We start from the raw sequence: 72,089 nt of genomic DNA on the forward strand, positions 1-72,089 counted from the left end.
AAATACTTTTTCCCCTCACTGTAGCTAACTTGGTACAGTATTCTTCCGTGAAAACCACCCAGGGCACCATATCCTATGCCATAGCTAACTAGCATGCTAGCTTCTAATAACACGGTTTAGCACCAATACTCGGTTACAACAAACAGATCATTTGTGTCCGTGTCTAACATTGTGTAAAGTTTTGGGGTTACTTTTGACAGTTTGAGTGAGTACGCCGTCAACGTATTCAGCCAGTTAGTTAGCTAGCTAGAATAGTTAGCATATTAGCTAGCCATTGCTCTCTGTCAACGAACCAACCCCTCCTCCCACGGTATGAAACACACAGAGAGAGCCAAGCTAACGTTAACTAGTCACCCATGTCTTGAATTCCTTTTGAACGACTCTGGTTACCAGTATGTAAAAACAAAATAAAAATAAATGTAGGTTATAACTTACCCTTAGTAGCTACTGTTAGCTAGTTAAGTGTAAAGCTAGCTACTGAAACCACTAAGCAAGGGGCACCACCAAGCAAGCGGCACCATGAAGACCAAGGAGCTCTCCAAACAGGTCAGGGACAAAGTTGTGGAGATGTACAGATCAGGGTTGGGTTATAATAAAAAAAACTGAAACTTTGAACATCCCACGGAGCACCATTGAATCCATTATAAAAAAATTGAAAGAATATGGCACCACAACAAACCTGCCAAGAGAGGGCCGCCCACCAAAACTCACGGACCAGGCAAGGAGGGCATTAATCAGAGAGGCAACAAAGAGACCAAAGATAACCCTGAAGGAGCTGCAAAGCTCCACAGCGGAGATTGGAGTATCTGTCCATAGGACCACTTTAAGCCATACACTCCACAGAGCTGGGCTTTACGGAAGAGTGGCCAGAAAAAAAGCCATTGCTTAAAGAACTAAATAAGCCAAAAGGCATGTGGGAGACTCCCCAAACATATGGAAGAAGGTACTCTGGTCAGATGAGACTAAAATTGAGCTTTATGGCCATCAAGGAAAACGCTATGTCTGGCGCAAACCCAACACCTCTCATCACCCCGAGAACACCATCCTCACAGTGAAGCATGGTGGTGGCAGCATCATGCTGTGAGGATGTTTTTCATCGGCAGGGACTGGGAAACTGGTCAGTCTTCCAGAGATTTGAGACTGGGATGGAGGTTCACCTTCCAGCAGTACAATGACCCTAAGCATACTGCTAAAGCAACACTCGAGTGGTTTAAGGGGAAACATTTAAATGTCTTGGAATGGCCTAGTCTTTGCCCAGACCTCAATCCAATTGAGAATCTGTGGTATGACCTAAAGATTGCTGTACACCAGCGGAACCCATCCAACTTGAAGGAGCTGGAGCAGTTTTGCCTTGAAGAATGGGCAAAAATCCCAGTGGCTAGATATGCCAAGCTTATAGAGACATACCCCAAGAGACTTGCAGCTGTAATTGCTGCAAAAGGTGGCTCTACAAAGTATTGACGCTCAAGTTTTCTGTTTTTTTGTCTTATTTGTTGTTCGTTTCACACCCAAAAATATTTTGCATCTTCAAAATGGTGGGCATGTTGTGTAAATCAAATGATACAAACCCCCCAAAAATCTATTTTAATTCCAGGTTGTAAGGCAACAAAATAGGAAAAATGACAAGGGGGGTGAATACTTTATAGTGTATACTTATGTGTCTAGAGTATATTGATGTGTCTAGTGTATATTGATGTGTATAGTGTATATTGATGTGTCTAGTATATATTGATGTGTATATTGATGTGTATAGTGTATATTGATGTGTATAATGATGTGTCTAGTGTATATTGATGTGTATAGTGTATATTGATGTGTATAGTGTATATTGATGTGTCTAGTATATATTGATGTGTATATTGATGTGTATAGTGTATATTGATGTGTATAATGATGTGTCTAGTGTATATTGATGTGTATATTGATGTGTATAGTGTATATTGATGTGTATATTGATGTGTATAGTGTATATTCATGTGTATAGTGTATAGTGTATATTGATGTGTATAATGATGTGTCTAGCGTATATTGATGTGTATAGTGTATATTGATGTGCATAGTGTTTATTGATGTGTATATTGATGTGTATAATGATGTGTCTAGTGTATGTTGATATGTCTAGTGTATATTGATGTGTATAGTGTATATTGATGTGTATAGTGTATATTGATGTGTATAGTGTATATTGATGTGTGTAGTGTATATTGATTTGTATAGTGTATATTGATCTGTATAGTGTATATTGATGTGTATAGTGTATATTGATGTGTGTAGTGTATATTTATGTGTATAGTGTATATTGATGTGTGTAGTGTATATTGATGTGTATAGTGTATATTGATGTGTATATTGATGTGTATAGTGTATATTGATGTGTATAGTGTATAGTAATTTGCCTGTATGTACAGTCATAGACGTGGGAAGTAGGGGTGCTGAGGGTAAAAAACCAGAATAAAAACAATATATTAATAATTTAAACAAATATTTTTGAAAAAAAGGTTTTTCACAAAAGTAGTGCACTGGGCCTTGAATAGTCCTGTATTAGTGGACCAATGGAGCAGTCTGCAGATTTGTACCCCCTCCCCCCCAGAAGAAACATCGCAGCAGCCCTACCCCCAAACTACTTCCTGCCTGTGTACAGTATGTATTAAGAGTAAAAGTCTGGTCCCATGTACTGTATGAACACAGACTTCTGTACCTCTAGGATCACACATGAGGGAATGTCCTGGTCACAATATGGCAGAGAAAACCCTCTCTCTCCTCATTATCATTACAGGCAAGCGGAAGCTCTTTCCATTAAACAAACACAATATAATAGTTCCAACAATGGATATACTTTTTATACAATGGATGACATAGATGTTTGTCACTAAGCAAGACAAATTGTTTTTCCAATAATATAATTCCAACTAAATCAGTTTCTTTATAAATAACCATGATCAAACAGGATTTGCTTGTTATATTGGCATGAATGCAGACATTACATTTCTGTGTTGTCAGTTCCTCAGAATCAGCATCATTCTGTTGAACTTTATGACGCCAGACATTGAAATGCCTCTGCCTTGTTACAAGAATTGTGTCCAACACTATATCACCATTGCCAGTCAACGCTATCAGGTATACAAATCCTATGGTTCACATTGTCTTTTGTTTCTATGCTTTGTTGCATCTTGTTAACTCCATGTCAGTAACTACTTTGTTTAAAAGGGAAATTAAAGTTATGAAAGAGGATGATTACACCATTATACGCTGAGTGTACAAAACATGACATGGACTGACCAGGTGAATCCAGGTGAAAGCTATGATCCCTTATTGATGTCACTTGTGAAATCCACTTCATTCAGTGTAGATGAAGGGGGGGAGACAGGTTAAAAAATGATTTCTAAGCCTTGAGACAATTTAAACATGGATTGTTTATGTGTGCCATTCAGAGGGTGAAAATATTTAAGTGCCTTTGAACGGGGTATGGTAGTAGATGCCAGGCGCACCGGTTTGTGTCAAGAACTGCAACGCTGCTGGGTTTTTCACACTCAACAGTTTTCTGTGTGTATAAAGGATGGTCCACCACCCAAAGGACATCCAGCCAACTTGAAACAACTGTGGGAAGCATTGGAGTCAACATGGGCCAGCATCCTTTTAGGGGTTCTTCAAATTGAAACTGTGGGGGAACCCCTATAAGTTATTCAAAGAACTCTTTAAAAGGGTTAAAGGTTAATTTTTGAACAACACCCCCCCCCATTATTATTATTCATATTATTAATAATACGCTTAACAATAACACAATATTTTAGTTCAGTGTTTATTATGATTTTAGTGGCAAAGCAGAATTAAAAAATATAAATATGAGGTAAACTCCCAGCAGAGCCCCAAGTCCAATGGGTATATCCTCTGGCGTGTTGATGTTAATGTGTTGATGTTCTCCATATCCGTAGTCAGAATGATTTTGCAGTGCATGGTGATCGAGCAGGTTTCCTGTTATATTCATCAGAGGTGTAGGGAGGGTGAAGTCTGTGAATCCCAAAAATTTTAGTTATACAGACGATTAACAAAACACGACAGTATTCATACCTTGGTTTTTGTGGTAAATGTGAATGAAAAAAACTGTTTTAATAATGGTTTTCATACACATACCTTGTCCATAATGTAGAGGCCTATGGGATATTCATTGAAGAGGTAAGGGAGGAGGATGGTAAATCTGATCTGCATAACATACCAATACCAATCGACATACCTTTGTATGCCTCCTCGTCTGTATACCTACAGACACAAAAGTGAGCAGTTCAGTCATCTGCACCCAATACAGCTAACCTTCAACATATTCTTATAGCCTACAGTACATATTCTTACATCTTTGTTGATTGATATCTATTGAATTGTGTCCATTTTCAGTTTTTGAAAGATTTGCACAAATATGAAAAGATGGATAGTGTCATCAGAAAACAATATGAATGTAGATCATACAAGGGACAAACCTTACCTTAAATTGAGGAGATCTTTACATTTTTCAGTTAAGTGCCTGCACATGCTGTCCTTTCAAATTCAAATCCAAATGTTTCAGTTGGGCAGTTAGGTTCCTGCAAGAACCCCCACCAACTAAGAAGGTCCCTTGATGAACCCCACCTCCTATGGGGTTATTGGAATAACCTTTTGGGTGCAATTTTCAGTGCCAAGAACCTTAAGGTTCTTTGAAGAACTTTGAAGATCTTAGAAGAACCCTTGTTGAACCCATATTTTTTTACAGTCAATCCACTACTCATCCTGGAGATCCTGAATCTACAATGTCATCTGAAATATTAGCTATCATATCACCACATCCATGAAACTGTCTGCATCTACCACTGAAACAGCCTTTTCAAAATCAGAACAGGAAGAGTCAACCCCCCCTTCAACAACATCAGGAGCTCCCTCTCAATCTGTGGATGACATCATGATGGAAACCTTTACACCAGCACCTTCCACAAAAGAACCACCTGCAAACACGTCTCAAACAGCACTAGCAAAGACTTCCAAATTTGAAACAGCGGATCCAAAGGCATTAGAAACTACAAACATATTGGGAGAAACTCATATGAGACAAAAACAACAGAGAGAACAGCAGCAACTTATTTTGAAACATCGGCAACAGGCATCTTGAAAACATTGTCCACAGTTATCAAATAAAGAGTAACTGCCACCACAGAAGCATCTGAAACTTCAGAAGCAAAAACATCTGAAATGTCTACAAGTGCATTTAAACCTGTCCTAGTTAACACTCCTGAAACATTCTCAACTTCACAAGAAATGATAACTACACCTACAGCCTCCTATTTTATTAAAACACCTAAAAATAAATCTGCAATCAAATCAGAAACAGTATCTCTCTCTCTTTCAAACTCATCGGAAACAGCAACAACAACTACATTAGAAACACCAGCTATAGCAACAACTGAGACATTAGGTGAAAAAACATTTGAAGTCACTACTTCACTTGAGAAGCTGTCAACCACCTTCCCAGAAATACCATCCGAAACAACATTAGTGACGTCAACTATAATGCCAATGACGACATCTGCTTCTTCAGTGCCAGGCAGCATTTTTGAGACATTGCCTACAATGACATCAGAAAGGATAACTTTAGCCACAGTTACATTCATTCCCCTTGACCTTTTCCACATTTACAGCCTTATTCTAAAATGGATTTTAAAAAATGTATATTCAACAATCTACACTCAATACCCCATAATGATAAATTGAAAACAGGTTTTTAGAAATGTTAGCAAATTTATTACAAATGAAAAACAGAAATACCTTATTTACATAAGTATTCAGACCCTTTGCTATGAGACTCGAAATTGAGCTCAGGTGCATCCTGTTTCCATTGATCATCCTAGAGCTGTTTCTACAACTTGATTGGAGTCCACCTGTGGTAAATGCAATTGATTGGACATGATTTGGAAAGGCACACACCTGTCTATATAAGGTCCCACAGTTGACAGCGCATGTCAGAGCAAAAACCAAGCCATGAGGTCGAAGGAATTGTCTGTAGAGCTCCGAGACAGGATTGTGTCGAGGCACAGATCTGGGAAAGGGTACCAAAACATTTCTGCAGCATTGAAGGTCCCCAAGAACACAGTGGCCTCCATCAGTCTTAAATGGAAGAAGTTTGGAACCACCAAGACTCTTCCTAGAGCTGGCCACCCGGCCAAACTGAGCAATAGGGTGAGAAGAGCCTTGGTCAGGGAATTGACCATGAACCCGATTGTCACTCTGACAGAGCTCCAGAGTTCCTCTGTGGAGATGGGAGAACCTTCCAGAAGGACAACCATCTCTGCAGCACTCCACCAATCAGGCCTTTATGGTAGAATGGCCAGACGGAAGCCACTCCTCAGTAAAAGACACATGACAGCCCGCTTGGAGTTTGCCAAAAGGCACCTAAAGGACTCTCAGACCATAAGAAACAAGATTCTCTGGTCTGATGAAACCAAGATTGAAGTTTGAATGCCAAGCGTCATATCTGGAGGAAACCTGGCACCATTCCCTACGATGAAGCATGGTGGTGGCAGCATCATGCTGTGGGGATGTTTTTCAGCAGCATGGACTGGGAGACTAGACAGACTAGACCTGACAGAGATTGAGAGGATCTACAGAAAAGAATGGGAGAAACTCCCCAAATACAGCTGTGCCAAGCTTGTAGCGTCATGCCCAAGAAGACACTCGAGGCTGTAATCGCTGCCAAAGGTGCTTCAACAAAGTACTGAGTAAAGGTCTGAATACTTATGTAAATGTAATATTTCCTGTTATTTTCTTTGCTTTGTCATTATGGGGTATTGTGTGTAGATTGATGAGGGGGAAAAAACAATTTAATCAATTTTAGAATAAGGCTATAACGTAACAAAATGTGGAAAAAGTCAAGGGGTCTGAATACTTTCCGAAATGACTGTACAGATGAAAATTATCCTAAAACTTCAGCTGCAACTTCATATGGAACAACTGATATAAACACACTTGAAATATTATCCACAACCACATAAACAACATCTCCATCAACCGACGGAAACATCATCCACAACTACAACATCCCCATCAACCAAACCTGAAATATCACCAACAATTACAACTGAAACATCCTCTACAACTACAGCATCCTTATCAACCGAAGCTTAAACATAATCCACAACTACAGATACAGCATCCCCATAAACCAAACCTGAAACATCATCCACAGCCACATACACAACATCCCCATCAACTGAAACGGAAACATCATCCACAAATACAACATTCCATCAACTGAAACTGAAACATCATACACAACCACATACATAACATCCACATCAACCAAACCTGAAACATCATCCACAGCTACAACATCCCCATCAACTGAAACCTGAAACATCAGTGAACGTCATATATGAAACATTTACCACAACCACTATCTCAGCATGAAAGCTGTCAACAGCCCCCCTTCAAATATTTAAAACCACAACTGCAACTATAACTACTGTGACTATTTAACTATTACTGTGCCTGCAACACTGTCTACTGTTACATCAAAAAGTAGAACTACAGCCCCACCTGAATCTCCATTAGAAACATCCAAAGTTGTGTCTGAAACGTCAACCGGAGTTACAACAGAGGCATTAATATCAACCATTCCAGTAACTACTTAGATAATCCCCACTGGAATATCAGCTACAACAGAAAGTGGAACAGCAACAACCTCACTCGGAAATGTATTGACAACTACAATCATATCCTCAATATCTGCTTCTACATCTGAGGGAAAAACAGCAAACCCATCTTCCATTACTCCGGAACTTCCACTTCCAACCACATCAGCATTTACAGCCTCAATCAACATCACGTGCCCTCCCAGAAACCACAAATCAGAATTTGACATCTACTTTAACATCCATCTTTTCTGCCACAACTAAAACAAAAGACAACAAAAAAACAGACTACAAAAGCCACTGCCGGTTCAGTCATAACTACATCCGGCAGTGTGACGGAGAAAGTTGACTCCACCAAACCTAAAACTGTGTCTACAACGACTACACCTCTGCCAATCTCACATCCACCCACATCAACTAATGACATCTTCGTGACCATTACTTTGATTCCCCTATAATTAATGTTGGTTGTTATAACTTTGATATTTTGATCTTTAATAAATATCCTTGGGGAGGAAGCTATAATTTATAATATCTTGGTCACAGAATATATTTTTGACTGAAAGGACCTCATGTACTAGACCATTGCAACCGCAATAGATGGAACATAAGAGATAGATTTTCCTTTTCCCGTGTTTATTCTTGCTATGTATAACATTTTACATTTTAGTAATTTAGCAGACGCTCTTATCCAGAGCGACTTATAGTAGTGAGTGCATACATTTTGATACCCACAACCCAGGAATTGCAAGCGCCGTGCTCTACCAACTGAGCCACACAGTACATAACTATGTACTGATGCTAGAAAGGGGTGATATCCCAATATAATTTCATTGCATCTAGTGTCCATGGGTAGTTTCTGGGCACTGTGTCACAACGAATAACCAAGAGACCCTTGCTTTTATTATTGTATCATGTAATTAGAGTGAACTAATCATGTAATTAGAGTGAACTACTGTACATTGTTTAATTATATTTTGAGTAAAATACATTTGAATCTTGAGACAAAGTGTGCAGAATTCTGCTCTATATCATTCTATTCTAAATTATGAAAGTTTGGCATAAATTGCTCCAGTATAATAAAATGTTACTTCATAAGTACATAAACATGGATGATGTTGACCATGGGCATACAGAATAAATACATACAAACTACAGACAGGGAGAGCAGGGACTCTGAACTCTGACTGGCACATTCTGAAGTGTCTATTTTTTCATACAGTTTAAATGTGGATCACAGTAGAGTTTACCCTCAGACAGTACTTTGAAGTACTTTGAAGTCTTCTTTCTTCTCCAATGATCATGACAGAGGCAGAAAAAAAACTCCTTTCTTCCAGTGCTGGAAAAGTACCCAATTGTCTTACTTGAGTAGAAGTAAAGATACCTTAATAGAAACTGACTCAAGTAAAAGTGGAAGTCACCCAATTTAATACTACTTGAGTAAAAGTCTGAAAGTATTTGTAATTTCTAAAATGTATTTAAGTATCAAAAGTAAAAGTAAAAATCATTTCAAATTCCTTATATTAAGCAAACCAGATTGGACCATTTGTATTTGCATTTTTATTATTTACGGAGAGCCAGGGGCACACTCCAACACTCCGACATAATTTACAAACGAAGCATGTGTGTTTAGTGAGTCCGCCAGATTAGAGGCAGTAGGGATGACCAGGAATATTCTCTTGATAAGTGCATGAATTTGACCATTTTCATGTCCTGCTAAGTATTCAAAATGTAACGAGTACTTTTGGGTGTCAGGGAAAATGTATGGAGTACAAAGTACATTATTTTCTTTAGGAATGTTGTGAAGTAAAAGTAAAAGTTGTCAAAAATGTAAATAGTAATATACAGATATCCCAAAAAACGACTTAAGTATTTTAAAGTATTTTTACTTAAGTACTTTACACCACTGCTTTCTTCATCAGTTGAATACATCTCTGTCATATATTTGCTCTTTGATGGTATACTCTGTATCAGAGTTTCACAGCCAGAGGTCTTAATAGAGGGAGAATTTCACACCAATCAATGACAATGAATATTAAATAGATTATATTTATATTTTGATTATAATTTATTTGCTTGCCAGAGGCTCTTATCTTAATCATCTCACTAAGTGTACATTTAATATGTTATTTATTTATGAAGCAACCTGTTCTATACTGCATTAGTCTCTGTTGATTTTCTTCTCATGGACAGAACAGGATATGGACGGGAAAGACCTCTAATCCCAAAGAATGAACAAACACGCTTTATAAAGAATACACTCACAAACACACATTTGGGTGGTTGACTTCTCCCGTTTATTTGTTTTTTCGCTCAAAAGCCTCTTTGGTTCCTAACAATGCATAGACAAACAAACTGTCATTTTGTTAAGAGAAGTCACTAAACATGCCACTGCATTTACTTTGGGGTAGATTTACCACCGTACTCCTGAGGATTCCCTCTGAATCCACGAGTTAGGTCTGAATACGACCTCTTACCGCTTTACCTTTAGTCAGCTTCTATTGTATTCAATATGCACTTGTTGAAAATCTAAAAGGCGCTTAATGGCTTTACAATGAAGTATAATCTCTTTCCAAAACATCCCATAAAACAGATAATTACAGGAGCATGATATGCACTGAGCTAACAGGCAACAAAGTAATCTCCACTTTACATACTGTACAAAACTAGACAATGGAGGAGGACAGAGACAGAGGCCGATAAAAAATGGACGATAATGGTCTGCTACTCATACAGGCATTCAGACACACAGGAAGGGAGTGGGAGGAAGGGAGGAACCTCCTCATCAAACTGCAGGAGGGCTTAAGATTCATGGATGTATAAGATCAATGCAACAAGGACACAACTCAACAAAACACAAGTTTAACAGTCAATGAACACAAACATATAAAAATCATAATAATAATTACAAAAATACATAAAAAATTAATGAATATGTTACCTTTGTCTGTATTTTTCCCCCAAATCATTAACTGAACTAGGTATAAGGGGACAACTGTTGTTCAGAGCCAAACTGGAGGCCTATGCTGCATCTCATTTCAGTGAAGGAGGAGCCGACAACAACAACACATTTTGTACATTTCAAACATTTCAAACAAGCCCTTTGAAGACACCACAAAATTTTCGAGGGACACTTCAAGGACAGACAGGCACACACTGAATACTGAATTTATAAGACAGAGGGGTTACGTGTGTATTTGTGTATGTTTGACAGAGATAAAGCTGTTATAGAGCCCTGGTACGGACATTTTGGGCCTTGGTGCCTGGTACACACATGTTAGGCCTTCGTGCAGGGACAAAGCCATTTTTGCAGTAGCACTTGAATGAACCTATGGTGTTGACACAGCGGGCATTCTTGCATGGATTAACTCGGACCCCTGGTTCAGCACACTCATCAATATCTGAAAAGAGAGAGAGAGAGAGAGAGAGAGAGAGAGAGAGAGAGAGAGAGAGAGAGAGAGAGAGAGAGAGAGAGAGAGAGAGAGAGAGAGAGAGAGAGCGAGAGAGGGAGATGGTTTGAAACAAAACAGAGAGCTTGCCATCTCTGGCTGCACATCTCTTTACATATAAAATCAACATTCCAAAATTCTAAATTAGATTTCAGGCATTGTCGGTCAAAACACTTGAACAAAGGACAACAGCTACAAATTATACAGAGACACTTCTGTTTGCAGAATTGATAAGCATCCAATTGATATCCACCTAAAGATTGAGATGACTGAAATTCAAGCAGTCACCTTCACTCTAATCTAACCCAAAGTTTAAGGGAAGCAGACAGGCAGAACAGGTGAATTGTCAACATACCGGTGCAGCGGGTGCGGGAGTGGTCCAGCCTAAAGCCTGTGTTACAATCACACATAGTGCTCAAGTAGGAACGCACACAACGCCCATTGGCACAACTACACTCATCTGAGTCCTCTTCTGAACTGTCCCCTTCTGAACCAAAACACACACAGACAGACAGACAGAGAGAGAGACAGAGAGACAGAGAGACAGAGAGACAGGAGAGAGGGAGAGAAAATATTATTCAAGTGGTGTGACGGTAGAGTTTGTGCTCTGAGGTGAATTTATAACCAAATTCAGAGTATAATAAAATATATTACAGGCCTTACCAATACCTGGGTTGTAGTTGGCGAAAGCTGCCAGGAAATCTCCCTCACCATCAGACTCTGTCTCCAAGTGCATGTCACACAGCCGGTTAAAGATCACTGAACGAGAGGAAGAATTAAGATAAACGTAATTAAGTTATTAGTATTAGACTATTTCTGCTGATACGGGCTAATACTGGAATGACCAGCAGACCAGAAACTAAAAACCAGTGAAAGAATGACTGAGTGCTGGTGCCCACCTGAGTTTCTTTGGGGGCAGGTCCTACACTCAGGGCCCCAGCCACGGCCATAGTGACAGCAGCACTCAGAGTAGGTGAACACCAGGCCATTTCTGGGTTGGCTGCAGATCAGATCCTCATCCACCTGCAGGAAACACACGTCCTTATGGGCCGCCGTGCGGTCTGAGGTAGGAAGAGAGGGGGGAAAGGGAGCGAGAGAAAGATAGTGATAGAGCGAGAGAGCGAGAGAGCGAGAGAGAGAGAGGAATATTAAGGATTATTCCATCAAATCAAAAAGCCAATCTTTGCTCCTGCATTATGCAAGCAGGCCAGATCCTGCCACTTATAATGACCTCTATGATTAACCAAGTAATTGCTCAGCATGTTAACAGTCAGCAGGTAGATATGAATAAGCAATGAGGTCTAGCTTGAGGTGGTAGGGCTCAGAGCTATGCCAGACCGCTCCTCTGCACATTCATTTACAGTCACACATCACACACAAGGATGGCGCCATTAAAACCACACAGACACAATAAAGTAAAAGCTGGATTGTCAATGCAAACTTGTGAGACTTTACAACAAGTATATGCAAAGAAAGTAACACAATCGCAAGAGTAATGTCACAACATCGTATACAAGTTTTACAGCATCAAATGTATCGCAACAGTCAACAGTTTGGTTAAAAGGAGAAACGATGCTTTGGAGAAAGGTGCAGAAAATGCCACAAGCAATATCACTTGGCTCCATTTTACTTACACTCTCTCACTGCGTCTCACATGCACACAATGAAGGATGAAGTAATGAAGTGTTTTCCGGTGACTATGCAAGCTTAGTGGGGCAACCACATAAACGGAAACTGAGAAATGTGCAACAGGATCACACTGGACCTATAGAACTGAGATCACATTGACCATCTCAGGTCTCAGGATCTCCCTCACTAAACTGAGTGTGTTTCTATGGAAACAAGCAAGAGGGGGAGTGCTGAGCCTGTGCATGGAGTCAGTATTGGGGAACGGGGGCTCAAAGGGGGAGGAGTTAAAAAGAGTAGCAGGAGTGGCAGGTGTACAGGTAAGCCAAAACTCAGGTGAGCTGAGCACTGATTGGTCAGGCTCAGGTGAGCTGAGCGCCGATTGGTTATACCCACCGTCATAGACGCACTGTTTGAGCGCTGCGCTGAAGGTGAGTGGCTGGGTACATATACAGTGAAAGGAGCCGGGCGTGTTCACACACCTCCCATTCTTACAGTACGAGGGGTCCTGGCACTCATTGATATCTGCAAGGGGCACCACAGACACCACAGACATGGGTTACACAACCTACGGACGGAGGGACAGACACCAGCCTGGGGACAGCTCTTAATGTAATGTGACGTTGAACAGGCCTGCAGGCAGATCACTACGTTACACTGCTTCCTGAGCGCACGCACCAGAGTGTTTGGGTGTCTATTGATCGGTTGAGGATCCTCACAATGAACACGGCCCATTAGTGGCTATAGCATAGGACCAGGGTTGTGTTTGAGTTTATCTCTGATCTATCTACAGTATGATCAGGGGCTCCCAAACATTTTGGATCCGGGGACCCATTTTGTGATAGCAAATTCATCCCACAAAAGCAGAACACAACTCTGACTTTGGAGTGCGATAGAAATAGCATACAAGGAGTGTTACTATGACAGCTGCAGTGAATGGCCGGACTAACCAAGTCTCAGGCCCTGGGAAATAACATTTTAAAGGCCCCACTCTTTGCATCAGAGAGAACATTTTAAAGCTAATTTCCTGCAACTCTACACATTTTGCCATAGTCAGAGAGAAACTGTTTCAGTTTTAAAGCTAATTTCCTGCAACTCTACACATTTTCACATGGGGCAGACAGACAATTTTGCAGTTTTAAAGCTTAAATGACAGTGCATTTATGTTCAAAACAACATTTTTAGGGAATACAAGAAGTATTGAGTTGCAAACTGGATGATTGATGGAGTACTGTGGATCCCTGTGAGCCTCCCAGGCCCTGTTGTGCGTCTAAGGGTATATTATAGATGAATAATATTACATTGTATTGCATTGCACCATCTAAACTTCTTCCACAGACCCCTTGGACAAATTTGTTTAATCTTTTGTTGCTAGCAATATTTATACAAAAAAAAGGAAATGTTAAAAAAAAATATATATATTTTTTTAGATCTGGCCGTGGATGCCCTGCAGTACCTCCGCGGACCCCCAGGCGTCCAGTTTGTGAACCTCTGATCTATGTGACAGATATGAAGTTATGTGAATGTAAGAGCGGGTGAGGCTGGAAAGGCAGGTCTGGCTGATTAGTAGTGTTAGACTGGAACTAACATTAAAAAACATTATTTCATTCAACCTCCCTCGCCCATACACAGAGCCACCACTGAGAACCAACCCACTGTGAACTACACTACCCAGCCCCTCTCACACCACCACCACCACCACCACCTCCAAGTCATCCATCCTGAGATTCCAGAGCCCACCTCATCCCCTCTTAGTCTCCTCTCCTCCACTCACCAGCCTGCTCCTCTGGGGTCACACAACTGTTGCGGTCGGTGGCCAGGATCCAGGGGGTAGAGCAGATGCAGTAGTAAGACCCAGGGGTGTCCACACAGTGGCCACTCTTACAGTTCAATGGGTCCTGGCACTCATCCACACCTGCAGCAACAAAAACACACCGCAGACTTAACACACGTCCTGCTCTCTGGCCTGTACTGTACTGTACCTCCCTGTGTGTGGATAGAACATGGACAGTAGAGGGCTCACCTGCCACAGTGGGGATCACACACTTCTTCTTGGAAGCATCAGGGGTCCAGGGAGAGTTACAGGTGCAGTAGAAGGAGCCTCTGGTGTTCTTACACTGACCGTTGGTACACAGAGACTCATCGTGGCACTCATTCACATCTGAGGAGGAGATACATTAAATGGGATCATCTGATGTGTATTAATTAAGCAATAAGGCCCGAGGGGGTGTGGTATATGGCCAATATACCACAGCTAAGGGCTGTTCTTATGCACGACGCAACGCGGCGTGCCTAGATACAGCCCTTAGCCGTCGTATATTGGCTATATACCACAAACCCCCGAGGTACCTTATTGCTATTATAAACTGGATACCAACATAATTAGAGCAGTGAAAATAAATGTTTTGTTATACCCCTGGTATATGGTCTGATATACCACAGCTGTCAGCCAATCAGCATTCAGGGCTCGAACAACCCAGTTTATAATGTGTAATAATACAGAGGTGTGTTTTGGTGCAGGCCTGAGTGAGGTGGGGCTCGGTGGTTACCGATGCACTCCAATAGGTTGCTGTCGTAGTAGAAGCCCTGTTGGCAGTAACATTCATAGCCAGGTTGTGTGTTCATACAGCGGCCCTCCTTACAGATCTCATTGGAGAAGAGCACACACTCATCGATATCTGTACACAGAGAGACAGGAGCAATGATCTCAACACAAACAAACTTCACCTGAAAACAAATCCTGCCATGTAAATGAATGCTGTAAATCAGATAACAGCAAACCTACCGTAGTTGGGCTGAGGTTGTGTAGCTACTCACCTCTGTGGACAGACAGGCCGTACTCAGTTACTCCCTCCTCATGGTAGAAACCTCGGCCCACTGGACACAGGGAATGGAACTCAGCTAGTTGGAGGAAAAACAACCAGCTTACTTTAGTAATCAATGAGTGACATTGAACAGTGCAAGTAACTGAACAGATCCCCAGCCCACTTGATGGCTCAGAGGCTTGGTAAACTAGTGTGTGTGTGTGTGTGTGTGTGTGTGTGTGTTGTTGGGCCTGAGGTACGTACATGTGTGGTAGACGGGGCAGGGGTAGATCTCACAGTGGTCCCCCCAGCCCACGCCGATGGAGCAGCAGCATTCCTGCTTGGTGACGTTGGTGGCCAGGACACTGTCACAGAACACTGTGTCATCCAGGTTCAGGTAACACTCCTTCTTATCCTCCATATCCACCTCAATCTCTGGATGGAGGGGGAAGAGAGGAAATAGATTGTTGTGTGTGTGTTTGTGTGTGTGTGTGTGTGTGTTTGTGTGTGTGTGTGTGTGTTTGTGTGTTTGTGTGTGTGCATGCAGAATATAGCTACATAAAGAGAGGGCTGAGATGATATCAGTAATCTTACCCTCACAGCTTTGCTTGTCCTCAGACAGGATGAAGCCGTCTTTGCACACACACACGTAGGACCCCTGTCTGTTCTCACACACACCATGAGGCTGGCACAGACTCCAGTCTGTCACACACTCATCTATGTCTGGGTGGGTGGGAGGGAGAGGGAGAGGGAGAGAGGGGGAGAGGGGGAGAGGGAGAGAGGGGGAGAGGGAGGGGGAGAGGGAGAGAGGGAGAGGGTGAGGGAGAGGGAAGGAGAATGTGTTACTATCATCATGACTTCCATTAAAGGCCCAGTGCAGTCTAAAACACGATTTTCCTGTGTTTTATATATATTTCCACAATAGGAGGTTCGAATAATACTGTGAAATTGTAAAAATGATGATAATGCCCTTTTAGTGTAAGAGCTGTTTGAAAAGACTGCATGAAATATCAGCCTGTTTTGGTGAGAGGGAGTTTTGGCCTTCCATGGTGACATCACCATTCACTAAATTAATAGACCAATAAGAAAGAGAGTTCCAAACCTCTCTGCTAATAACAGCTAATTGTCAGTTTTCCCCTCCCCACTCAAACCACTCTCAAAGTTCTTGCTTGAGAAAATGCTCTCAATAAGTTAGTTTATTTTTTTACATTTTAATTTAAAACAATCACAGTAAGGTACTTAATTGTTACCCAGAAATTATTTGATATTGAGATAAAAATGGCTGCATTGGACCATTAAGCTTGACTTATGACATTTTCGACTAATTACAGAGCTCCACTGCCAGAATGGTTGACAGTATAACTTTTATTTCCCTGAAATGCCAAACTCATAGAGAGGGTGGAGACTGACTGACCTTGGCACCGCCTCCCTCCGACAAGCATGTAGCCCTTCAGACATTCACAGCGGTAGGAGCCCATGCTGTTGATACAGCGCCCCCTCTGGCAGTTAGAGGGACGCTCACATTCATTTATATCTGAGGGAGGAAAAGACCACAATCAAACGGCAACTGTGTGTTTGATCACCAGCTCTATACAGTGGACATGTTACTCATACTTCACTAGTAGTGTAAAAACATTGTTAACATGTCCATGAAGCTATAGTGATGTGATTAATAATAAGTAGCTCATGCCTTCACAATGGCTGCCCTCCTGAGTGCGCTGGTATCCTGGGTAGCAATGACACTGGAAGGAGCCCTCTGTGTTGACACAGCGTCCGTTGGCACACAGTCTGTCATCCTCACACTCGTCAATGTCTGGAAGGGAGAGAAGGAGACACATGCAGCCTGTCAATAGAACCTGTATACCCATTAGTTTTCTTTGTTCAATATTATTAAGAAATACTGGTAACCACTACACCACTGCAAGTCTGCAAGCATATAAATGGTGTATGTGCAGCACTAAGAGATATTCTATTAAACATTAATGAATGCACTGACCTCTGCAGCCTTTGCTGTCTGCAGCTGGGAGGAAGCCTTCGTTACAGAGGCAGCGGTATGTTCCTGGGAGGTTCTCACAGCGTCCGTTGGGACACACCCCACGCTTCTGGCATTCATTGACATCTAGTGGAAAGGTAGAGGGGTTGTAGACAATGATTTACACTGAGTATACAAAATATGCTCTTTCCATGACATAGACTGACCAGGTGAATCCAGTTGAAAGCTATGATCCCTCATTGATGTGACTTGTTAAATCCACTTAAATCAATGTAGATGAAGGGGAGGAGACAGGTTAAAAAATGATTTCTAAGCCTTGAGACAATTGAAACATGGATTGTGTATGTGTACCATTCGGAGGGTGAAAGGGCAAGACAAAATATTGAAGTGCCTTTGAACGGGGTATGGTAGTAAGTGCCAGGCGCACCGGTTTGTGTCAAGAACTGCAACGCTGCTGGGTTTTTCACGCTCAACAGTTTCCCATGTGTATCAAGAATGGTCCATCTCCCAAAGGCCATCCAGCCAACATGACACAACTGTGGGAAGCATTGGAGTCAACATGGGCCAGCATCCCTGTGGAATGCTTTTGACACCTTGTAGAGTCCATTCCCTGACAAATTGAGGCTGTTCTGAAGGCAAAAGGGGGGGGGGGGGGGGTGCAACTCAATATTAGGAAGATGTTCCTAATGTTTGGTATACTCACTGTATATAAACCCTAGATTGTTAATGCTATGCATTGGCCATTGAGAGGCTTTGAAGCCATCGGTCGGCCATATTGGCACTCCCCAGTAGGAGCAGTACACCACAGGAACTAATTGAATTCTAAAGCATTTCAATTAAATGGTTCAAAGACAAAATTACTTGTACTTAAGTATGTTTGTTGTTGTATTGTGGACAGTAACATTAGTAATCTCAAAGAATTATGAAAATATAGGAAAATGCTTGGACTGGCTTGGTGCCCATTGGGGCAGACTCCCTCTGGCTGATTTACTGACTATGACTGATCAAGTCCATTCTCTACATCACACAGCTCTGAATAGTGAATACCTTCCATGTCATGGTTCAGACAAAATACAGTGGGGAAGATCAACATATTAAATGTTCAGAATCAATATTCTACTTGCTGATTTGACTGTCCGTCACAGTTTTTCCATAAGAATATCCTATTTACCATTCAGTAACGCCACTAGGTGGCAATACATCCCCAAACATAATGTCTCAAGTTAGAAAAGTTCTAACAACAGAGAGATAGACAGTTAAAGGTAATGAAGGGAGTTGATTGGTGTGTTTGTTCTCTTTAGTGTGTGTTTATCCATGTGTATGAAGACACATGTGGTCCTATGTAGCTTAATTGGTAGAGCATGGTGCTTGTAATGCCAGGGTAGTGGGTTCGATCCCCGGGACCACCCATACGTAAAAATGTATGCACACATGAATGTAAGTCGCTTTGGATAAAAGCGTCTGCTAAATGGCATATTATTATTATTAAGACGTAGGTCTCACCGTAACAGACCCCACCCTGGGCCTGGTGACCAGGTAAGCAGGGTATACACTCATAGGATCCTGGGGTGTTCTCACACTGCTCATTGGGACAGCTGCTGGGGTCCAGACACTCATTTATATCTGAGACGAGAATACACCAGACAAACACAGCCACTCATAAACACGAGAGCATTATTAAACCAATGTAGACACACATACACTGAGTGTACAAAATATTAGGAACTCCCCCCTCCCTTTTTGCCCTCAGAACAGCCTCAACGCTGGGGCCCCTCAGGGGTGCGTGCTTAGTCCCCTCCTGTACTCCCTGTTCACCTATGACTGCGTAGCCAAGCACGACTCCAACACCATCATTAAGTTTGCTGACGGCAGAACAGTGGTAGGCCTGATCACTGACACCGATGAGACAGGCTATATGGAGGAGGTCAGAGACCTGGCAGTGTGGTGCCAGGACAACAACCTCTCCCTCAATGTGAGCAAGACAAAGGAGCTGATCGTGGACTACAGGAAAAGGTGGGCCGAACAGGCCCCCATTAACATCGACGGGGCTGTAGTGGAATGGGTCGAGAGTTTCAGGTTCCTTGGTGTCCGCATCACCAACGAACTATCATGGTCCAAACACACCAAGACAGTCGTGAAGAGGGCACAACAACACCTTTTCCCCATCAGGAGACTGAAAAGATTTGGCATGGGTCCCCAGATCCTCAAAAAGTTCTACAGCTGCACCAGAGAGCATCCTGACCGGTTGGTATGGCAACTGCTCGGCATCTGACCGTAAGGCTTTCAGAGGAAAGCCCAAACAATTGTCATAAACTGTTCTCTCTGCTACCGCACGGCAAGCGGTACCGGAGCACCAAGTCTAGGACCAAAAGGCTCCTTAACAGGTTCTACCCCCAAGCCATAAGACTGCTGAACAATTAATCAAATGGCCACCCGGACTATTTACATTGACACCCCCCTCCATTGTTTTTACACTGCTGCTACCCGCTATCTATTATCTATGCATAGTCACTTTACCCCTACCTACATGCACAAATGACAATGACCTCGACTAACCTGTACCCCCGCACATTGACTCAGTACCGGTACCCCCTGTATATAACCTCGTTATTGTTATTTTATTGTGTTACTTTTTTACTTTAGTCTATTTGGTAAATATTTTCTTAACTCTTTCTTGAACTTCATTGTTGGTTAAGGGCTTGTAAGTAAGCATTTCACGGTAAGGTCTACACCTGTTGTATTCGGCACATGTGACAAATCAAGTTTGATTTGATTTGATTCGCCTGGTCAGTCTATGTAATGTAATGAACATTCTTAATGTTTTGTGCACTCAGTGTACACTGCACACACAAATGTGGAGACAAACATACACCCTACGACCAGAGATGAGGGCAGCAGCAGTTCTTACCTTCACAGGCTGGCTGGCGTTGGGACTTGCTCCTGAAGCCTTTGTGACAATCACACTTGTAGGACCCTGGCAGGTTAACACACTGACCCCCCTGCCCACAGATGTCCGGCTTGGAGCATTCATTCACATCTAAAGATAAGTCCAAAACCCACTAATGAGAAATCACAAGTGACAAAGTAAAGACTAGAGGGAGAAACAAAGAAAATAAAAACACATAAACCCACACAACACCAATCACCTATACATCTGAGTTTCCCATGATACACCAGGAGCTTGTAGCCATGGAGACAGCGGCAGCGGTAGGAGCCTTCTGTGTTGATGCAGATGCCTCTTCCATGGCCACATGGCTCAGCATCACACTCATCATCATCTGGTAGAGAGGGGTAACTTGGAGGTTTAGGGAATTGGGAGGTTATAACTCCTTTTGAGAATTGACATGCAAGTTCAATGAAACTATTATGATATAGAGTGCGTTATATGGCTCTGGTCAAAATATTTTGCCCAGTAAATACCTCCCATTCATTTGGACATGCTTCTGTCAGTCCCTTGACTTACCCACACAGGCGTTCCTCTGAGGGTGGAGCCGGTAGCCAGCGTAGCATTCACACTTGTAACCAGTGTGCACATTGACACACTCCCCATGGCCACAGAGGTTCCTGCTCAACCTGCACTCGTCTGTCTCTGCTGTGGGGAGGGGGGCACACAGCAATCACCCTAAGACGGTTGATCTCTGGACTGTACACCACATCATGGAGACAACAACGTTGCAGCTCTTAATGTTAACATGAGATGGTGGTTTTGATTGGACTGTGTAGTGGAACTCACGTGAGACCTGCGTCTGTGCCACCTCCAGGGGGCCACTGTCTGGGTTCACCCTGATGATGGGCGGAGGGGTGGGCTTGGTGATGATCTCTGTGGGACCAACCAAAGAAACAGACAGACCCACTCAATACCCCATGTCTCCCTGAATATCACCAGGTTTTCATAGTAAAAGGCCTCTCTTGACCTCAATAGGACTTTCTGGATTAATACAAGATAAATAAATAATAAAGGAATGAGAGGCGTACCAGGGCCGCGAGGGCCGCGGGTGGACAGCTGCATAGGTGTAGTTGTCTCTGGAGGCCCCTCCTACAGGACAGGACACAGAGACACAGGCCAGTACGAAAATGCAGGGGTGCAACTTTCACAGGGGACGGGGGACATGCCACCCCCCCCACATTATGAAATAGCATTTTTGTCGCCTCCAGTTTTATCATTGGAATGTGATTCAAAATGAGGCAACAGTGTGCTTTAGGACCATGCGGAAGCCTCCGAGCGGTCGGGTAGGCTGTTTGGAGTGTTTATCCGACTGGATAAAAAAAATATATTTATGTCCCCCCCACTTCTAAAACCAAAGTTGCGCCCCTGCGAAAATGTATGCACTCACTACTGCATGTCGCTCTGGACAAGAGCGTCTGCCAAACGACTAAAAATATATAAATTGTCAAATGTAAGAGGATCTGCACACACACACACTCTCTCCCACAATGACTGGTGTCTAAAGGAAAATAGTTTCTTACCGGGGGCTTGACTTCTGAAAAAGAGAACACACTGGTCAAAATGCAGAATAATGACGCATTGTAATTCACAGATTATGAATTTGAGGCACTCTTAAGTAACAGTAATATGGAGGCATCTCCAATAACCTGACAGCATGCTCTCACAAGCTTAGCAATATCACCTTTCTAAGTGACTAGAGACTCCAGAATGTAGTACATCTGTTGGCAGGCAGACAAAGGTAATCATGCCTTGCCTTCATCTACGTCTTGGGAAAGCCACAGTGACTGACTCACCCTGCTTGTGCTCCTGCTCCAGGCTGGTGTGGATCTGAGGAGGGAACGCCACTGTCTCCCGGACACTATGGAGGAAGTAGCCCTTCCCTGCTGGACAGATCTTGTTGAAGGAGGCTGGGGGACCAGGAAGAGAGGAAAGAGAAGGAAAAATAGGGGATCAGATGAGCACTAATCATACAGCATATCACCTGTCAAATCACCTGTCAAATCACCTGTCAAATCACCTGTCAAATACTGAAATCCCCCACTCTCCCTCTCTAGCACCCCCCTGACCTGTGCCGTCTTGGGGACACCTCTCACAGCTGGAGCCCCAGGCCTTGCCCACGGTGCAGCAGCACATCTCCTGGGACAGGTGCGTGGGTAGGGCATGCTCACAATGACCCGCCTCTGTTGCCATGAGGAAACACTGAGCCTGCTCCACTGGAGATGGAGAGTCTGACAGCCAGGATCAGTCAGAACAGAGCAAAACACAACAGAGGTCTGAGTTAAGACATTAGGCTGACAAAAGAGGTCAATCGGTGTAGTGCTATTTATTGAGAGGAAAATCATATGACATTTCTATCATTTCAGATGAGTGGCATTTTAAATAATGGAAATAATGGATGTGTAAAAACAGCACACTAAATATTGGGACATCAAAGCTAAGCTGTCTGCTTTGGTGACAGCTTTTTGGATGTGAAACACATTTCAGCCTCTCGATTGCCAACAAATAAAAAAAAAGACACTTCACAGTCTCTAAACCAGCCCCAGATGAGAGGAGAGGAGACAGGAGAATAAAGTGAATAGTGCTGCTGCTACTGAAAACGATATATCTGTGCTGTGTGAATGCAAAGTCCTGTGTAGAGCAGGGCCCACATTCACAAAACCTTAAGAATTCATTTCTTCTTAACTGCAATTTTTTCCTTAACTATAGACTTATGAAGAAAGTTAAGCAAAGTTGCTATTCCTCTAAAAGTTTCTTGGAAAAGTTATTGCATTATTTCTTATGTTTTTCCTTAATCAAAAAGTGAAGAAGAAATTAGATTCTTGAAAATAAAGTTATTGGAATTGTTCTTGAAAAAGTTATTAATTCCAAGATAACTAAACCCTTGTCTTAAACTCAGGGCAGTGAGAGAATATGCTAATGAAGCTATTGCACATGTTTAATTCACTCACAAACGTCATCTGAAAGTTTCAGTATTGATTATTTTAAACCAAAGAACATGTTTTAGAACAGTAATCTCGGTACGAAATATGCTAACATGACTGCCATTGCTAGCTTGATCGCTAGCTAAATCGGTTGCCTAGTAACAATCATTTTAATAATAATAATAATAATAATAATAATAATAATAAGCCATTTAGCAGACGCTTTTATCCAAAGCGACTTACAGTCATGTGTGCATACATTTTTACGTATGGGTGGTCCCGGGGATCGAACCCACTACCCTGGCATTACAAGCACCATGCTCTACCAATTGAGCTACAGAGGACCACCAATAAGATAGTTAAGAAGTTCTTAAGAAGATTTTGAGAAGTTCTTAAGGAAATCATGAGTTCTTAAGAAGTGTTTGAGGAATTGCATTTTTTTTTCTTAAGAAGCTTCTTAAGGTTTTGCATAAGAAGTGGTTTGTGACCCGGGTCTGTCTGGAAGAGGTTCTGAGTCTCACCCACACATCTGGTCCTGTCCAGGGTGAAGCCAGGCTTACAGGCACACAGGAAACTACCCTGGGTGTTCAGGCACTCCCCTTTCTGACACACCCCCTGCATGGTGCACTCGTTGATGTCTTACAGGTGAGAGAGTTGGGGACAGAGAGTGGGGGGAGAGAGAGTGGGGGGAGAGTGGGGGGAGAGAGAGTGAGGGGAGAGAGAGTGGGGGGAGAGAGAGTGGGGGAGAGAGAGTGAGGATTGGCTTGTCAGTGAAGCAGTAGCTGTAGCACGTACCAAACAAAACTTGATTAATGTTACCTTGACAGTGGGTGCTGTTGAGTCTCTTGTAGCCCAGAGGGCAGGTGGAACCATAGTCCTCTATGATGGTCTGCAGCTTCACTCCAGCATCTGAGGGTAAGGCAGGGAATGGGGGGGGGTTATCAACGTAATTAGAGCGGTATAAATAAATGTTTTGTCATACACGTGGTATACGGTCTGATATACCACGGCTGTCAGCCAATCAGCATTCAGGGCTCGAACCACCCAGTTTATAATGCTCATTAGACACTGTGTAGAACATTCTATAAATCTCTGAGAATCTGAGAAGAAAGACTAATCCATTAGTAATAGCATCATCCTACATCCGAACTATCCTACTCTGTTCCTAATAGCAGTCATACACTAAGTAGCTAGCTCATTCAACTGTTCCTTGTTTTGTCTGGACACACTGTCAACATAGGCAGCATGACAGTAAGTGTGTATGATTCCATGGGACATATGTGTGCATAGATGACACAAGATTGATCAGAGCCTGGGATTGAGAGTTTACGGCAGAGGAGGCTGGTGGGAGGAGCTATAGGAGGGATGGCTCATTGTAATGGATGGAATGAAATAAATGTGGTTTCCATATGTTTGATGTGTTTTTCTACCGTTACATTTATTCAATTCGAGCCATTACAATGAGCCCGTCCTCCTATAGCTCCTCCCACCAGCCTTCTCTGGATTCCGAGTATCCAAGTCTGAGCAAGAGAGCACTAAGAGTGGGAAAATAAAAGAGAACAGGGGTAAAACAACCACACCAAACTCCACCTCATCTGGGAAATAGCGACTTAACAGAAAGGAATCAAATGAAGATAGAAAACAGTGGTCGATGAGTGCATTTTCCACTAGTCAGAAATATGTCAAGAAAAAACTTGTCGGAAACTGTGGGAACATTTCCTTCCAGAATACATTTCAAAAATATATTGAAAGAAAAGTACAACTTTAAAAAGTGAATGCTTCCCAAGAAAAGTCCAGAATCATATTTTCCGCTAGTCCCTTTTGTCTGTTCAAACACAGAAGGCGTGTCATACAAACAATACAACGTTCCTACAACGTTCCTACAACGTTCCTAGAAAAGAGAGGAGAAGCACGCCAGACAGGGATCCTGCTGTCCCAAGTTGAAAGAATAACCAGAGCTATCCGTTTCTTACAAAGGGTTCTTTGTCTGACTCACAACTGAGGAATGGAGTAATAGAAAAATGGAGTGGGCAAGAGATTTGTGGGGCGCAGCTTGAAATTTGATGACAGTATTCCACTGGCCTGGCACATGGGAAGACACGTAACTGCAGGGTACTTCTCCCTCGCTCTCCCTCGCTCTCCCTCGCTCTCCCTCTCCTTCACTCACTTGAGCACACACACACACACACACACACACACACACACACACACACAAAAATGCAGGCACATTTTTTCATGAGCTGGGAATGAATGATTGACGGGGACGGTTGACGTTTTTGGCTCCGTAAACAAATGACTTAATCCGTATAACAGCAGAGAGATCCAGATAAGACATCTGCCAAGGAGTCAAATTATAAACAATGGAAACTCAGTTGTCACACCTTGACATATAATAATCAAGATACACGACAGATATGAAGTTAGAGATGGAGGACAGAAGATCACAAATGATAGAATGGCAGATCACCAGTATTTCAGAAAGGACACACACACATGCGCGTGCACACACACACACACACACACACACACACACACACACACACACTTAAGCAAGTCAAGAAGTTCATTCTGAGGCATTTGGTACTCACACGGTAGCTTGGGACATTTATAACATTTGTTTTGTCCCCAGGAGTTCCCCACACTTCCACAGCAGTCCTCCTGGTTGGTCAGTACAGGAAGAGGGGTACTGCTACACTGAAGCACATGGCGTGAGAAAGAGAAAGAAAGAGGGAAATGCACAAAATGGCGATAATTGAATGTGAAGTGATAATCACTGTGTTGATGGGCGGTGTAACTCACAGCTTGTTTGGGCGTGGTCTCCTGGAAGCACCGCCCCCTGGGTTTGTGCGTCTGAGGGGTCAAGCGTGTCACAGTTTTATGAGGGGGCTTGGAATTCGATTGGTCGAGAGGACGGATGACAACGGATGTGTCGTGTGTATGGTGGACACGCACATTGAACTGCACTGAAAAGAGAGAGAGAGAGAGAGAGATAGGGGGGGGGAGGGGGGGAGAAAGAAGGGAGACACCAAGAAAAAAAGATAGAGAGAAACACATGGGAGATTACATGAATATGACTACAGTTCTTTATAATGTCACCCAAAATAAACTTCTAAATAGCACAGGTATTGAAATATACAGAAATATGGCTGTGGTTTCAGTGGCAACAGTTTGACATGATTGGTACCTTCTGATGAGTGGTGTCCTGCCCCCTGTGCCAGGGGAAGGGTGAACACAGAGTGGGTCTGTGCCAGCTGTGGTCGCCCCATGGCCGCCTGCTCTCCCTGGCTCTGGCCGTCTGGCAGCACTGACAGCGTGTAGACGGGTTGCTTGTTGCCCCGCGCCGCCTGGGCCTCGGGCATCTGCCGTAGCGGGAACTGGCACAGCCGCCCAGTGAAACCTGGCGGGCACAGGCAGTGGGTCCGCGAGCTGCACACCCCTCCATTCATACAGGTCAGTGGACACACAACTAGAAAGGCATGGAGAGAGAAAAAGTGTTGTTATTGAATAAAAAATAAAACACATCACCAAGCCATGAGTAGTATAGGAGAGGAGAAACACAGCACATGGCAAACATAATCAATCAACATCATGTATTGTCGGGCCTTATTCATTTGGAGCATTATTTTAAACAGAGAACAGTTGGGACTTCTACAGCAGGAACATAGATCCAGTAGAAAACAAAACCCTGATGTCAGCAGCTTCCAGTATGAGTCACTTTGGATTTCGGGACTAAATGCCACGGTCAAATCACATCAGCTCCATGCGCAAATAAGCTGCGTCAGCCAATCAGCAGCAGGGAGCAGGAGCTGGCTATGGATGAGAGCAGGCCAGAGCTAGATGTTCCGGTTTTAAGGGGAAATGGAAAGAGAGCCTGTGACTCGACTTCCACTTTTGAACGTTAACAAGGGTCCTTCTCATTAAGCCCAGTATGCAGTTCCACTGCATTTTTTAATTGTTCCCCTCTAATCAGGGACTGAATTAGACCTGGAACACCAGGTGTGTGCAATTCATTATGAGGTAGAACAGAAAACCAGCAGGCTCGTAGGGTAAGAGTTGAATACCCCTGATGTAGGGGATGTAGTTTCAGGCATATCTTTTACGCCTGTACGTTAGGTTAGGGAAGAGCAGAACACTGATACGAATGACCGCTTTTTACTGGTATACGGAAAAGACTTGAAACCACAGGAGCTCTGCTATGCCATATATACTGCTCCATAGGTTTCCCTTTGTGTTTACTTTTCTAGGAGCTCCTTTTCTCCCTAAATGAGAATCAGATGAAACAGTGGGGGCAGAATACAAACCAGACAGACAATCAGCAGAAATAATACCCAGGAAGATTGGTGCATTAATAACACACATATTAGAATAGTCATAGCACAAATTGTGCAATAAATTGCACTAAATAACATAAACAGTAACAAATTGACATTTTGACAATTTATCATTCCCAAAATGTTGTAGTCTCTCTCTGTCCCATATTGTGTTCATAAATGAAATCAGAAGCTGAAGCTCAGTGGTTTGGATGTCTTGCACTGCAGTCTAACATAACAGAATCACAGGGATGCAGGCAGCGTGAGCCAGCCAGCCAGGCAGCCAGCCAGGCAGCCAGCCAGGCAGCCAGCCAGCCAGGCAGCCAGCCAGCCAGCGTTAGCCAGCCAGCCAGGCAGCCAGCCAGCCAGGCAGCCAGCCAGCCAGGCAGCCAGCCAGGCAGCCAGCCAGCGTTAGCCAGCCAGCCAGCGTTAGCCAGCCAGGCAGCCAGCCAGCGTTAGCCAGCCAGCCAGCGAGAGAGAGAGACGGCTCAGCATGTCTGACTGAGACGGAGACCCACCCAGTGGTTGAGAGGAGGCCTCTTCGTGTTACCCGCCCGGCAGAGCAGAGCACCACACACTGAAGCAATTAGGCCTGGACTTCCTCGGAGTCTAGGCCGCTGTGTAATAACGGGACTAGATGACCTATAACACAACGGGGACATGAATGTGTGCACGCATGACTGTAAGTCGCTTTGGATAAAAGCGTCTGCTAAATGGCTTATTATTATTATTATTATTATTATTATTATTATCTTTAAACCAATGAAAGTCAAGGAACAGAGCAAGTGGAGAAATCCCTCTGTTTAAATGTGCAGCGGGGTCGACTGGGCTGTTCTGACGCAGCCTGCACCATAATTACCCGTGACAGTGGTCTTTAACCCAGAGCAGACCGCTACATGCAGCAGCAGGTTAGTGGGGAGGCTCAAAGATAGCAGGGGAAAACACAGAGAGTAATCCAGCTGGAGAAGGACTTCCCAACCTCGTACTGAGCAGAGACATCTATTGTGTGCCTGGCTGACTTTTTGTCTCAGTATAGAAAGCTGGAAAGAGAGTGAGAGAGGGAGAGAGAAAGTGGAGCAATCTATGATGGATAGACAATTAGGAAGAGAAGACAGAGAAAGAAAGAAAGAAAGAAAGAAAGAAAGAAAGAAAGAAAGAAAGGACAGGGGTGTAACCTCCATCCAAACCCAACTATACAACTTAAACCCACAGGGACTGGAGAGACAACATAGGAAAAGTCTGGTAAGGCTTGGGGAGAGGGCCGGTCTGGCTGAGACGCTGTCTCAGAGAGAGCAGAGTAGACCCTCTGACAGGGAGCTGGAGCTCACAGCAGTCACACGCACGCACACACACACACACACACGCTATACTTAGGTCCCCTCCATGACAAACAACTGGAAGGGCTTCTATGAAAGAAATAACAAAGCCCTTAGGTAATAGTACTCAAAATTATATCTCTGTCTCCAAGAAAATGTTGTGCACATGCCATGAAGCAGACTGTACTTCGCTGTGGTTAAACAAAAATCAGGTGATTGAGTCATTCTTTTTGATGTTTAGAAATAACCCCAGCACTGGGCTTCACAACAAAGACTGCAGCACAGGGCCGTCTGCCATTTCAAGTACATCTCTTGATGTGTGCTTGTACTGGGAATGATATAAAAAAAAAAAATTATGTTGGGGGGATAGATCAGCTTTAATATTGCAGGGGCTGTAGTGGAACAGGTTGAGAGCTTCAAGTTCCTTGGTGTCCACATCACCAACGAACTATCATGGTCCAAACACACCAAGACAGTCGTGAAGAGGGCACGACAAAGCCTATTCCCCCTCAGGAGACTGAAAAGATTTGGCATGGGTCCTCAGATCCTCAAAAAATTCTACAGCTGCACCATCGAGAGCATCCTGACTGGTTGCATCACCGCCTGGTATGGCAACTGCTTGGCCTCCGACCGCAAGGCACTACAGAGGGTAGTGCGTACGGCCCAGTACATCACTGGGGCCAAGCTTCCTGCCATCCAGGACCTCAATACCAGGCGGTGTCAGAGGAAGGCCCTCAAAATTGTCAAAGACTCCAGCCACCCTAGTCATAGACTGTTCTCTCTGCTACCAAGCGGTACCGGAGTGCCAAGTCTAGGTCCAAAAGACTTCTCAACAGCTTCTACCCCCAAGCCATAAGACTCCTGAACAGCTAATCATGGCTACCCGGACTATTTGCACCCCCATCCCATCCTTTTTACGCTGCTGCTACTCTGTTAATTATTTATGCATAGTCACTTTAACTCTACCCACATGTACATATTACTTCAACTACCTCAACTAGCCGGTGCCCCCGCACATTGACTCTGCACCGGTACCCCCCTGTATATATAGCCTCCCTACTGTTATTTTGGGGCTCCTGAGTGGCGCAGTGGTCTAAGGCACTGCATCGCAGTGCTAACTGTGCCACTAGAGATCCTGGTTCGAATCCAGGCTCTGTCGCAGCCGGCCGCGACCGGGAGACTCATGGGCGGCGCACAATTGGCCCAGCGTCGTCCAGGGTAGGGGAGGGAATGGCCGGCAGGGATGTAGCTCAGTTGATAGAGCATGGCGTTTGCAACGCCAGGGTTGTGGGTTCGATTCCCACGGGGGGCCAGTATAAAAAAAATATGTATTCACTAACTGTAAGTCGCTCTGGATAAGAGCGTCTGCTAAATAACTAAAATGTAAATGTAAATTTTATTTTACTTCTGCTCTTTTTTTCTCAACACTTTTTTTGTTGTTGTTTTATTTTGACTTTTATTTTTTAAAAATAAATGTACTGTTGGTTAAGGGCTGTAAGTAAGCATTTCACTGTAATGTCTGCACCTGTTGTATTCGGCGTATGTGACCAATACAATTTGGTTTGATTTGATTTGATTTGAGATTGTAACTTCCATCAATGTAATTGTCTGCATCACTTCCAATCCCCCATGTTTTTTTTCTCTCGCAAATATATATAAATATACATATACACACATACATTTACACATACATACATATAAATATATATACATACATACATACATATCCTTTAAAAAATATATTTCCCTTTATTACTTTCCAACTCCACCACCCCTTCCCTAATTGGAGTAAACTAGTGAACAACAACGCTTAGGCCTCTACTTCCAGCTTATACATACTATATACATTTTATGGACACAGTCAATTTTACAATCATTCTATTTTGTTTGTTTTCACTCCTGAACTTCCTCAACCTCTCCGATCATTTTCATGATCCAGTTTGCTTCTATATGCCATATCTCTCCAACTGTTCTCCTTCACAAAAGCTCTCAACCTCTAACCTATATACTTATTATGGACACAGCATGCCCTACCGTAGTTATCTTTCCGTTATTAGTTGTTGTTAGTTGTTATTAGTCCCATCCTTCAGCTCCATTCAACACCTCCCATCTATCTCTTAACACCATCCATATTGAACCTTTCTATTCTCATTGTTTCTACAGATTGTAAATTGAAAATAAATATTTTTGCTAAAAGTATTATTATATTATTGATCGATTGACTATGACTTTTCAGAACACCCAGTAGTGCTATCTGCAGGGTTAGCTCCAGGTAAATATTGCAATCCTTCAGCCATTCCTGGACCTGTGACCAAAAACAAGCCACAAATGGACAGTACCAAAACAAATGATCTAATGATTCTGTCTCTTCGCAGCAAAATCTGCAGAGCTGGGAAGATTGCATCCCCCATATAAATTACATTATATTGGTGCATCCCCCATATAAATAACATTCTATTGGTAGCAAGAATTTTGTTTTGAATCCGGCATCGTTTTGCGTATCAGTTCATAAACACTATGCCATGGAATCGGTACGTCAAAAATCTCTTCCCAACTATTTTGCAATCTATATGGGACGGCTGTCAATCCTTTGGTCCTTAAATGAAACTGATATACTTTTTTATTTATCGCAATTTTCTTTAACCAATTATGTTCTTTAATGCAAGGCCGACAGACAAGTTCCTTACTTTCTCCCCCTTCCATATGTTTTTGTTAGCTGCATGTGCGACATAACTCCACCAGTCCTACCTATGATATCATTTACGAAGATTATACCTTTTTAAAACATTTTTTCAAAAAATACTGTATTTTTATCAATTAGTATATTTGAGTTTAACCACAATATTTGTTGCATTATTTGTTCTGTCGTTTCTGGAGGATTAAATTGAAATTGCAACCAACTTTCTATGGCTTGTTTTAGAAATAGTGATATTTGGGAGATTATTTCCTTTTCAAATAATTTAAAGTGAGAGGTTGTAATCTGAATAAAGGGGGAAATGGTATTCCCTTCCCCACAGATTAGCTACAGTAGTTGGATGGAGGACTGGTGCTTAGCGTGACAGACTTACCACATACAGTAACTAATCAGGTAGAGAGGGTGGACCTCCAAGTCCACTAATCAGTCTACACCACACTGACTGGATCAGGACGCCAGGACTCTAACTGGTCCTCTTACAGTGTACAGGAGGGGTTTAAACTAGACTCCACATCTGCTTCATCTATCTAAACCAACCCAGGGCAGTTTGAGAGACCTGGGTATAATACACATGGACTAATGCTTTCTGCAGACTGTCTGAGTGAGTGATACGATGTTGACTGTTATGATCCAGTCATGATAATATGTATTCCTCTGCATCCCTGAATTATGAAACCCAACTGAGCACAGAAAGTCTGCAGAGGTGAAAATCTCTCACTCTGTTGAGTGGGTAGCAGACAGTGTCAGAATGGCCTAGCGTAGATCATCTGAAACACTAAAGCCACCCAGCTTTAAGCTCTATTACCATGCCAACAAATGCTTGCCCACTGGTCAAAGACTGGTGGAATCAAAGTTGTTTCCATGTCATTTCAACCCAAAATATATATGTGATGATGATGAATCTACATGGAAAACTGATTGTATTTGCAAAAAGTCATCAACGTAAGGGCTTTTATTTTTAATCACCCAACTTTCAACCTAAATCCAATGACATGGTGACATTTGTTGTTGATTTCACATTGAATTCACGTTCGTAAGACAACTCAACCAAACGTAAATCAAAACTAGACGTTGAACTGACGTCTGTGCCCAGTGGGTGGTGCTATCTAGGCTATATTATACAGCACTATATATTATAAAGCACTTCTATGAAACCTATGATCCCAATATGGATATAAATTCACGGCCACCACCATTAATAACGAGGCCCAAATCCTCAGGGGACGTGTTTTAAATTATCCTCACATGTCACTTTCACATTATACAATTTTAATGCCATGTCTTTGGAAATAGATGTTATACTCAAAATTGGCTCACAGGTATGTTCCAAACCGCATTTAAAGGGAAAATCGTTTTCCTATCCAGCATGTGCTGGAAGCGAAAGAGAGAAAAGACAGTGGGAGAGGAGGAGGGAGAAAGGACTTTTTTTTCAAAGCTCTTCTCAACATAGTGTTTTATGTGACAGAGGAGTGAGAGCGCCTTCCCCATAATGCCGTGATTTAGACTGAGACAGACAGTGTGTAGGGGAGGAACTGCAGGAAATAGAGGGACAGAAAGGGAGAGGGAGAGAGAGAGAGAGAGAGAGAGAGAGAGAGAGAGAGAGAGAGAGAGAGAGAGAGAGAGAGAGAGAGAGAGAGAGAAGAAAAGGGAGAGATGGAGGAATGGAGAAAGGGGGAGAGGGGAGGAGTGTGTGAGAAAGAGAAGTAGAATAGAGAAAGTGCAATGGAAGAACCATCAGAGGGATCCAAATGAATCTGCTGTTATTGCTTCTCCAGATGCAGAGAATTTTTCATTCACATACCTGTCATTCATCAACTGTAGTGTGAGCAAGCTGAGACAACGATACACACATAGATACGAATGTACACACACACACACATACACAAAGTGTGCCCACTGACACACTACCACAGATTTGGCACACTAACCAGCCTGGTTTCATAGACTAGATGCAACATAGTAAACGTAAATCCGGGACACTCAAATAAGTATGATATGTTACATTTGGTATGGTTACATAAGGCAGAAGGTTACTTAAGGCAAAAACTAAAGTACGGTGGTTGGTCGGAGTGGACGGGTGGGCGTATAACGCGAAATGTCTAACAACCCAAAGGTTGGTGTTCGAATCTCATCGCGGACAACTTTAGCATTTTAGCTAATTAGCAACAAAAATATAAATGTAACATGTAAAGTGTTGGTCCCATGTTTCATGAGCTGAAAAAAAAGATCCCAGAAATGTTCCACAACCACAGACCACGTGTAACCATGCCAGCCTAAGACCTCCACATCCGGTCTGAGACAAGCCACCCAGACAGCTGACGAAACTGTGGGTTTGCACATCCGAAGAATTTCTGCACAAACTGTCAGAAAGCGTCTCAGGGAAGCTCATCTGCGTGCTCGTCATCCTCACCAGGGTCTTGACCTGACTACAGTTCGGCGTCATAACCGACTTCAGTGGGCAAATGCTTACCTTAATTGCCACTGGCACGCTGGAGAAGTGTGCTCTTCACGGATGAATCCCAGTTTTCAACTGTACCGGGCAGATGGTGTTGTGTGGGTGAGCGGATTGCTGATGTCAATGTTGTGAACAGATTGCCCCATGGTGGCGGTGGGGTTATGGTATGGGCAGGCATAAGCTACGGACAACGAACACAATTGCATTTTATTGATAGCAATTTGAATGCACAGAGATACCTTGACGAGACCCTGAGGCCCATTGTCGTGCCATTCATACGCCGCCATCACCTCATGTTTCAGCATGATAATGCACAGCCCCATGTCGCAAGGATCTGTAAACAATTCCTGGAAGCTGAAAATGTTCCAGTTCTTCCATGGCATGCATACTCACCAGACATGTCACCAATTGAGCTGTTTGGGATGCTCTGGATTGACGTGTACGACAGCGTGTTCCAGTTCCCACCAATATCCAGCAACTTCGCATAGCCATTGAAAAGGAGTGGGACAACATTCCACAGGCCACAATCAAGTGACTCGGTCAATATGGAAGTGGTCAGGTGACGCGGATGCTACGCTACAGGACTGAAAAGAAAACTGTTACGGACTACAGGACTGAAAAGAAAACTGTTACGGACTACAAAGGGAAACCCAGCCGCGAGCTGCCCAGTGACGAAAGCCTACCAGACGAGCTAAATACCTTTTATGCTCGCTTCGAGGCGAGCAACACTGAAGCATGCAATGATCCACAGCATCAGTTTTGTGATTTCTCAATTCAATTCCAAATACAGCTTCACCCTTCCAACTTTCTCCCTTTCTCCCATCATATCAGCCACTGTGCTTCTGCCTCTGCATTGCTTGCTCTTTGGGGTTTTACACTGGGTATCTGTAAAGCACTTTGTGACGACTGCTGATGTAAAATGGGCTTCATTTACATTTGATTGATTGATATCATACTGACTATATGTCTATGGATGGAACTAGAACATGTTCCAGGAAGAAATCCCTCTGTGAAAATGAAAAGGGATGGATCGCTCACATGATTCAGTTCTTTGTTGATTGACTTATTCTCTCAACACACACTCTGGATTGATTCTCATCATAGAGTAGCAGGTACACAAGGCCTTGCCCATTGATTACTCTGTGAGCATGTTGTTTTCTGATTTCCAAGGTTACATTTATCTCTCGATCAGAACAGACCAGATAACAGGTTTAAGCTGTTCAGCAGGTCCTCCTCAAAATATGTTTCTCATTCCAGGTTGTTAAAAAGGACTTGGAGTCTCTGCACGTATGTGATGTGAATGATACTCGATGAGTGTGTGGTGATAGAAATGAATCATGCTTGCAGAAGAACAACAATGTTCCATAAGACAGCATAAAAAAGAAAGAAGAAAAAAGAAAGAAGAAAAAAGTATTGCACAAAACATTTCCTTGACACGCAAAACTCAAAATATATATTTCACCAACATTTGTACATATACAAAATATACAATAGATACACCTGCACAATCTATTTTACACATAGCTATTACGTACAGGGAAGCTATCCCTTTAAATAGTAATGCCAGAGGTCAGGTCGATGACAATAGGGTCACAACAAGCTAGCTCACATTAGCAGCATATAGCCCTTGATAGGCATTTTGCGTCCCAAATGGCACCTTGTTCCCTACATGGTGCACTACTTTTGACCAGAGCCCTATGGGCCCTGGACAAAAGTAACACACTATACGTGTGGTGAATAGGGAGCGATTTGGGACACAATTATTGTCTAGCTCCCCTACCAGTATGTCAATGTCCTAAAGCCCCTGCCAAGAGGTCTGGCCTTTTATGGCACAGGTAGTACACTCATTTCACAGAGGGTCACTGCTTCAAGTCCCTCTTTGTCCCCTAAATCATTACATGATCAACAGGGTTGATCGGTCAGATAAAGACTGTGGTGCCGCCTGGGCATCTCTTTGGGCACTGCCCACCAATGTCCTATTTGGTCGGGGAGTGAGGGTTAGGAGTCCAGCACCTCCTCATTTTCAGCACTGGCTTTCTGATAACCTCTGACATTTGATGTAAGACCCCAAGCCTTGGGATGCAAGAGGTTCATGAGAACAGTTCTTAGTATCTGCCCAAACAAACAAACACACACACACAAAACACACACAAACACACACACACACGTAACCCAGAACAATAGTCCGTGAGTCAATAAGTCCTGACAGTTCCAGGACAAACAAAGGAAAAGACATCTCCATAGTCCAATACTCTACACACTCTCAGTCTGTATCCAACTCGCTAAGGAATAAAAAAATATTATAAAAAATATTTAAAAAAAACTCTGAAGCATGCATGAGAGCACCAGCTGTTCCGGACGACTGTGTGATCATGCTCTCCGTAGCCGATGTGAGCAAGACCTTTAAACAGGTCAACATTCACAAGGCCGCGGGGCCAGATGGATTACCAGGACGTGTACTCAGAGCATGCACGGACCAACTGGCAAGTGTCTTCACTGACATTTTCAACCTCTCCCTGACCGAGTCTGTAATACCTACATGTTTCAAGCAGACCACCATAGTCCCTGTGCCCAAGGAAGAGATGGTAACCTACATAAATGACTACCGCCCCATAGCACTCACGTCGGTAGCCATGAAGTGCTTTGAAAGGCTGGTCATGGATCACATCAACACCATCATCCCGGAAACGCTAGACGCACTCCAATTCGCATACCGCCCCAGCAGATCCACAGATGACACAAACTCAATTGCACTCCAAACTGCCCTTTCCCACCTGGATAAAAGGAACACCTATGTGAGAATGCTGTTCAATGACTACAGCTCAGCGTTCAACACCATAGTGCCCACAAAGCTCATCACTAAGCTAAGGACCCTGGGACTAAACACCTCCCTCTGCCCCCAGGTGGTAAGGGTAGGCAACAACACATCTGCCACGCTGATCCTCAATACTGGGGCCCCTCAGGGGTGTGTGCTTTGTCCCCTCCTGTACTCCCTGTTCACCCACGACTGCGTAGCCAAGCACGACTCCAACACCATCATTAAGTTTGCTGACGACACAACGGTGGTAGGCCTGATCACCGACAACGATGAGACAGCCTATAGGCAGAAGGTCAGAGACCTGGCAGTGTGGTGCCGGGACAACAACCTCTCCCTCAATGTGATCAAGACTAAGGAGCTGATCGTGTGGCTGTAGTGAAGCGGGTCTAGAGTTTCAGGTTCCTTGGTGTCCACATCACCAACAAACGATCATGGTCCAAACACACCAAGACAGTCGTGAAGAGGGCACAACAACACTTTTTCCCCATCAGGAGACTGAAAAGATTTGGCATGGGTCCCCAGATCCTCAAAAAGTTCTACAGCTGCACCATCGAGAGCATTCTGACCGGTTGCATCACCGCCTGTTATGGCAACTACTCGGCATCCGACCGTAAGGCGCTACAGAGGGTAGTGAGTACAGCCCAGTACATCACTGGGGCCAAGCTTCCTGCCATCCATGACCTATATAATAGGTGGTGTCAGAGGAAGGCCCAAAAATTGTCAAAGACTCCCATCACCCAAGTCATAGACTGTTCTCTTTGCTACCGCATGGCAAGCGGTACCGGAGCACCGAGTCTAGGTCCAAAAGGCTCCTTAACAGCTTCTACCACCAAGCCATAAGACTGCTGAACAATTAATCAAATGGCCACCCAGACTATTTACATTGACCCCCCTCCCCTTTGTTTTTACACTGCTGCTACTCGCTGTTTATTATCTATGCATAGTCACTTTACCCCTACCTACATGTACAAATGACCACGACTAACCTGTACCCCCGCACATTGACTCTGTTCCGGTACCCCCTGTATATAGCCTTGTTATTGTTATTTTATTATTTAATTGTTTTATTTATTTTTACTTTCGTTTATTTAGTAATTATTTTCTTAACTCTATTTCTTGAACTGCATTGTTGGTTAAGGGCTTGTAAGTAAGCATTTGATTTGAGTTGATTTTGACTTTAAACCCGCCACCTAGTCACCTAGCTAACGTTAGCCACAACAAATTGGAATTCGTAACATATATGTTCTCAAAATTGTAACGTATTGTACAAATTGCAATTCGTAAAATATTGTACAAATTGCAATACGTAACATATCATACAAATTGTAATTCATAACATTTCATATGAAATGGATGATGGATGTCCACAAATTAATAAATGCCATACGAAACGTAACACATCATACTAATTGGAGTTTCCCGGATTTACATTTACTATGTTACGTCTACCCCTGAGTCCAGGTTGCACTAACGTAGACCTAGATGTACAATACTATACAGTGGCTTGCGAAAGTATTCACCCCCCTTGGCATTTTTCCTATTTTGTTGCCTTACAACCTGGAATTAAAATTGATTTTTTGGGGGGTTTGTATCATTTGATTTACACAACTTGCCTACCACTTTGAAGATGCAAAATATTTTTTCTTGTGAAACGAACAAGAAATAACACAAAAAAAACAGAAAACTTGAGTGTGCATAACTATTCACCATGATTCACTGTGGGGATGGTTTTGGTGGGTGGCACTCTCTTGGAAGGTTTGTTGTGGTGCCATATTCTTCCATTTTTTAATAATGGATTTAATGTTGCTCCGTGGGATGTTCAAAGTTTCTGATATTGTTTTAGAACCCAACCCTGATCTGTACTTCTCCACAACTTTGTCCCTGACCTGTTTGGAGAGCTCCTTGGTCTTCATGGTGCCGCTTGCTTGGTGGTGCCCCTTGCTTAGTGGTGTTGCAGACTCTGGGGCCTTTCAGAACAGGTGTATATATACTGAGATCATGTGACAGATCATGTGACACTTAGATTGCACACAGGTGGACTTTATTTAACTAATTATGTGACTTCTGAAGGTAATTGGTTGCACCAGATCTTATTTAGGGGCTTCATAGCAAAGGGGGTGAATACATATGCACGCACTACTTTTCCGTTATTGACTTTTATGATTTTTTAAAATTTCACTTCACCAATTTTGACTATTTTGTGTATGTCCATTACATGAAATCCAAATAAAAATCCATTTAAATTACAGGTTGTAAAATGCCAAGGGGGATGAATACTTTTGCAAGGCACTGTACATACACAGAAATACTGACACATTTTGGAATGTTTAATTATATTACTTCAGACCAATTACTGGTTGCTAGGTTTTTCATTCCAATCATCCAGGTTTGAGGACAACAGGGTGGAGAGTTTTAGCCAAGGATAATATTTTAACAATAGTTACTTTACTAACTCAAGACTTCACCCATTTTCAATGCCAAACCTGGACGTTTCTACACTCCAGATTGAGCAAGAACCATTCTATTTCCTTTTCAGTGATCCAAAGCCCCAGGAGCAACAATAGGTTAAACTAAGTCCCCATTAAAATGAAACCTAGGTGAAGCGATGAAAACTCAGAGCTCTCTCATATCACTGCATCACAGTTCATACAGTGCATGTAAAACCAGAAAAACTCATACTGCCCCCAGACCTCAACATGAGCTTTAGTAGAGGGGATCTCCTGCCTGTCTGTATGCTGTTTGTGTGTGTATGTTTGTATAAGGGGTGCCCTCTGCTTGCCCCTGGGGTTTTGCTCGGAGTGTGGCCTCCCACCCACGCACTTCTGTCTGTCTGGAGATGACACAGCAGCAGCGTGGCCGCCTCCCCCTACAGCCTCCCATCCAACCACAGCCTCTCTCTCTCAACTCAAATATTCCCAGCTCAAAATTAACTAATTATAGTTTAACGCTCCTGTTCAACAGCTAGTCTAAGTACAGTGAGCTGCAAAAGGAAAGAATCCCTGTGTACATCTGAAAGCATAGGTTTCTTAGAAGACAATCTGAAAGCATACGTTTCTTGGAAGACAATATGAATTTCATACATCTGAAAGCATAGGTTTCTTAGAAGACAATCTGAAAGCATACGTTTCTTGAAAGACAATATGAATTTCATACATCTGAAAGCATAGGTTTCTTAGAAGACAATCTGAAAGCATACGTTTCTTGGAAGACAATATGAATTTCATACATCTGAAAGCATAGGTTTCTTAGAAGACAATCTGAAAGCTGAAGTTTCATAGAAGACAATATGAATTTCATATTGTCTTCTAAGAAACGTATGCTTTCAGATGTACACAGGGATTTATTCCTTGTTCATTATGTCAGTGGGTCAGAGTAAGGCTGGCCAGCTTCTCATGGCTTAACAAATATGTATCATCCTTTAAAGCAGGGATGGGCAACTGGCAGCCCCCCTTTAGTAGGCCAGCGGATCAATTTCCAAAAACTAAACTCAGTCGGGGTCTCAACCTAATGTTGAGAGTTAGAATAGTAGACTACACAAGGTGCAATTTCCACATTTTGAATTTTTCTCTTGTTACGTAATTCACTGACAGTCACTTAATTAGCCTATGTCAGCTAACATGTTTAAGTTTGGCAAGTTGGTCTAGCCTGCTATATAAACTTGTAGTAATCATGGTTAGTCACTCTCACTCAGATATCATATTCAAAACGTATTCATTTTTGTCTCTGCTCCATTAAAAAAATTGTATAATTGCATGAAATTAGCTTTAAAATTGCTATATCTTCTCTCCGCCCTATGGCAAAATGTGTAGAATTGCAGCAAACTTGCTTTAAAACTGCAACATTTTCTCTACGCCCCAAGGCAAAATGTGTACATTTCAGGAAATTAACTCTCTCCGATGTCATGAGACGGGCCACTAAAATGTTTGTTTTTTACTTAGTGCTGCACGTGTTGGTATGGATGTGGGTCCGCAGACCCGCGAGCCACTGCTGCCCCTCATGATGAGTTCAGATTTTTTGTGGCCCCCACCCCATCAAAGAACCCCATCCCTGAGTCAAAGTGATCATGAAATTATGATTACATGCCTTAAAAAGTATGGCGTTAAAGAGGAGAGAGTATTTGCCAAACCAACAGAAAATACTATTAAGTGAAACCTTCTATTTGTAACGACAGGAAAGTCCCCATTATTAGTAAACACTCAGCATTACACATATTGTACTAGTGGTAACAGATAAAATACATGATAATAATATAATAATAATATATAATAATATAATGATAAGAGGTTGACACATTATGGGTGTAAGCTCCACAACCCACGTCAAATCACTCCATTTTCATGTCTTCACATCCACTACAGAACTACCATCAAAAGGACAATGACAAAAACAACATTACACCACAATAACGAACACCACCACTACTACCCCTATTAAAAGGGCATGATTACAATAATGGGAGGCACCATGATTTATGATGTTCTTGTCTATACCGTCAGTAGAATAGCAAGAAACCACATCCCCAAATATGCCTGCTTTAAACTGGCTGTGAGACCACATACCACATACATAGAGCGGACTCTGGACTTCTGTAGCTGTGCCCATAGCCCAGAGTAAATGACATAATCACTGGGTTTTTAAAACACAGGCCTGAGAAAGTCTCCTACGCTTCCTCCTGCCGGCTAGCAGGCCGCCTGGGAGTAAGGGACTCTGTTGACTGACTGGGAACTAGATAGGCCTACCCATACTGCACTCCTGCATCCTCTCAACCCTGCGCATCTGCCCCAGATCGCTTGGCAAGGAGAGCTACAGCGCCTGCTTCAACGCTCAACACACATAAATTGCGTTCAGAAAGTATTCATACCCCTTGACTTATTCCACATTTTGTTGTGTTACAGCCTGAATTCAAAATGGATTAAATATATTTTTCTCTCACCTATCTACACACAATACCCTATGACAAATTCTAAACATGTTTTTAGAAATGTTAGCAAATGTATTGAAAATGAAATACAGAAATACAGTATCTCATTTACATAAGTATTCACACCCCTGAGTCAATACATGGTAGAATCACCTTTGGCAGCGCTTACAGCTGTGAGTCTTTCTGGGTAAGAGCTTTGCACACCTGGATTGTATATTTGCCCATTATTATTTTCAAAATTCTTCAAGCTCTGTCAAATTGGTTGTTGATCATTGCTAGACAACCATTTACAAGTCTTGCCATAGATTTTCAAGTAGATTTAAGTTAAAACTGTAACTCGGCCACTCAGGAACATTCACTGTCTTCTTGGTAAGTAACTCCAGTGTAGATTTGACCTTGTGTTTTAGGTTATTGTCCTGCTGAAAGGTGAATTCATCTCCCAGTGTCTGGTGGAAAGCAGACTGAACCAGGTTTTCCTCTAGGATTTTGCCTGTGCTTGGCTCCATTCCATGTATTTTCTATCCTGAAAAACTCCCCAGTCCTTAACGATTACAAGCATAACCATAACACTATGCAGCCTCCACTATGCTTGAAAATATGGAGAGTGGTACTCAATAATGTGTTGAATTGGATTTGCCCCAAACATAACACTTTGCATTCAGGACAAAAAGTGAATTGCTTTGCCACATTTTTTGCAGTATTACTTCAGTGCCTTTTTGCAAACAGGATGCATGTTTTGGAATATTTTTATTCTGTACAGGCTTCCTTCTTTTCACTCTGTCAATTAGGTTAGTATTGTGGAGTAACTACAATGTTGTTGATCCATCCTCAGTTTTCTCCTATTCCAGCCATTAAACTCTGTAACTGTTTTAAAGTCACCATTGGCCTCATGGTGAAATCCCTGAGAGGTTTCATTCGTCTCTGGCAACTGAGTTAGGAAGGACGCCTGTATCTTTGTAGAGACAGGGTCTATCGATACACCACCCAAAGTGTAATTAATAACTTCACCACGCTCAAAGGGATATTCAATGTATGCTTTTTAATATTTTTATCCATCTACAAATAGGCACCCTTTTTTGCTAGGCATTGAACAACCTCCCTGGTCTTTGTGGTTGAATCTGTGTTTGAGATTCCCTGCTCGACTGAGGAACCTTACAGATAATTGTATGTGTGGGTCCTTGCAGCTTATTATGTGACTTGTTAAGCAAATGTTTACTTCTGATTTAGGCTTGTCATAACAAAGGGGTGGAATACTTATTGACTCAAGACATTTCAACTTTAATTTTTTTATTAATTAGTAAAATGTTCTAACAAAAATATTCCACTTTGACATTATGGGGTATTGTGTGTAGGCCAGTGAAAAAAAAATCTCAAATTAATCAATTTTCAATTCAGGCTGTAACACAACAAAATGTGGAAAAAGTCAAGGGGTGGGAATACTTTCTGATGGCAGTATAGAACATTTGAAGAGTCACTAAATGATTGCTGTCTTTAAAAGTTGACTAGCACAAAATTGTGTAGCCGAAATCTTGCCTGAAGAAGACCACACCCCCTGGTAGAAAACTAAAACTAAAACTAAACTAAACAGCTAGCTTCCATCCTCCTCTGGGACTTCAATATAAAACCTAGGACGATCATGGTTCTCCCCCCCTTCCATAGACTTACACAGTAATTATGACAACTTCCGGAGGACATCCTCCAACCTATCAGAGCTCTTGCAGCAGGAACTGACAAGTTGTCCACCCAACCAAAGGATCAGAGAATGAATCTAGTACTGAAAGCATAAACTACAGCTAGCTAGCACTGTAGTGCATACAATTTGGTTGGTAGTTCACTCAAAGAGAGAGAAAGACAATAGTTGAACAGTTTTTAACAAATTAATTTCTTCAAAATGAAGGAGGAGCAAGAGAGAGAGAGAGAGAGAGAGAGAGAGAGAGAGAGAGAGAGAGAGAGAGAGAGAGAGATGTAGCTATATTTCATCCTTTTCACTTTCACTTACTTAGCTAGCATTTGTTTAGCCATTGTTTATTTGTGGTTCTCACCTCTGCCCTTGTCTCCAAAGTGCTACTATTTGCATTGTGTGTCTGCTTCACACCTTCTATGTGAGTCACTGTACAGATAAAGTTTAGGCTTGGTGTTTTTACTTTACAGTGATATCGTTTTGTAAATGTAGTCAACTGTAATTCTGTGTGTTTTACAACAATATATCCCTTTATTTTATTCACCATAGAGTGGAGGATACAGAGGATTTGGATGATGACGTTTGAGAGCCACCCCTCCACAGCAAGCGCCCCCGCCGGTCAAGGTCTTCACCCCCCCACTGCTATGTCAATCACCCCGTCTGATGGTTCTACATCCGCCACTCAACAAAGGCCCCACTCCTCTTCAACCACCCCCACTGCAGTTTTAATCACCCCGTCTGATTGTTCGACATCCACTTTTCATAGATCTCTTGAAAAATAAAATAGGGGCTTGTGGCACCATTCGTCCTAACAGAATCGGTTTCCCCAAGACCAAGGTAAACGACATGACAAAGACCATATGAGGGGAGGGGGACCATATGTCTTCTGATCATTTCCTCATAATCTCCCAGATGTCTTCTATCCAAATATACCAAGTGTTTGCATGTCAGAATCATGTAATTACAAACGAATAGCAGTTACTTTTGGGTATGTCTATTTAGGCGGAAATCTAAATTTTGCCATTACATTTAAGAGGTTAAACGGAAGCAAACGGAAAGAAACAGGGATAAACATGCCTGAATTTGTCCAATAGAAACTCTAATTTGCAACTGTTGTACTAATGATATTATGATAATGAATGTGTCTGTCCATGTGTCACTGTCTGTCACCTCAAATCTTTCTCTCGACCTGTGTGCACCTACATTGTAAACTTTCATTCATAGGCTAGGTTGTAGCAACCTCTTGATGGGTAGAGGTAAAATTGGAGTATTATGTAGTAGCCTAATCCTATCGATGTTACATTGAACTGGGTGAATGGAATATGAATGACAGTCATCCAATATGCTGTAATAGAAATAAGGCCATGCTCATAAAAAAATTAATCATCCTCCCTCATTTTAAACAGCACAGACCGCCACTGTTAACCCATTTGACTACTCAGTCCACTTTCATTAATCCCGCCCACCCCCTATTTTAAAGCAGAATGATCTAGAACACTTTTGATTAAAATTAAATAATATCTAGGCAGATAATTTCTAACATTACATATCATTACCATTAATCTGTTATGAGACCATTATACTGCACTGTCTGTCTGATTATGTGTAATTGCCCAACCCATCACTCCAATCCCTGATTTCTCAATGGGCATGACATGTCATGGAGGTACACTACCAGTCAAACAGAAGATAGCCCTATTTGGTAAAAGACCAAGTCCATATTATGGCTAGAACAGCTAAAATAAGCAAAGAGAAACGACAGTCCATCATTACTTTAAGACATGAAGGTCAGTCAATACGGAAAATGTAAAGAACTTTGAACGTTTCTTCAAGTGCAGTCGCAAAAACCATCAAGCGCTATGATGAAACTGGCTCTCATGAGGACCGCCACAGGAATGGAAGACCCATAGTTACCTCTGCTGCAGAGGATAAGTTCACTATAGTTACCAGCCTCAGAGATTGCAGCCCAAATAAATGCTTCACAGAGTTCAAGTAACAGACACATCTCAACATCAACTGTTCAGAGGGGACTGTGTGAATCAGGCCTTCATGGTCGAATTGCTGCAAAGAAACCACTACTAAAGGACACCAATAATAAGAAGAGACTTACTTGGGCAAAGAAACACGAGCAATGGACATTAGACCAGTGGAAATGTGTCCTTTGGTCTGGAGTCCAAATTTGAGATTTTTGGTTCCAACCTCCGTGTCTTTGTGAGACGCGGTGTGGGTGAACGGATGATATCCACATGTGTAGTTCCTACCGTAAAGCATGGATGAGGAGGTGTTATGGTGTGGGGGTGCTTTGCTGGTGACACTGTCTGTGATTTATTTAGAATTCAAGGCACACTTAACCAGCATGGCTACCACAGCATTCTGCAGCGATACGCCATCCCATCTGGTTTGGGCTTAGTGGGACTATCATTTGTTTTTCAACAGGACAATGACCAAACACACCTCCAGGCTGTTTAAGGGCTATTTTACCAAGAAGGAGAGTGGCTTAATACATGATTCCATATGTGTTATTTCATAGTTTTGATGTCTTCACAATTATTCTACAACGTAGAAAATAGTAAAAAATAAAGAAAAACCCTTGAATGAGTAGGTGTGTCCAAACTTTTGACTGGTACTGTATGTGAGGTTGTTTACATGGCCCAGAGGTGGGCATGAACCAGTGTATCCTGGCGGCCCCCTGCGTCAGAACTATTTAATGTCTGTGGAGAGAGAGAGAGGGAGACAGAATGTTGGAATCAGCTCTCAGTGAGTGATGTCATGTAATCACCGTTCTAATCCCACTGTGATTGGGCCTACAGTATACCAGCAGACCAGGCAGGTAGAGAGAGGAGCGCTTACAGTGGACCCAGCAGAGCTGATGTCAGATATCTGCCCAGGCCCGGCTGCAGTGCGGTGGCACACCCCTCAGGGGAGCTGTAGTGGCTGGGGTGTCTTAGGGCCCTCTCCCCCTGTCCTGGCAGCAGCACTGTTATTCTGTATTTACCCTGGCTAATGGCTGTGCAGCTCCAGAGGTCTGGCGGGGTGCAGTCACACAGTCTCACAGTGCTCACATTCCACTGGTCAGCGTTAAATAACTGCTCCCTTTCTCCCCCTCACTAAGCAAATGGGAGGGAAGCGTGTTAAAGATGGGGATGTTGTTTTGAGCTAGCTCCTATATTTCCCTCAAATGCGAGACGGCCTCCTTCCCTGACACACACAATGTATTCCCTCATCACTTTCAAAAATTACCTCTAATTAGTGTTTTGTTTTTGGAGCTTCAGCTGCCAAAAACAATTAGCCTCATATTACTTTTTTTCTCAACCTGCGCCAAAGTGTTGACTTGAATAGAGCCAGTGACAGGACGGGTATAGCCCTAAGAGGAGGAATCTAATTCCATGAGAAATCCCTGTTAAGAAATATAATAAATAAACATGTGACTTTGTGTCGATGTGACCTGAATGGTTATCACAGTAAAAGCCTGAACAGATATCAACAAACACTGGGATTGGACTGTAGATCGACATCACTTCTGACCTCAAATAACCTGAGATATTTTGCCTCCATACGAGAGTAGGCTAAATAAGAGAGAGACAACCCAACCATGCACCCATAAACAATAAAACACAGCCTTGAGGGAAGGCTGATGACATGGCACCAAACACACACACACACACCCTTAATGTGGAGTTCACAGAGGGTGAGGCTCATGAGGAGCAATGATTCAGATGACAGCCATCAGGCAGTCATCACACACACACAGTTGTAAAATGGCTGTGTGAATCCCCCTCTCTATGCCCCTGGGAGAGACTGACAGAGAAAGTGTGTGAGTGAAGCCCTGCTTAGCCTCACCTCTGTGCACAGCCAGGCCTGTGGCACACTGTGGAGTGGTGCAGGTTTCTGGGTTTCCCATGTTTACCACAGCACCCATAACTTGGCATCAGAGGAGGAAGTGAGTGAGTGTGGGGAAGAGTAGAGGGCTCTCAGAGAGAAAATAAAGTGTCTCTAAACAGGGACAGCTAGCCTTGGGCAGGTCCAGTTTGGCATTTTTTGCTGACTTCTCTTTGACCTTTCATTCTCCCATGGACCTCTGACCTATACCCAGGGAAAACCTAAATAAATCACTGCAATAAAACGTGGGACAGAAGCTGAGCCTTCAGAATTAAATGCATGATTAGTATTGAATTACCCATTAAAGTCATCTTTTGTGCATGACCACATTGGCCATTTCACATCCTCACATGACCTCGGTTCTGAGTCACGGACAGAGAGAAATGAACCAGATGTATTGTAGTAAGATGGAGGGAGAAGTCCATCAGGCACTGAATACAGGGGGATTGATATAGGACATTCTAGAGAGACAGAAGTCAGCTCAGCCTTAATAGTAAGGACGGGGATATTGTTTAGGTCCAGCACTACCCTGCATATTAAAGTTCTGGAGGAAACCGGTGTTTACGATACGGATAGATCTACAGAGATACTGAGCCAGAGTGACTGGGCCACAGGAGGCTGGCTCATAATAATGGCTGGAATGGAGCGAATGGAATGGCATCAAAGACATGGAAACCATGTGTTTGATTTGATACCATTCCACCGATTCCACTCCAGCCATTACCACAAGCCCTTCCTCCCCAATTAAGGTGCTACCAACCTCCTGTGGACTCGGCAGGTCTGGTTTAGGATACAGATAGATACAGAGGGAGCTGGGCAGGTCTGGTAGAGGATACAGAGGGAGAGTGACTGGGCTGAGCTGGGCAGGTCTGGTTGAGGATACAGAGGGAGAGTGACTGGGCTGAGCTGGGCAGGTCTGGTTAAGGATACAGAGGGAGAGTGACTGGGCTGAGCTGGGCAGGTCTGGTTGAGGATACAGAGGGAGAGTGACTGGGCTGAGCTGGGCAGGTCTGGTTAAGGATACAGAGGGAGAGTGACTGGGCTGAGCTGGGCAGGTCTGGTTGAGGATACAGAGGGAGAGTGACTGGGCTGAGCTGGGCAGGTCTGGTTAAAGATACAGAGGGAAAGTGACTGGGCTGAGCTGGGAAGGTCTGGTTGAGGATACAGAGGGAACGTGACTGGGCTGAGCTGGGCAGGTCTGGTTGAGGATACAGAGGGAACGTGACTGGGCGGAGAGAAGCAGAAGCAGGTCTAGTTGAGATGGAGAGCAGCTGCTGCCAGTCGGCTGAGGTTGATGGATGGTAGCAACCTTTGAGGAGAAGAAAGGTAGCGTCCAGCGTCGCTCGCCCAAACAGAGCTGTGTGCAGAAAAACCAAGGCTTAGAGCTACTGTAGGTAAATACTGAAGAAAGGGAGGGGGTGGGAGGAATGTCTATCAGTGACCTCACTGGATTCCCATTCCCAGTCTCTTTGGTCATACAGTGCTGCTTCACTCTGACCTGCACAACCCAGCTCAACCTCTATGACTGTGTGGAGGAGACATAACAAAGAACAATGCGAGCCTGATTCAAAGACCTACCGCCGACTGACTCTTTTAATCTATAGAACCTGCCGGAAACGAAACGTGTAAAAGTATGTCAACATACATAGCACATGCCATATCTGATATGATTATGGGATTTATCTCTGATAAGTAATTTGAGTATGACAAGAGAAAATGCAGAAAAATATACAAGCCTACGTTTATTTAGCTATTTCCTTACCTATTCTTTGGCAATACTGCCATTCCGAGTTTGGGAAACCCTGTTCTGGACTACAGAGTTCCTGCTTGCTGCTTTGAAGCAGTACAGTTTCACACTCTCTCTCTCCTTTATTAAATGGTTTCTGATTGCACAATATTTCAAAATGTAATTGTGGTAAAACACTATATTGAAAGCAACCAGTGTTGTTGCTGTTGAAGAGAAAAGAGTCCCAGTATTCTGGTCAAAATTGTGTTTAATATTGAACAAAGGACACTCACGTCGGCCATTCAAGGTGGGTGCAAAGGCCTATACGTTAAATGTACTGTTAGATATCAACTATTAGTAATATTAGGCTATATTTAGAGTTAGCGATCTAGCTAACCACTTCCTCAGGTGGTGAATTAGCCCCAAATGAATTAGCCTTTGTGATAATAAAATTCTGGAACCCTATTTTGATATTAAAATAATAACAACAATTACATAGTTGTCAAACCTCAAATTCATGACAATCACTGATTTAGGTTGCAAGTGAAAGTAATCCTAAAGTAATTAGATTACATTCTTCATTTTAAGTAATCTAAAGGATTACATTACTGTTGACTTAATTTTTCAGGTAACTGTAATCAGTAATGGATTACATTTTTCAAGTAATCCGCTCAACCCTGGTAACAGTAGCAGTAACTAATCCTTCTCTGACCCTGCTGGATTCCCCACACCACTGGAATTCCTTAACATTGTATATTAGGGGGCCTGTGCCATACACTTCTGACAGTAGCATAAGATACATATTAAGAGAATGAGCACAGAATGAGCATGGAAAAGGGTCACTTATATAATTTCACTGTTGGAGTTGAGGTTGACTGATTGTGTCAATTCTCATTTACCAGTTTCTTTTGCATGAACCATGTCAGAATCTATTACAAATATTTAAAGTAACTATCCAGTGTTTCCATATTTCTATGAAATATTACCTATAATTCATAACAATAAAATGAAATCGTTTTTCTTCCATTTATAAAGAAATTAAAGCCCCTATGCCGTCTTTTTAAATCATCACTGTATGTCTAATAAATCACTGTGTGTGTATTGGGGTTTTTGAAGTGTTTTTTTTTTTTCTCCAATGTATGCTTTGGACACAAATATGAGTATAGGACGGGTCAACAATAACATGCCATTTAGCAGACGCTTTTATCCAAAGCGACTTACAGTCGTGTGTGCATACATTTTTGTGTATGGGTGGTCCCGGGGATCGAACCCACTACCTTGGCGTTACAAGCGCCGTGCTCTACCAGCTGAGCTACAGAGGACCATTTTGGGTATGAGTTAACAGAATATTAACTTTTAAAAGTGAGGTTTTCACTGGACAGTTACTTAAAATGAACTCTCAGAACCTAGGATGGAAATGTAATTACTGTAATATATAGTAATAGCTACATAATAGCTGTGAGGCCACCCTGGCAAAACCAGCCTAGTAGACTGAGGCTTAATAGACTTACCTGAAACTCACCCAGCCTTATTTATCCTTTTTCTCATAATGTTCTACAACAGCTTTAACAACATTGTTCTTTAAATAAAGGTAATCTTGAATCATTAGGCAGAAAATGACTGCATTTGGAAGCAAACTGCTTCACGGCAAGGTTCTGACAGGTCTGCTCAGTCTAGGCCTCAGTCTTGCTGTGGTGCTGACGTCACAGCCACTCAGATTTGGAAAAGTGTTCATATTGTTGTCATTGACCAGCGGCCATTTTAACATGCTAAAGAGAAAATTCCACATGTCCATTGAGTGCACAGTCCACACACACTTTTGGTCTGCCAAAAGCTAACACTGGCTTAGGTTGCACTCTGTAGCCCCAGCCAGACAAACCCACACAACTGGACAAAAGCCTGGTTAAATGCAGCTTACAGTACCCCGTACAATACTAGACACAGGCCCGACTGTAATCTAGTTTGATTCTCTAGACCAAATGTTCAGATTACACAAAATTGATAATCCTGTATTGTACTGTAATTACAACTGGAGTATAAATGCAGGGCCATTCTGATGTTGTTGTTTTTAATCAAAGTGTGAGCAATTCATTCACAGTGCAGAAAAATATAGTTTATTATGACAAAAACGCATTATATAATTTACAAATATGCTGTTGTTCTATAATGAAAGGCTGGTGGGAGAAAAAGCTTAGGAACTTCACAATTCACGACAATATTTTCCAAAACAAAATCTGTATGAAAACACCATGACAGGGTCAACTGAAATTACAGTCATTAGTTGTATAAGTAAAAAATATATATAAAATAAAAACATAGGAAAGATTTGTGTAAATGTGACTGAATCAGTGTCCTCATTTATTTTTACCAATGCAGTTTATTTTGGGGTCCTGTTCACATTCTAAAGCAAATCGTAGTCTGCCTTAATTGCGAGCTGGGGGGTAAATCACCCTAAAATAACCCTGGGCCCCACATTGATCAACACAGAAAGGGATACCCCCTCATCACAGAAAGGGACACCCCCTCATCACAGAAAGGGACACCCCCTCATCACGACTAATGAAAAAGCTGAGCAAATAATAACAGTGCTCTCTCAAAACAGAGGCAGTATATTTCTTGGGTCTGACCATTTCTGTGAGCATGTGTTCCATCAGAGTAGATAATTAAAATGTAAACTGGCAAGGGTGCTTTTAAAACCCAATACAGGTTAAACAAAATGTGGCTTGTTTTGTTTTTATTGTGACTGTAAGTAAGGTTCTTGGCAACTGCCCACACAACACCCCTGGCAAACTAGCTGGCAAATTTGAGTGCTTTCAGATGTCTTAGATGTCTTTAACTTCATAACAGTGATTATGGGTCATGAAGGTGTGTTCCATGTGTTAAGACTTTGTTTGGCGCTATCATGATCATGGCAGGAGAGTGACGGCCATGAACAGACAGACAGACAGGCAGAGAGAGAGAGGCCACAAACCAACAGGTAAGATAGTGAGAAATGCCTCTCCAAGCCCATAAAGTTCATAGACTGATGATATGTCATAGTGTGAACTGTGAATCAATCTGAATGATCATATGCACTGAGTTTACAAAACATTATAAACACCTGCCCTTTCCATGACATAGACTGACTAGGTGAATACAGGTAAAAAGCTATGGTCCCTTATTGATGTCACTTGTTAAATCCACTTCAATCAGTGTAGATGAAGGGCAGGAGACAGATTAAAGAATACTTTTTAAGCCTTGAGACAATTGAGACATTCATTGTGTATGTGTGCCATTCAGAGGGTGAATGGACAAGACAAAAAATGTAAGTGCCTTTGAACGGGGTATGGTAGTAGGTGCCAGGCGCACCAGTTTGTGTCAAGAACTGCAATGCTGCTGGGTTTTTCAAGCTCAACAGTTTCCCGTGTGTATCAAGAATGGTCCACCACCCAAAAGACGCTAGTTAGCAATTGCGCTAGCGCTAGTTAGCAACTTCCTTCCAACTGCCGTTTAAGATGAGGGAGGACAATTTTTTTTAATGAGCATGGCCTTATTTCTATTACAGCATATTGGATGACTGTCATTCATATTCCATTCACACAGCTCAATGTAACATCGCTAGGTTTAGACTACTACCTGATACTTGATTTTTCCCTATACCCATCATGAGGTTGCTACAACCTAGCCTACAAATGTACAACGTAGGTGCACAGGTCGAGAGAAAAATTTGCGTAATCAAGGTGACAGACAGTGACACATTCGCCTTGCACACTCTTGCCTGCATCTAGCTGATCTAGGGTGTAATCATTAGTCCACTCCAAACAGTTGCAAAGGAGAGTTTCTATCGGACAAATTCAGGTATGTTTATCCTCGTTTCGTTTGCATCCATTTAAAAATGTTTTTTAACAGAATCGGCAGAATGAATACACCCCTGATCACCCGGCCGCAAACACAGTTCAGTTTCATAGCAGCCACATACAAACAGCATGATCACGTTGCTCATTGTATAATTCCTTCTCGCATCTACGTGCTCTCCTCCTCTCACCTTTTCCCTTCGCTTGTGGATTTCATTGCACAACACAACAGCTGTCTGTGACCAGGCGAAAAAAACTTTCCAAGCCAAATTTTCATACCATAACCGCTACACACAGCCTACATTGTTGTGTCACCATATTATCTAACGTCATAGTCAACATTGCTACTAGAACTAATGTGTTAGTAAACCCGCTACAATCATGCAGTACAGAGTACAGTAAGCACTTTAGCAGTTACAATGGTGGGCCCCCGGTAGAAATAAATTAATAAAACCAAAAGCTTACCTTGACTTGGAAGACTTCCAGTGTTGGATAGCCATAGCCAGCTAGCTAACATAGCATCCCTCTCCGTTTGAGCCGTTTGTTTGAGTAGGCTAAACTACTAGCTGCATTTGCTAGCTAAGTAAGTGAAAGTGAAAAGAATATAACGAAATATAGATAGCTCTCGCTCTCTTGCTTTTCCTTCATTTTTCAAGAAATTAATTTGTTCAAAACTGTTCAACTATTAAGAACCATGAGCCTCCTAGGTTTTGCATTGAAGTCAATGTACCCAGAGGAGGAAGGAAACTAGCTGTCCTCCGGCTACACCATGGTGCTACCCCAGAGAGTGCTGTTCAGGCTACTGCAAAATAGTGTGTTTTAATCAATTATTTGGTGACATTAATATATTTAGTATAGTTTTATCTAAAAAAGTTAACTCTTTTATTGTTTCACTATTTACATTTTTATGAAATTCACGAAGGAGGATGGTCCTCCCCTTCCTCCTCTGAGGAGCCTCCACTGGCACGCAGAGACATAAAAATGGTATCCACAGGTTAATCTGACTCTGGCGAAGTAGATATATGGCCTCATTGCCAAAATCCCAAAGTATGCCTTTAACTTCATGCAGGAGAGAGGCAGCCATGATATTTTATTTTTGATAATTGAGTGGAGATATTGATTAATTTCAGTTTGACCTTTCATGTGTACCTTTTATTTATTTTTTTAAACAGTCAACTGTGTATGTTGCTGGTTATTATTACAGTTGAATAACTGTATTATGCGTTTAAAATATTATGTTACGTTTCAGACCATACAGTATGTAGAGCAGCACTAGTAACAACCTGACATACTAGGAAATGAATAATACAGTAGGAGAAAGAGTACAACATGGTTGTTTAATTGAATATATCCCCATTAACAGTCACACTGGTATTCAGTGGGGAACAGAAAACTCCAGTGAAGGCTCCAGAGTGTAAACGAGTATGGGGCCTGTGTGTGGACTGCATGGCTCTGTCCCTTACCACAGTTTATCTGATACTGTGCATATAGACTCATCACATGCCAGCTAGACAATGTGGAGATGTGATTAGAGGGGCAAAGCCTCTAATATGCCAATGAGCCATGTCTGAGCAATGTAACGTAATAGTAAAGTTGCCACTGAGATTTTTTAAAAATTTTTTATGATTTAGGCCTAGGGGCCTATGTGTAATTTCTTCCCTAATAGGACTGATATTGTTCACAGATATGTCGCCAAAAAGGGCATCATAACACCTGGGTAAACAACCACTCACCCACTCTGAATCCAGGACCTGTGAGAGTATCCGCTGACTGTCCGTTCTCGCCTATCAGTGTGGTATTGTTGCCCTGCTCACAGGTGTCCTGGCACTGGCCTTTCAAACAAATCCTCTTGCAGATGAGAGGGGCGATGACCACTTTGAAGCGCTCCCGGGTGGATGCGCGCTCTGCGCACCAGGCCAGCCTCTGGACAGCCACCCAGATGACGAGCAGATGGGAAATGATCAGAGAAGGCATCCTGGCATCCTTCACTGCCGTGCGCGAAGAGATGGGGGCATTCACGGTGGCAAAATGGAATGCTGCTAAAGACTGTTTAGCCCGGACCAAACCACCAATGGAGTCGGTATTCCTTTCAATCGAACCCTGAATACAACAGATTAACTTCCGGAAATATTCCAAAATGTTGATTATAAAGGTGCCTCATACAACGAAAAAAGTGTGGAGAAAACTCCAGTGGTGTACTTCTTCCTTCCTTTCCTTTCAAAACAGCTAATTTCAGTCACCCTGCATATTAAAATTATTCATTCGGAACAGTAAAATGTATGCCTTAAAAAAAATATTTAAAAAATACAGGACGTCGTTAACAACCCAAAAGTTACCGAGATAACTTTCCCTACCCGCTTTCTCGCTCTCTTTTCTCCCTGATGGTGCTTGGATGGTTGGTGTGTGCGTATCTGGGTTTGGGAAAGAAGGGGAGGAGAGAGGGAGTGGGAGCTAATCCTCTCCAGAGAGGGCTGGCAGCAGGCCAGGCAGCGCAGGAGCTAAACTGAACGTGGTTTCGTTGTTGGTTATTTCTCCCATCCAGCGAACGATAACCGCACAGCTGTGCGTGTCGCTCTGGAAAACACCTAATCAAAAAGTGTGAACTGCCAACAGTGCGCAACAGCACCTCAGTCAGAAGAATGTAGCATACAGTTACAGTTGTGGGAGGAAAAGAGGTGCCTGTTGACAAAATGGTTTCCCAAAAAACATTAATCATTAACCTTCATAATTTAGGCCTATTTCATATCTGGACTAATTAAAAATGTATGACCAATATTGGTACATATGTGAGACAGCACAACGACTGGATGAGACAGTAACAGTGCCAAATCTGGCTTTCCAATCAAAGTATACAGGGTTTTTATTTAGTAGTGAAATGAAATATTAAAAAAGTATGAACTAACAGAGCATTGCCACATAGGGAAGGGGGAGTAGCCTAAGAGCCAATTTATGCTTGATCTGAAAATGTGGTCGGGAGGCGCTGTATGGATGGTGACGCAATTTCGAAGACTCCATAGACACTGAGAGGCCAAATCGAGCTCCGTACCGCATTGCAGTGCGCCTCTCAAATTTTGTAACAATGGAGAGGGCTCCATATAGCCACATGTCCACATTGACATGATTGGTTGACCGTAGGTGGGGGCGGGAGGTCCTATATAAACACAAACTCACTTCCTTGACAACTTCCTTCACAACAGCTCGGCGAAGCACAAGTATGAATGTCCTGACTTCTGCAGAGGCCATATCACCGTAAATGCTGCACGGCCAATGCAGACATCGGATTGACCATGCAGTGACTTTTACAGACCACACACCATGATGATTAGCTGACCTTCACAAATCAGTCAATGGTGTACAGTTGGGGTCAGGAATATCATCCGGTTGGGCCAGGAGAAAGTGAGGGTTGGGAGAGCGGGTTGAGTCACTTCCTCTCCGAAAAGTGAGAATGTTTGCTTTCAGTCGCTAAGGAAATGACTGCATGGGCCTGGAGAGAGTTCACAGGCTGCTCTCACATTTCTCAGCCTCCGCTTCTCCCCCTCACAGCGACATCCACTGCCAAGACACACTTGCACAAAACACACACATGCAAACTCACAATTGAATCAAACAAAAACTCACAGGAGCACACAAAAATAGAACCCAGTCGAGATGTAACATAAAAACACCTACTCAGGCACCTTCACTCACACCCCAACTAAACGAATAAGACTATCAGAGGTCTGATCACTGACTGCCACTCATACACATGACAGGATGTGAGGGAGTCACAGCTATAGGGGGGGGGGGGGGGGGGGGGGGGTGTACTTCATTGCCTAATTTCTTTAGTCCCATGGAGTCCAAAGGAATTCCAGTTATTTCTGTTCCGAAACAGACACGATACACACTGGGGGAAATTGTGTGAAATTGCCCCCTTTGTAAACTCTATAGTTATTATTTACAAACCAAGTAGTAAGGCTACTGTGACTCATTACAACACATTCATCTTCCATATCAAGACAATCCTCGTGTGGGATGACTGTGAAAGCCAGAACCCCACCAGACTGGGACAGTGGTGGTACCAGTGGGACAGACGGGTAGACCACAGGGCCAGGGAAGGGTGGAGGCTGTGGGCCTACAGACATCACAGAGATCAGCACTCACATTTCAGTGGGACTGGGCAAACAAGGAGGGACTGCTGTGCGTAAGTCTGACAAGGCATGGACGTGTTTGGCTGTGGTTGGCAGGGTTTTTCTATTTATCTAACCTTTGTATGCTACTGGTTTTCCATGAGCCTGATTGTTAAATATGGTGCTTCTCCAGTCATATTCTGTGACTTAGTCTACTCCCATGTCATCAACATTTATGATGAGGGCCCTGTGGAAAAAGTAGGGAATGGGTGGCTGTTTTTCTGTGTGCAATTACACAAGAATGTCATTATAATCAATCCAGGGGGACGGTGTGTGTCATTGTTTGTGAGTGGTCTTTAGGTGAGGGTGTCCGCAGGGCCATATCCGTCAGGGAAGGGAGCAGGGTCACTACTCTGGTTGCATGGCTGGAAAACGAGTGTGACTCAAAAGCACAGGGCCGCCCGCCACCACAACACCAGTCTGACCAGACCAGAGGTCACAAGAGGACACTTTTCAACTCTGCCTCTGTTAACCAAGAACATCTTACATTTAATATGCCTGCGCTCCACTGTTGACTTGAAATTCTACTGCCACTAATCCTTATAAACCTTGTGAAAAATAGTGCAAGCTCAAGCCCTCATAGCAAGATCAAGAAATATTCCGTTATTGATTACATACAGTGCATTCGGAAAGTATTCAGGCCCCTTGACTTTTTCACATTTTGTTACGTTACAGCCTTATTCTAAAATGGATTAAATAAAACATTTTCCTCATCAATCTACACACAATACCCCATAATGACAAAGCGAAAACAGGTTTTTAGATTTTTGAGCAAATTTATTACAAATAAAAAACAAATACCTTATTTACATAAGTATTCAGACCCTTTGCTATGTGACTCGAAATTGAGCTCAGGTGCATCATGTTTCCATTGATCATCCTTGAGATGTTTCTACAACTTGAAAGGAGTCCACCTGTGGTAAATTCAATTGATTGGACATGATTTGGAAAGGCACACACCTGTCTATGTAAGGTCCTACAGTTGACAGTGAATGTCAGAGCAAAAACGTAGCCATGATGTCGAAGGAATTGTGCGTAGAGCTCTGAGGTCAGGATTGTGTCGAGGCACAGATCTGGGGAAGGATACCAAAATATTTCTGCAGCATTGAAGGTTCCCAAGAACACAGTGGTCTCCATAATTCTGAAATGGAAGAAGTTTGGAACCACCAAGACACTTCCTAGGGCTGGCCGCCCGGCCAAACTGAGCAATCGGGAGAGAAGGGCCTTGGTCAAGAAGGTGACCAAGAACCCGATGGTCACTCTGACAGAGCTCCAGAGTTCCTCTGTGGAGAACCTTCCAGAAGGACAACCATCTCTGCAGCCCTCCACCAAACCAGGCCTTTATGGTAGAGTGGCCAGACGGAAGCCACTCCTCAGTAAAAGGCACATGACAGCCCATTTTGAGAAACAAGATTCTCTGGTCTGAGGAAACCAAGATTGAACTCTTTGGCCTGAATGCTAAGCGTCACGTCTGGAAGAAACCTGGCACCATCCCTACGGTGAAGCATGGTGGTGGCAGAATCATGCTGTGGGGATGTTTTTCAGTGGCAGGGACTGGGAGATTAGTCAGGATCGAGGGAAAGATGAACGGAGCAAAGTACAGAGAGATCCTTGATGAAAACCTGCTCCAGAGCGTTCAGGACATCAAACTGGGGCAAAGGCTCACCTTCCAACAGGACAACGACCCTAAGCACACAGCCAAGACATTACATTTACATTTACGTCATTTAGCAGACGCTCTTATCGAGAGCGACTTACAAATTGGTGCATTTTTTTGGGGGTGGGGTTGGGTAAGGGGGGGTAATATGATTACTTTATCCTATCCCAGGTATTCCGTAAAGAGGTGGGGTTTCAAGTGTCTCCGGAAGGTGGTGAGTGACTCCGCTGTCCTGGCGTCGTGAGGGAGCTTGTTCCACCATTGGGGTGCCAGAGCAGCGAACAGTTTTGACTGGGCTGAGCGGGAACTGTGCTTCCGCAGAGGTAGGGGGGCCAGCAGGCCAGAGGTGGATGAACGCAATGCCCTCGTTTGGGTGTAGGGACTGATCAGAGCCTGAAGGTACGGAGGTGCCGTTCCCCTCACAGCTCCGTAGGCAAGCACCATGGTCTTGTAGCAGATGCGAGCTTCAACTGGAAGCCAGTGGAGTGTACGGAGGAGCGGGGTGACGTGAGAGAACTTGGGAAGGTTGAACACCAGACGGGCTGCGGCATTCTGGATGAGTTGTAGGGGTTTAGTGCCAAGCTTGTAGCTTATACCGAAGAAGACTCGAGGCTGTAATGGCTGCCAAAGGTGCTTCAACAAAGTACTGAGTAAAGGGTCTGAATACTTATGCAAAATTTTCTAAAAATCTGTTTTTGCTTTGTCATTATGGGTTATCGTGTGTAGATTGATGAAAAAACAACTATTTAATCCATTTTAGAATAAGGCTGTAACGTAACAAAATGTGGAAAAAAGTCAAGGGGTCTGAATACTTTCTGAAAGCACTGTACAATAATAACAATAACTAAGAACACAATATGAACAAAGGCCCTTTAATAGGTATAGTTTAACATTAAGACAAAGTAACTGGATGCATCAGATGGGTCAAAAATACATTTAAAACACAGGAGGAGGACAGGTCATAACAAAATCCTGTTCTTTACCATTTCATACCAAATTCTTAGCAGGAAGAAAAATTTGACATTTTGCTAAAAATTGACGTGCAAAAATAACCACTGAACGCGGTACATGACCCTGTTGCTTTGGGTCCAGAGAACCCACTACATATGCTGGATGTAACTCCAGCTGTGCATTTTAAAGTATATTCTCAGTATTGTCAACCTATTTAGAGGGGATTTAAATTGGTAATGTACATTTTCCATAATTGCAGATGGACCAGTTTACAAGGATAATACACTGGGACAGAGATTGACAGCTAAAAGCCTGAAACTAAATGTGCTCTGTTCTAATCAGACAAACACTCCTTCAGATAGAGATTGTTTCCATTTTCTCTCTGAAAGGGCCAATCAATACCAGGAAGAATTGGAACAATTGCAAGTGATTACATATTTACATTTCATGGTGGCATTAATAGTTAAAGGTACATTCAGCAATATGACGTGACTATAAATAGCGACTTCTGACAAAGAGAGTAGGAAGAAAGAAGCTAATCTGGGCAGCATTACCACACAGCTATCATACTGCATGAGAGAGTATGGAACTCCTGGCTTGTACAAATATATGCAGCTGTTTATCACTATATCTGTGTGGGTGGGTGCTAACAAGCAGTGGTGTAAAGTACTTAAGTAAAAATACTTTAAAGTACTACATAAATCGTTTTTGGGGGTATCTGTACTTTACAATTTATATTTTGGACAACTTTTACTTTTACTTCACTACATTCCTTAAGGAAATAATGTACTTTTTACTCCATACATTTCCCCTGACACCCAAAAGTACTCGTTACAGTTTGAATGCTTAGCAGGACAGGAAAATGGTCCAATTCACACACTTATCAAGAGAACATTCCTGGTCATCCCTACTGCCTCTGATCTGGCAGACTCACTAAACACAAATTATTTGTTTGTAAATTATGTCTGAGTGTTGGAGTGTGCCCCTGGCTATCCGTAAATTAATAAAACACGAAAAATGTGCCCTCTGGTTTGCTTAATATAAGGAATTTCAAATTATTTATACTTTTACAATTGATACTTCAGTATATTTTAGCAATTACATTTACTTTTGATACTTACAGTGGCTTGCGAAAGTATTCACCCCCCTTGGCATTTTTCCTATTTTGTTGCCTTACAACCTGGAATTAAAATGGATTTTGGGGGGGTTTGTATCATTTGATTTACACAACATGCCTACCACTTTGAAGATGCAAAATATTTTTGTGTGTGAAACGAACAAGAAATAAGACCCAAAAAAAGAAAACTTGAGCGTGCATAACTACTCACCTCCCCAAAGACAATACTTTGTAGAGCCACCTTTGGCAGCAATTACAGCTGCAAGTCTCTTGGGGTATGTCTCTATAAGCTCCCAAGTGGTGCAGTGGTCTAAGGCACTGCATCTAAGTGCTTGAGGCGTCACTACAGACCACCTGGTTCGATTCCAGGCTGTATCACAACCGGCCGTGATTGGGTGTCCCATAGGGCGGCGCACAATTGGCCCAGCGTTGTCCGGGTTTGGCCGGTGTAGGCCGTCATTGTAAATAATAATTTGTTCTTAAATGACTTGCCTAGTTAAATAAAGATTTAAAAAATAAATAATAATAAGCTTGGCACATCTAGCCACTGGGATTTTTGCCCATTCTTCAAGGCAAAACAGCTCCAGCTCCTTCAAGTTGGATGGGTTCCGCTGGTGTACAGCAATATTTAAGACATCCCACAGATTCTCAATGGGATTGAGGTCTGGGCTTTGACTAGGCCATTCCAAGACATTTAAATGTTTTCCCTTAAACCATTCGAGTGTTGCTTGAGCAGTATGCTTAGGGTCATTGTCCTGCTGCTAGGTGAACCTCCATCCCAGTCTCAAATCTCTGGAAGACAGAAACAGGTTTCCCTCAATAATTTTCCTATATTTAGTGCCATCCATTATTCCTTCAATTCTGACCAGTTTCCCAGTCCCTGCTGATGAAAAACATCCCCACAGCATGATGCAGCCACCACCATGCTTCACTGTGGGGATGGTGTTCTCGGGTGATGAGAGGTGTTGGGTTTGCGCCAGACATAGCGTTTTCCTTGATGGCCAAAAAGCTCAATTTTAGTCTCATCTGACCAGAGTACCTTCTTCCATATGTTTGGGGAGTCTCCCACATGCCTTTTGGCGAACACCAAACATGTTTGGTTATTTATTTCTTTAAGCAATGGCTTTTTTCTGGCCACTCTTCCGTAAAGCCCAGCTCTGTGGAGTGTACGGCTTAAAGTGGTCCTATGGACAGATACTCCAATCTCCGCTGTGGAGCTTTGCAGCTCCTTCAGGGTTATCTTTGGTCTCTTTGTTGCCTCTCTGATTAATGCCCTCCTTGCCTGGGCCGTGAGTTTTGGTGGGCAGATCTCTCTTGGTAGGTTTGTTGTGGTGCCATATTCTTTCCATTTTTAATAATGGATTTAATGTTGCTCCGTGGGATGTTCAAAGTTTCAGATATTTTTGTATAACCCAACCCTGATCTGTACTTCTCCACAACTTTGTCCCTGACATGTTTGTAGAGCTCCTTGTTCTTCATGGTGCTGCTTGCTTGGTGGTCCCCCTTGCTTAGTGGTGTTGCAGACTCTGGGGCCTTTCAGAACAGGCATATATATACTGAGATCATGTGACACTTAGATTGCACACAGGTGGACTTTATTTAAATAATTATGTGACTTCTGAAGGTAATTGGTTGCACCAGATCTTATTTAGGGGCTTCATAGAAAACATATGCACGCACCACTTTCCGTGATTTATTTTTGTGAATTGTTTGACAAGTTATTTTTTTAATTTCACTTCACCAATTTGGACTATTTTGTGTATGTCCATTACATGAAATCCAAATAAAAATCAATTTAAATTACAGGTTGTAATGCAACAAAATAGGAAAAACGCCAAGGGGGCTGAATACTTTTGCAAGGCACTGTAAGTATATTTAAAACCAAATACTTTTAGACTTTTACTCAAGTAGTATTTTACTGGGTGACTGACTTTTACTTGAGTCATTTTCTATTATGGTATCTTTACTTTTACTCAAGTATGACAATTGGGTACTTTTCCCACCACTGCTAACAAGGCCTTGCGCTCTCTCTGAAGTTATTGCACCGCTGTTCATGGTAACGTCACATCACTGAGTCTCTGTCACCATGGCGGTGGCATTAATAGTAGCAAACTAACTATTGTTACAATTCCATAATATGGTCTTTGGACATGGTTGCATATAACTCCATTCCATATCAAAATACATTTGACGAGCACCTTAAAAGATGAGTATCTCCAGCAGACAACGCTGATACACACCAGGTAGGTTGTGGAGTTGTATGGAAGAAGGGGGACATGATACATGGGTACATTTCATATTCTATAAACTACTTTCACATTTCTAAGATTATAAAGCACTAAAGGATATGTCAGGGGGTCAGACAGGCACATGAAGTGTCTCTGAAATGAATAGGCTACCCTGGTCACGTGACAATACTTAGGATGTAGATAGATAGCCTGTTTCTCAGGGATGGAATTTTAGACTTCCTCACACAGTACAGTAATGGAATAGGAAGACTAATGTCATGTTTCTAATGCTGTAGACAGAAGGATGTGCCCATCCTACACACAGTCCACATCGTCCCCATCAGCTCCCCACTCATCAAACCTCATCTGAGGGGAGGGGGCAGCAGGGTGGAGGCTGTTGATGTTGTCCAGGGCGTCTGGGTCCGGCTCCTCTCCCAGGCCTGCCTCCATGTCTCCAGACTCCTCACGGTGAGTGCGGACATGCTTGCGCAGTGCCGCAGGCTCCTTGAAGGTGCGGTTACAGAAGGGGCAGACGCAGGGCTTCTCTCCGGTGTGGATGCGCTGGTGGTGCTTCAGGTGCTGCAGTCGGCTCAGACGCTTGCCACATATGGCGCACACGTAGGGCTTGTCACCAGTGTGGGTGCGCTGGTGCTTGCGCAGGCCATCTAAATGGCGGAAGATTTTAGGACATTCAGAGCAGGAGTAGGGCTTCTCGCCTGTGTGAATTCGAAGATGGGTTTTCAAGGCCCCTGACTCACGGAAGCGGCGGCCACACACCCCACACGGGTAGGGCTTCTCTCCTGTGTGGATGCGGATGTGCTTCTTCAGGCTGGAAATGAGGCGGAAGGTCTTCCCACACTCCAGACAGTGGTGGGGGCGATCTGCATCTGGGTCTCCTGGAGAGGTGGACGGTCCTGCTGTCTCTCCCGCCCTACCTGGGGACATGCTGTCCCTTCCCACTGCTCCAGGAGCCCTCAACACCGCTTTCTGTCCTGCCAGTTCACCCTGAGCCGAACCACCAGTGGCGGTACGCGGCCTCATGGGTTTTGGGTGACGAAGAGAGTAGCTGCCGGAGCGCGATGACCCATCCTGCTCCACCACATGGATATATCCCAGATCACCCACATTCTGGGCCGTCTGCTCACCACCGCCGCCAGCACCCCCGGCGCTCCTCGGCCCTGGCCCTCTCCTGCAGGCCTGCCCTGGACCTGAACTTGGACCAGGCCCCTGCTCTTCTTTGATCTCAAATCTCGTTCCTCCTTCTCGTGTTCCCTGTTGCTGCCTCCTCTCATCTGTTTAGTACAAAATAACAGAAAGGGGTATAAGCAAAGACATTCAATGTTTCAATTCATTCCAAATGAAAGGCATGAAGCTACAACACAAACTACATGACCAAACGTATGTGGACACCTGCTCATCAAAGATCTCATTCCAAAATCATGGGCATTAATATGGAGTTTGTCCCCCCTTTGCTGCTATAACAGCCTACACTCTTCTAGGAAGGATTTCCACTAGATGTTGGAACATTGCTGCGGGGACTTGCTTCCATTCAGCCATAAGAGCGCTAGTGAGGTTGGGCACTGATGTTGGGCGATTAGGCCTGGCTCGCAGTCGGTGTTCCAATTCATCCCAAAGGTGTTCAATGGGGTTGAGTTCAGGGCTCTGTACAGGCCAGTCAAGTTCTTCCACACAGATCTCGACAAACCATTTCTGTATGGACCTCCCTTTGTGCACTAGGGCATTGTCATGCTGAAACAGGAAAGGGCCTTCCCCAAACTGTTGCCACAAAGTTGGAAGCACAGAATCATCTAGAATGTCATAGCGTTAAGATTTCCCTTCATTGGAACTATGGGCCCTAGCCCGAACCATGGAAAACAGCCCCAGACCATTACTCCACCTCCACCAAACTTTACAGTTGGCACTATGTATTGGGGCAGGTAGCATTCTCCTGGCATCCGCCAAACCCAGATTTGTCAGTCGGACTGCCAGATGGTGAAGCGTGATTCATCACTCCAGAGAACGCGTTTCCACTGCTCCAGAGTCCAATGGCGGCAAGCTTTACACCACTCCAGCCGACGCTTGACATTGTGCATGGTGATCTTAGGCTTGGGTGCAGCTGCTCGGCCATAGAAACCCATTTCATGAAACTCCCGACTAAAAGTTATTGTGCTGATGTTGCTTCCAGAGGCAGTTTGGAACATGGTAGTGAGTGTCGCAACCGAGGACCGATGATTTTAACGCGCTACGCATTTCAGCAGTCCTGTTCTGTGAGTGTGTGTGGCCTACCACTTCGTGGCTGAGCCGTTGTTGCTCCTAGACATTTCCACTTCACAATAACAGCACTTACAGTTGACCGGGGCAGCTCTAGCAGGGCAGAATTGTGACTAATTGACTTGTTGGAAAGGTGGCATCCTATGACGGTGCCATGTTGAAAGTCACTGAGCTCTTCAGTAAGGCCATTCTCCTGCCTATGTTTTTCTATGGAGATTGCATGGCTGTGTGCTCGATTTTATACACCTGTCAGCAACGGGCATGGCTGAAATAGCCGAATCGACTGATTTGAATGGGTGTTCACATACTTTTGTATATATAGTGTAGGTAGTGATATTCTCTATTTTTATATCTACATATATACATAGGATTGCCTTATGACAAATGGGAATAATTTACCTGGCCGGCTGGGGTCGGAGCAGATGTTAGGTGCGTTGGCAGCATAGGAGTCCATAGAATGGTTGGTCACAGAGCCGTCTGGTTGGATAGAGAGCTGACACATTTTATAGTCATCCCTGGAGTCGTACCCATGCAGAGACTCACTGAGAGAGCCACCCATCTCTAGGTCGACCCCGGAAACACACCGGCCGTCCGCGCCGTTGACATTTCGGTGGCTCTGGCGGTCCCTGTCCATACTTGTGTTCATAGAGCCAATAGATGTGAGAGAGGGGGCGAAAACTGACTGACCCATGGTCTGTGCACCAGGGAATGGAATTTGCAACTGGTCAATTAACTTTTGGGCGCTGCTAAGGCATTCCTGCAACGTCCTCAATTCCACTTTGAGTCTTTCGTTCTCCTGCTCCTTGTTAACCAGCTCTTGTTGCGTCTCGTTGAGCACAAGTACTACCTCGCCCAAGAGGGTATCCACAGCAGCGGATAACGTGGTTCGAATGGTCGGGGCTAATCGTGTCTTGAGTGAGGATACAGTCATGTTGCCCTGGCATGCTTGGTGCGCATACTCAGCCTTCTCTACTTTACGATCATAACAAGACTCAGTCCCAGCTCGGTTTGGGGCGTTGATTATACTTTGTTTACGATTAGCACCACCGGCTGTGCTATTGCTATTCAACGGAGAATCCATGCCGCTGTTACAATTTCCTCGCCTGGAGGCCATAGCTAGCTAACTACAGTAGCTAACGTTACTGCGCTGGCCAGCTGGCGCCGCCTGAGAATGCCGCCTGAGACTAGCTAATAGTTAAAACGTGAAAGAGAAATATTTCGCTGTAAGCAAACCCAACTAGGTACCGGTCACTATGCCAATAAATCATGTAATTAGCTAGCTCACTAGCTAAGGCCGAAAAAATAAGCTATCGTTCCTGTTAGCTGGCAAGCAAGCTAACGTTAGCTAGCTAGTTGACTGCGTGCTGCTAGTTAACCAAGATACTGACGGTGATGAATGGAAATGTTCTGCCAAATTCAGCAACAGAAGTTTGTTTTTGTTTATATTAACAGCGTGTCTGGAGTAAACTTGCACTATAATCTAATACAGCGCTATGCTAGTCGCAATGCCAACCGCCGTTCGACGTCCATCTTCTATTTCTAGATAGGGGCGTTTCACCGTCGCATATGAATGACGTGTCCTCTGGTACATGCAATGGAAGCGTCCTCTGCCCAGGTGTTGCTGACGGATGCCATTTCTTGCAACGCCTGTTAGGCATTTTCAGTATCAGCGAACCACATCATATGTTATAGCAATCAATTCAATTCAATTCAATTCAAGAGGCTTTATTGGCATGGGAAACACATGTTTACATTGCCAAAGCAAGTGAAATGGATAAACAAAAGTGAAATAAACAATAAAAAGTTAACAGTAAATATTACTCAAACAAGTTCCAAAAGAATAAAGACATTTCAAATGTCATATTATGTCTATATACAGTGTTGTAACGATGTGCAAATAGTTAAAGCAATCTCTAACTCGATGATACAGTCAATAACGTAGCATGCAAAAATTGCTTGATGCATGCAACGTCTGAGCAGGGGAACGCCACCAATGACTGGCTACATTTTATTTTCACAGAGTTTCTAAACCCAGAGGCGCAACATCCGGGAACCCTTGCGAAACAGACCAGGCCAGGGTTTGGGGTTTAAAAAGTCAATGAGAGAAGTGAAAAATTATTCCATAGTTGTTATTTTTCTCGAAATCTAAAGGCACAACCTAGATTCGAGCCAGTGTCTAAAGTAGTTGAATATGTTATTACTCCAACCTCGTGAAAGTGACAAATTGACATGTTTTCAATTTAGTAAAAAACAACTTTATATCGAAATAGTGCCTTTGATTTGACGGCCTGCACATTCGCAGTTCGGCGCGAGACGACCGTTAGACCCAATGTCGTGTTTCTATGCATGAGCCTAGCTAGGCAACTCGCCATCGCCTACAAGTGCTACACGGGACTCTCAGCTGCCATGGGGTCCCAGAGAGGAGGGACAACAGGAGGCTGAACCATGGTCGTCTCGGCGAGTATGGGGCTATCAGGAGCAGCCGGTGGCCCTTCAAGCTGACCCTGTCTAGCGTAGCTGTGATCAGGGAAAATGGTGGGAAAGCATTACGTGTCGTTGCCGGCCAATCGTGAGCGAGGGCTTCCAAACCCAGAGGGCCTGGAGTGTCCGACATCGATAACCAGCTGGGACAATGAGTGTTCTCCTGAGATGCAAACAGATCCACCTGCACTCTCCCGAACCTTTCCCACAGCTGTAGCACCACCTGAGGGTGTAGACTCCAGTCCCCTTCTGGCGGGCCATTTCTCTAAAGCATGTCCGCTGCCCAGTTCAGGACCCCGGGGATGTATGCTTCCCGCAGTGACGCTAAGCGCTTCCGAGCCATTTCGTGGAGGTGCCGTGAGCTCAGTGCCCCCTGGTGATTAATATACGCCACTACTGGGGTGTTGTCTGATCTGACCATCCCCTCCAAGTAGGGCAGGAACTTTTGGAGTGCCAGGCGAACCGCCCTGAGCTCCAGCACATTGATGTGCTCGCCACTCCATGCGGGGCTCCAGCGTCCGCTCTCTGCCATGCCTCTTAACACTGCCCCCTAACCCGCTAGCGAGGCATCGGTGCACACTAGATCCCTGCGGTGGACTCTGTTCAGTGTCACTCCCTCCAACAGGAAGGAGTGAGAGTACCATTTCAACAGAGTCCTCACACATGCATTCATCATAGCTGACGATGTCTGTGTCGTCTCTGGTGCCACATGGTGAGAGTTGAACCATCGCTGGAGTGGCCTGAAGTGAAGAAGGCTCAGCGGAATCAGCAGAGGAGCCGACGTGAGTAGGCCGAGGAACTTCTGACACTGTAATTTGGACACGGCTCGTCCAAGCCGAAGACAGTCTAGGTAGGCCTGTATCTTCCCCAATCTCACCTGAGGGAGATATGCAATATAATATAATGTGAGTATTTCACGTGTGTGAGAACGTAGGCCTACATTTCAAGGGATGTATAAGTTAATAAAATGTGCCCATTGAATCTTGAAGAATATAACTTATAAATGCCTAATGAGTTTAGTTCAACTGTCGTACTCCATCAGAATCCAAAAGATACGCTTGTTTTACTCACATTTTTGTAAACAAAGTATAGAGAGAGGTTTCATTTCTCCAGCCACATCCCTCAGCTTTTTACTGAAACAGGGGCGGGGAAGACACTTTGTTATTCTTTATACTGCTAATTGCCGCTTTCGTTTTTAACCTAAAAACTAGTTAGGACTTCTGTACAGAGCAGGTGGGATAGGTAGCTAGCTAACGATAGCTAGGACACCGGTAGACAGTGTCCTTCGCCCCCACCTGTCAGGCACTGCTTTCCCGCAGTTCTGTTAACAATGGTGAGGGCAGGTGTTCGGCAGGTGGGAGCAAAGAACACGGTGTGCTAACTTGTTAGCTAGCAAGCTAGGAGGACTCCGGTACACAGCAGTCGCTAGCTAGGACACCGGTAGACACTGAGCTTCACCCCCCTGAAAAACGTAGTTACCTCTGGTTCGTCCAGCCATCCCTATAGGGAAAATGAATGGGGAAAGAATAGGGTTTTGGGATAAACTGCTAAAATCAGGTCTGACGTTAACAGGCTTAGGAGATCTTATACGTTTTGTTCTATGAGATAATATCAGTCAGTTAACATGACCTTTATGAATGATGAAGCCTTTATGTGCTTTTATTACATAAATGCAAAAAAAATCACATAAAGTGATGTTAGCTGATGAAGATTATCTCATAGAACAAAACGTATAAGATCTCATAAGCCTGTGTTTACCACAGACCTTATTTTTGGCATTTATACAAAAACCCTACAAAAACGCAATTTTACCCCCCATAGGCTTTGTCCAACGAAGCATGGCGGAGTTAGTGCCTACAAAAAGACGCCATTACTATTTCTCTCTATTGCCCATCTCTCCTGTAACTTCTCGCAGGCTAATGCCGGGTTCACATACTAGTCGGAACTAGGAAACACGTACATTTCTGACTTGCTAGCTGGTTGTAGTTAATCACATGCCACATTCAATGAATTAGCAAGTTGGAAATTTCCCAGTTTCCTAGTTCCGACTAGTACGTGAACGCCACATAACACCCAAGACTAGCTAGCATGATACTTGAAACCTATACTATAATTTAGTCACTAGACGGGTTAAGAAAAGGACATATGTTTGCAACCTTAAACTAAACACAACTCTACAACCGAAAAACACCTCCGGGTCCATATTTTTTTTTACTAACATCGAAGAAATTGATAACTCAGAGAAACATGGTCAGACTGTGCTGTTTGTTTTGTAGGGAGAAGGTCCTCCACACATTAGGAGCGTACTGACATCTCTAAGGCATTCTAGCTTCTGCGTAATCTGAGAAAATGGGCTCTCCCCTAGTAAGGGACGGGTATGAAGAACATTCAATTTACGGAGAGATTGTTGCCAAGTTTAGGCTGGTCGGTCTCTTCAATGAAGCAGTTACTATAACACAGCACCTTGTATACAATTGAATAGATTATGTGCACTGTTCCCCAAAGTTTTGATGGATCTCCCAATAACAAACCAGCCCCACTAGAGAAACTTGCTTGTGTTCCGAATGTGACTTTTCAGAGCCAGAGCTCTTCTGACTACCGTGAAAGTGAAACCAAATGGTTCAGACAGTCACACAATGAAGGTTACGTATGTAACCACGGTTATGTGAGCTATTGGATCACTCCAATATGGTATCCTTCTGCGCGGCTGGATACATTCAGAGTAAGAATTTCAATTTAGTCTCGTGTACCAGGTAGTGCTGCGGCTGACCCCCTTAAATAGCTGCCACCACTACTTCCACCTCGTGTCCTTTTAGAGGCGCCGTAAATCACTGACAGAGGATTGGAGTGATCCAATAGCTCACATAACCGTGGTTACATACGTAACCTTCGTTATGTAGCACTATATTGGATCACACCAATATGGTATCACAATACCAGATTAATCGGTGAACTAGGTAAGGGCCAGACAGAGAGCAAAGTCCCGTAGGACTGAGCTCAGGGCAGTCATAGTTGCTATGTCCCTCCGTCCCCACTCAGGGAAGAGGAGGCAACACCCAGCACAGCCGTTGACGGGGATAACAATGACTCGATAGTACCTAGAAAAAGGTGCTAGACGATGCCCAACTGGCCAAGGAGCAAATGTCATTGAGGGGAACTCCTCGGAGCAGTGCCCACGATGTAGCTACTCCTCTAGTAGAATGCGCCACTAGAGCAGATGGCAGAGACCGGCTGGCCAGCCGATATGCTGTAGTATTAGTGTCCACAATCCAATGTGAGAGTCTTTGGCCCAGATCTCTGGCCCAGAACTCTCTCACCATAGCAAACGAATAGCCTCTTAGTGGAGGTAATAACCAACAGGAATGCCACCTTCATGGATAGGTACTTCAAAGTCATCGACTCTAGGGGCTCGAGGGCGGCTTAGAAAGCACTGACAGCACCACGTCAATGTTCCAGTTTGCCGCCGAGCGGGCCATTGCTGGACACAGACGTCAAACTCCCTCTTGGCCTTCGTCATGGCATGCAGAGTTAGCGGCTAAATACATTCTCAATGTGGATGCCGCTCGGCCCGCATCGAGCAGTGACTGTGAAATTGGTAAAACCATTTGCACATATGGCTCTCAAACCAGGTACAGAATATGCCCCACAACATTTGATATGACGCATTGGTGGAAGAAACCATGGCGCTCCGTAACGTGTTCACCACATTGTCCTGAGGCCAAGCCCGAAGCTGGAGGCGGTCCGGATCCGGATGCCACAGTGTCCCCCCAGCCTGATTAGAAGGTTGGGCCTCAAGGGCAGCTGCCATGGGGTCCCCGAGAGGAGAGACAACAGAAGGCTGAACCATGGTAGTCTCGGCCAGCATGGAGCTATTTACATTTTTTACATTTTTAGTCATTTAGCAGACGCTCTTATCCAGAGCAACTTACAGTTAGCTATCAAGACCAGCTGGTGGCCAATCAAGATTACCCTGTCTAGCGTAGCTGTGATCAGGAGAAATGGTGGGAAAGCGTAAAGCAGCGTTGCTGGCCAATCGTGAGCGAGGGCGTCCAGACCCAAAGGTTCCGACATCGAGAACCAGCTGGAGCAATAAGTGTTCTCCTGAAATGCAAACAGGTCCACCTGTGCTTTCCTGAATCTGTCCCAAAGCTGTAGCACCACCTGAGGGTGTAGACTCTAGTCCCTCCCCTGGCGG

General features: G+C 43.4%; 2 protein-coding genes across 10 annotated transcripts; both read right to left on the reverse strand.

The window, feature by feature from the left end:
* Nucleotides 1-9,919: 9,919 nt before the first annotated feature.
* Nucleotides 9,920-55,451, reverse strand: LOC311100168 (latent-transforming growth factor beta-binding protein 3-like). Of its 9 annotated transcripts, none has more exons than XM_084140964.1 (29): nt 54,757-55,450; nt 26,574-26,855; nt 26,189-26,352; nt 25,978-26,083; nt 24,209-24,298; nt 23,911-24,027; nt 22,535-22,696; nt 22,262-22,375; nt 21,989-22,002; nt 21,497-21,557; nt 21,255-21,341; nt 20,985-21,110; nt 20,668-20,799; nt 20,430-20,558; nt 19,025-19,144; nt 17,525-17,647; nt 17,219-17,341; nt 16,943-17,062; nt 16,123-16,251; nt 15,793-15,963; nt 15,542-15,625; nt 15,274-15,402; nt 14,748-14,885; nt 14,499-14,639; nt 13,121-13,249; nt 11,998-12,159; nt 11,762-11,857; nt 11,454-11,585; nt 9,920-11,050 (listed from the first exon to the last, which is right to left on the reverse strand). In XM_084140964.1, the coding sequence occupies exons 1-29, from the start codon at nt 54,995-54,997 to the stop codon at nt 10,875-10,877; spliced, it is 3,798 nt and encodes a 1,265-aa protein (XP_083997090.1). In that variant the 5' UTR covers nt 54,998-55,450; the 3' UTR covers nt 9,920-10,874. The 9 variants fall into 9 exon arrangements, with proteins under 9 accessions (XP_083997090.1, XP_083997092.1, XP_083997091.1 ...); XM_084140966.1 differs by having other exon boundaries at nt 11,454-11,582; nt 11,768-11,857; nt 20,985-21,113; XM_084140965.1 differs by having other exon boundaries at nt 11,768-11,857; nt 20,985-21,113.
* Nucleotides 55,452-62,593: 7,142 nt separating this feature from the next.
* Nucleotides 62,594-66,954, reverse strand: LOC311100178 (uncharacterized protein). The gene is made up of 2 exons (XM_084140983.1): nt 65,813-66,954; nt 62,594-64,434 (listed from the first exon to the last, which is right to left on the reverse strand). Exons 1-2 carry the CDS (start codon nt 66,525-66,527, stop codon nt 63,458-63,460), a joined length of 1,692 nt encoding a protein of 563 aa, XP_083997109.1. The 5' UTR covers nt 66,528-66,954; the 3' UTR covers nt 62,594-63,457.
* Nucleotides 66,955-72,089: the final 5,135 nt, after the last annotated feature.

The sequence above is a fragment of the Coregonus lavaretus genome (genome assembly GCF_964263955.1).
Source record: "Coregonus lavaretus genome assembly, chromosome: 24".
Classification (NCBI taxonomy): Eukaryota; Metazoa; Chordata; class Actinopteri; order Salmoniformes; family Salmonidae; genus Coregonus; species Coregonus lavaretus.

Coding starts and splice junctions, on each gene's coding strand:
- LOC311100168 (XM_084140962.1), bottom strand. CDS start 54,997: ATGCCTTCTCTGATCATTTCCCATCTGCTCGTCATCTGGGTGGCTGTC. Junction 14,886..15,273: donor CAACCTATTGGAGTGCATCG/GTAACCACCGAG, acceptor TCTCCTCCTCAG/ATGTGAATGAGTGCCACGAT. Junction 11,586..11,761: donor CAACTACAACCCAGGTATTG/GTAAGGCCTGTA, acceptor GTTTTGGTTCAG/AAGGGGACAGTTCAGAAGAG.
- LOC311100178 (XM_084140983.1), bottom strand. CDS start 66,527: ATGGCCTCCAGGCGAGGAAATTGTAACAGCGGCATGGATTCTCCGTTG. Junction 64,435..65,812: donor CTCCGACCCCAGCCGGCCAG/GTAAATTATTCC, acceptor TGTACTAAACAG/ATGAGAGGAGGCAGCAACAG.